The 72,089-nt window shown below is 33.4% G+C and overlaps 7 protein-coding genes and 2 long non-coding RNA genes across 9 annotated transcripts in view; 3 read left to right on the top strand and 6 right to left on the bottom strand.

Moving 5' to 3' along the window:
- Window positions 1–6,468: 6,468 nt before the first annotated feature.
- Window positions 6,469–7,162, bottom strand: LOC120578025 (uncharacterized). Its single transcript, XR_005643983.1, has 2 exons — window positions 7,020–7,162; window positions 6,469–6,922 (listed from the first exon to the last, which is right to left on the bottom strand). It is a non-coding gene; the product is annotated as an uncharacterized lncRNA (long non-coding RNA).
- Window positions 7,163–14,938: 7,776 nt separating this feature from the next.
- LOC120578024 (defensin-like protein 183) lies at window positions 14,939–15,508 on the bottom strand. Its single transcript, XM_039830104.1, has 2 exons — window positions 15,429–15,508; window positions 14,939–15,333 (listed from the first exon to the last, which is right to left on the bottom strand). The coding sequence occupies exons 1-2, from the start codon at window positions 15,475–15,477 to the stop codon at window positions 14,993–14,995; spliced, it is 390 nt and encodes a 129-aa protein (XP_039686038.1). The 5' UTR covers window positions 15,478–15,508; the 3' UTR covers window positions 14,939–14,992.
- A 6,305-nt stretch (window positions 15,509–21,813) lies between these two features.
- On the bottom strand, window positions 21,814–22,521 carry LOC120578023 (uncharacterized). Its single transcript, XR_005643982.1, has 2 exons — window positions 22,435–22,521; window positions 21,814–22,248 (listed from the first exon to the last, which is right to left on the bottom strand). It is a non-coding gene; the product is annotated as an uncharacterized lncRNA (long non-coding RNA).
- Window positions 22,522–32,828: 10,307 nt separating this feature from the next.
- LOC112419354 (uncharacterized) lies at window positions 32,829–36,023 on the top strand. The gene has a single exon (XM_024776958.1). It carries the CDS (start codon window positions 32,829–32,831, stop codon window positions 36,021–36,023), a length of 3,195 nt encoding a protein of 1,064 aa, XP_024632726.1.
- A 680-nt stretch (window positions 36,024–36,703) lies between these two features.
- LOC120578304 (uncharacterized) lies at window positions 36,704–40,556 on the top strand. The gene is made up of 10 exons (XM_039830973.1): window positions 36,704–36,982; window positions 37,066–37,275; window positions 37,356–37,604; window positions 38,470–39,057; window positions 39,138–39,349; window positions 39,431–39,595; window positions 39,685–39,792; window positions 39,876–39,945; window positions 40,069–40,164; window positions 40,265–40,556. Exons 1-10 carry the CDS (start codon window positions 36,704–36,706, stop codon window positions 40,370–40,372), a joined length of 2,085 nt encoding a protein of 694 aa, XP_039686907.1. The 3' UTR covers window positions 40,373–40,556.
- A 746-nt stretch (window positions 40,557–41,302) lies between these two features.
- On the bottom strand, window positions 41,303–41,783 carry LOC25486391 (defensin-like protein 183). The gene is made up of 2 exons (XM_013607789.1): window positions 41,735–41,783; window positions 41,303–41,643 (listed from the first exon to the last, which is right to left on the bottom strand). Exons 1-2 carry the CDS (start codon window positions 41,781–41,783, stop codon window positions 41,303–41,305), a joined length of 390 nt encoding a protein of 129 aa, XP_013463243.1.
- A 3,626-nt stretch (window positions 41,784–45,409) lies between these two features.
- LOC11439655 (defensin-like protein 183) lies at window positions 45,410–46,090 on the bottom strand. Its single transcript, XM_003594956.4, has 2 exons — window positions 45,960–46,090; window positions 45,410–45,868 (listed from the first exon to the last, which is right to left on the bottom strand). The coding sequence occupies exons 1-2, from the start codon at window positions 46,018–46,020 to the stop codon at window positions 45,537–45,539; spliced, it is 393 nt and encodes a 130-aa protein (XP_003595004.3). The 5' UTR covers window positions 46,021–46,090; the 3' UTR covers window positions 45,410–45,536.
- Window positions 46,091–67,077: 20,987 nt separating this feature from the next.
- Window positions 67,078–67,752, bottom strand: LOC112419007 (defensin-like protein 183). Its single transcript, XM_024775692.2, has 2 exons — window positions 67,679–67,752; window positions 67,078–67,588 (listed from the first exon to the last, which is right to left on the bottom strand). The coding sequence occupies exons 1-2, from the start codon at window positions 67,737–67,739 to the stop codon at window positions 67,254–67,256; spliced, it is 396 nt and encodes a 131-aa protein (XP_024631460.1). The 5' UTR covers window positions 67,740–67,752; the 3' UTR covers window positions 67,078–67,253.
- Window positions 67,753–71,404: 3,652 nt separating this feature from the next.
- LOC112419353 (protein FAR1-RELATED SEQUENCE 11-like) overlaps window positions 71,405–72,089 on the top strand; it is a 2,805-nt gene continuing 2,120 nt past the window's right edge. The window contains exons 1-2 of the mRNA XM_024776957.2: window positions 71,405–71,457; window positions 71,892–72,089. The exon at window positions 71,892–72,089 is cut by the window's right edge and continues 766 nt beyond it. Coding sequence (XP_024632725.2) covers window positions 71,405–71,457; window positions 71,892–72,089 — 251 coding nt within the window. The remainder of the gene's footprint in view (window positions 71,458–71,891) is intronic.

The raw sequence follows: 72,089 nt of genomic DNA, 5'->3' as shown, positions 1-72,089 counted from the left end.
ACTCTGCGATAATAAAGACAATTACCTGATGTGTAGCCTAGAGACTTCAAAATTGATGAAGTAACGGTATCCGCAACAGTATCCGATACGTATTTTGCACCGATACTTGTAAAATGAGTCAATCGAAAAAGTATCCGATGGTTAAATTTTAGTTTTTAAAAATTCAATTATCCGATACATTTTAGATACGCCGAAGATACGAGAGGATACAACGATGGGAAGTGATATGCGTGCGGTACATGATTTTTTAATTATTTTGTTTTCTATTTTTTTCTTTAAAAAAAAAAGAGGAAACATGATTTTTCTAATTTCTTTTTATTCTTAAAAAAATTAGAAAAATGAAGAAACCTTATAATATATATGTTTCATAAGTCCACAATTCATTTCATAACCAATTACAAGTCCATTACTAGTCATTCTAATCTCTACGTTTACTCTCATCAAGAGCTTAGTATTTTTTTTTTTTTTTGACCAAATCAAGAGCTTAGTTAATTACTCCTACAATGCCAAACCATACTCCTATCATTCAAGTCTAAGGGTACTTAGAAGGTTGATATAGACTAAATTAGATGAAGGAAATTCAAGTTTATAGGAGTTATCGGGCGAAAAAACGATTGAAAATGGGGCAAGAACGCAAGAAAACGTCTGGAAGCGAGTAAAATCGCTTTTGGCACCATTTTCGGTCCATTTTTTGCGCCAAACTCGACCCTAATCTTCAGACTAAGTTAATCCATCCAATTACACCTTAATTTCACTTTATTCTACTCAATTCTCTAACACCACAAGCTTACATGATTCAAATTATCTTAAGTTGTTTGGTAAGGTACAATTTGGGTAATTTGGAGTGAGAGAAATTCAAGTTTTTTTCAGCATAATGAAGAGAATATGGCTAAGCTGTTAGATAGAGTAAAGTTACTAACGTTTTGGTGGATGAAAGCAAAAAACCTAACTTTATTGTTGATATTAACCACCGATGGATTTACCCTTTACTATATATATGGGCAATCCATCAGGTGTTGTTTTTTTTTCATGTTTGTGTTTCTCGAGTTTTGTAATATTCGTTTGATTCTCAAGTTATTCACATGCACGTCCTCATGAGTTTAGCTCAGTTGGTATGAACAATGCATAAAATATGCAAGGTTCGGGGTTCGAATCCCCGCCACCACAAAAAAAATTATTCTCGTACACTTCTTTTTCTTGTTGTATATTAATCATAATATTGCAGAATTTCATTTGCACTAAAATGATGTGTTGAAAGGTGAATAAAATCATAAGAATACATCTGACATGGGCATACATATTATCAGGGGCGGAGCCACCCCCAGCTAGCATAGGTACTAGCATAGGTACTAGCCCAGGCTCAGGTTCTACTTTCTGTGTAACAAGCACAACCATTACTAGAACTTCTTGCTTTTCCTGCGGATTTTGCTAAGGATTTAAGTTCCCAGGTGAGATAATACCTTAGGATTTTAGGATCTGCAGGAAAGGTATATCCACAGAAAATGTGCAATTATATGCAGAAAGGAAATAACGTTTTGCGATAATTTTTTTGCCCAGGCTCTATAAAATTTCTGGCTCCGCCATTGCATATTATTTACTGTATTTTATTTCAATTAAGAACAAAATCAAGGCCGTCTATAGGTACATCTGCAATAGTCGAGACCAAAGTGTTGGATACATAACCCACCACCCGACTTAGGATATTGGCCTGTACACTTTGCATCACTAGTGCAGAGTCCCATCCCAATATCGCATAGATCAATATCATATGGTTGATGATCGTAAGTACAGGTGCATAAGTTGTAGAAGTCACAATTCGTGCCTATAAGTTTAGCACCACTTCCAACGACTTTACACACTGCTGGACAACTAAGATGTTTATCACTAAAATCAGCCACAATATATGTGCAAACACCTTCAACTTGTATTAATTGCACTGTGCTTGGACAAAGTAAAGAAAAAAAATGAAGCATAAATTACCGAGAGATTTATCATTTAAACAACCATGATGAAAATGGTGGATAGACTTATTACCTGCAAGAACTAAAGCGAATATGGTAAAGAAACCTAAAGAATTTGACATTAGGTTCGCCGTTAAGAAATGATTCTTTGCAGATTTGTTTTGGTTTGTGTGTATTTATAAGTCATTGAATTTTTAGGTTTGTTTGCTTTTTGACCAAACCAAAAACCTTTTTGTTTTGACCAAGCATAAAACTTTTTTGGTATTATTTGTAGGGAAATGCTTAAGTGCACGATAATATTTTTCGTGCCAAATGCACGACAATGCTAAACTGCTTTTCTTTTAATTTTTATGTACCTTAAAATGATTCATTTAGTATGTAAGTAATTGATTTGTTTATGAGGAATCACATTAAGGCTCATTTTTTTGCCACTTCACCAAACCACTCAAGTATGGCCTTCATGTTGTCTTATCTCTGTTTTGTCATATTAACTATAGAACTTTAGCAATCGGTGCAGGATAAGTCCCAGCACTGAATACTTGTTGTTCTTAAAATGTTATGTGAGTTGAATCTTGCCATGTGAAGTGTTATATCTGTTATTGCCCAACAAATTGCGTGTTGTTCCATCTATCGTGTGTATTCGTGTTCAAGGGTTGTCGTGCTATATAGCATGACTCTTGTTTGTATGTCGGTGGGATAAATATAAAAGAGAAATTATACATGTATAAGGTGCAAGAAAAGACTTGTGGACATCAAAGCATAAATACAAACAAGTTTTACATAACAACAGAAGTTATAAAGACGGTTAAATTCACATTCATACGTGTTAGAAAATAGTCCACCCTGCATACTATGTAATTATAAAGACAATTACTAGATTTGTAGTTCAGAGACTTCAAAATTGATGAGGTATCGGTATCCATAGTATCCAATACGTATTTTGTACTGATACTTATCCAATGAACCCTTATACGTATTGAAAAAGTATTCGATATTAAATTTTAGTTTTTAAAAATACAATTATCTGATACATTTTAGATACGCCAAAGATACACAAGGGATACAACGATAGGAAGTAATATGCGTGAGATACTTCATTTTTTAATTATTTTGTTTTCTGTTTTTTCTTTATAGAAAAAAAAAAAGAACCATAATTTTTCTAATTTCTTTTTATTCTTAAAAAAAATAAGAAAAATGAATAAACCTTATAATATATACTTAAAATATTGATGTTCTTTTTAGGATGTTCAATTTTTGGGATATATGTAAGTGACTAAGTAATATTGTTCTCTTCTTCAAATATATTTAATTGATTAATTGTCGTCTTCTTTATTATCAATATTACTTATATTTATATATTGTGCATTTAGATATTTAATTTTAATCTTTATTTCTTTATATTAAATTATCTTTGCCGTATTGTATTTAGAATTTAAAAAAAAAATCTATATCATCATATTGGTACCGTATCGTATAAAGATCTGAACTTCATAGGTTACTAACCTAAAACACGTGTTAGATGTGCTAGATATGCATGCCCGCAAAAGATACCATATCATTCTATAAGACCATTTACAATGGTTAAATAACTCAACATCCACTTTTTCTTTTCCCAACACTCCACGTCTTTTTCTCTCTCTTCCACGTAATAATTCAACACTCATTCAATTTGTACCCTCTCCATTAGTTTTTCATTCAACACTCTACCCCACAACTTTTTATTTCATATTCTTATTTAATTTTACATTTTTGGTTTTATGATTACATGAAATTACAATTATCGATTATAATTAAATTAAAATAATAAACACTTAAATTTTTTTTTTTTAGTTTTTTGTAAAAACAAAATTTATTTAAATAATATATTTTTATTTTCTTAACTTAAAATGCAATACAATAAATTAAGCACGCGACACACAAATAACTTAAAATGCAAGACAACAAACTAAGCACACAACACGATTAACTTAATTGGTAGCAAAATGGAAAATTAGAAGAATTATGGGTGTTGAAAGGATTATTATTGGGATCCAATTCACTAAAAAGAAGATTAAAACTTCAAAAGAAAAGCTAAAATTAGAAACATAATAATATTAAGATGGTGAAAAACTTCGATTTTTTTTTTCTGTGTCCAAATCAAATGAACAATTAAGATGAGATAATTGAGTTCAAATAATTAAGATGAGATAAATCCAGACGGCCAACCAGGAAGCGCCCCGTGTTATAACTTATCCAATTATCTCTTCTCTCTCTGCGTCACTGTTCTTTCCACTCTCTCCTATCGGCGCGTACGCTACACGCTATCTGTCCACCAACCAAAAGGCGCCGCGTGGCCTGCAAATCCCCCACCTTTTCAGCATTCAACACGTTGACTACTTTCATCACCTCTCTCCTCCACATCAACTTTCAATAATTTTCAACTCTACATTGCACACCAACTAAGTAAGTGTTGAATGAGCCTTTCAACACCACCATTGTATTTAGTCTAAGGAAGTATTTGTTTCCGCAATTCCAGCTTAGATTATCAAAATATGCTTACGCGTCATACTAACTAGGACATATTTAATTATTTAATTATATTTATTTGTTTTATGATTAAAATTTATATAAAAAATAAGAACAAAATCAATCACCATCTTTCTTTCTCTTTGTTTTCCATCTTCATTCAATAAATACCTAGATATTCATCTAAACCCCTTAAAAAGTAAGGAACAAAAAACTGTTAAATTTTTTTATTAGAAAAAGCATAAAAAAAAGAAATTAAAAATAAAACATATAACACCCTAAACCCTACATATAATATTTAAATATAAAATGCGACATATATCAAATACTTCAAGGTGTTACTCTTCGTTAAATCATTTCATACATAGTTCATCATGTAAATAATACGTCACAGCAGAAAATAAAATCTCAACCACATAGAGTCAAATATCATATCACAAGATACATCATCAAAATGAACACAAAGGTCCATCAACAATACGATAATAACATAAAAAACCCCAAACTATCCTAATTAGAGCACCACTAGACAAGACTCCATAAGTAAGCGGTAAAAGACGAGTAGGCTTCAAGCCATCTGCGAAAAACTCATGGAAACTATGCATCCTCAACCTGCAAGTCTACACCACAAGGGCGTAGGCGTCCAACCCGCAACACGTAGGGTGAGATATATAATCAACATAGAGAAAATGCGAACACATGTATAACTTCAGGATAAACAACAACATAATATAAACATATTCATCTTAAACCTACATTATTCACATGTATTCTCATTCAATTATTAATTGGTTATATGGAACTTCAAAACATCATCACAAGAATATAAGCAAGCATTCACATCATCGAATAATCACCAAGTTGAATACATAACATTCACACCTCATCACCATCATCAAAAGAGGAAGAGATGAGGTATGAGGACAAGAGTGAAAAGAAGGAAGAGGGGGAGAAGAATTGTCACAAGCTTAAAATTAGAAATATGAAAATAAGAAATTTATTAGAAAAGATTTGTTTTGATTTTCTCTATTTTTAATACGAGCAGTAGATCATATAGCACGACAAAGCACGACCGACATAATTCCGTGTTAAAGTTTATTTTGATCCTATAAAAATAACTTGATTTAGTAGCTCTTCATGGAAAAAAAAATCTATAGATAGTTCTATAAAATGATTATTATGTTTAAGTTATTTAACTTGTTTAAATTTTATTTTTTTTTCCTTAAAACCCTTAAATCTTTTGGATCATTTTGATAGTATAAAAAACGTCACTTACGTCATGGGATTATTTAAGTTTAACATTTTTATCGGGTTAGTCCTTTTCACTTTTTTTTTTTGTTTTAAATTGATTTTTTATGTCAGTAAAAGTGTGCACTCAGTCCTTTAAGTCATAAAATGTATACATTAATATTTTTTTGATCAAACTCAATTAAAAAGTGTTTATGAAGAAGTTTATTACTAAGTTGGTAAGTTCAAATTTATCGCTCTCAAAAGTAGAATTCATAAGTGAATTATTCAGTATTAATTTGAAAAAAGTATTGTAGATTAAATTTTTAATGTAGTTAATGAAATATTTATCTGTTAGGATTAAATCGGAAAAAATAAGAAGAAAATGTATGTAAATAATCATCTTTTGTGTCATAAACATTTTTTAAACATTTTACCTCATAGGAGCATTTTTTAACAAAGTTGGATGAAAAATGGATCAATTTATTAAAAATAAATAAAAAATTAAAGGACTTTTTTTTTTTGAGAGAGAAAAAATTAAAGGACTAGCTTATTCATTTTTACCAACATAAATGACCATTTGAAAATTGAAAAATATAAAAGGGATTACTCAAATATAAATGTTAAATTAAAGGACCTGGTGTGTATTTAGCTTATAAAAAAAACGCAAAGAAAAAATAAAAAACGAAATTGTATGTTGCGGTGCATTCGTGCTTGTTTGACGACAAACAATGTCGTGTATTTAAGCATTTCTCTTTTAAGACATAGGCTGATGTGTCTAATTGAATGGTTTTAATTGATTGATAATGTAAAATGACTTTACACCATCAAAGTATTAATACATCTGACATGGGCATACATATTATTTATTGTATTTTATTTCAATTAACAACAAACTCAATGCCTACTATAGGTACATCTGCAATAGTGGAGACCAAAGTCTCGCACACATAACCCAACACCCGAATAAGGATATTGGCCAGTACACCTTGCTTCACAACAATCATCCATACAATCCTCAGTGCAGAGTCCCATCCCAATATCGCATAGATCAAAATTATATGGTAGATGATCGTAAGTACAAGTGCATAAATTGTAGAAGTCACAATTCGTGCCTATAAGTTTAACACCTTTTCCAAAGGCTTTACACACTGCTGGACAACTAAGATGTTTATCACTACAATCAGCCACAATGTGTGTGCAAACACCTTCAACTTGTATTAATTGGACTGTGCTTGGACAAAGTAAAGAAAAAAATGAAGCATAAATTAGTGAGAGATTTATCATTTAAACAACCATGATGAAAATGGTAGATAGACTTATTACCTGCAACAACTAAAGCCAATATGGCAAAGAAACTGAAAGATTTTGACATTTGGTTCGCCGTTAAAAAATGATTCTTTGCAAGTTTATTTTGGTTTGTTACTCCAATGTTAATATGTGTATTTATAAGTCATTGAAATTAGGTTTGTTTGCTTTTTGACCAAACCAAAAACTTTTTTGTTTTGACCAAGCCTAAAACATTTTTGGTATTATTTGTATGTCGGTGGGATAAATATAAAAGGGAAATTAGATACACATAAGGTGCAAGAATAGACTTGTGGACATAATTCCTAAAAAAAAAAAAAAAAACTTGTGGACATAAAAGCATAAATACAAACAAGTCTTACATTTTTTTTTTGAAGGACAAACAAAGTCTTACATTTTTTTTTTAAGGACAAACAAAGTCTTACATAACAAGAGAACTCATCATTGATGGTTAAATCCATATTAACTAGACTTTCCACCCGTGCGGTGTAGATGTAGTAGACAAAAATAAATCTCAATGCATATCAAAGAGAATGAAATATGTGGTCCAAAATATATGCAAATGTAGGAATTCGAACCTCTAACACCACACTTATTCACCTTAAAAATATTAATTTTTATTAATCGTGTGTTACTTCATTCTTTTGTTAAAATTATATGTCAGTGTTACATTATTGGTATGTTACTTCATCTTTTTTTTTTTTTTTTGACAAAATGTTACTTCATTCTTTTGTAAAAATTATATGTTAATGTTATATTATGTACCTAAAAATAGTTTATTCTTAACATCAACATGTAAAATGTTTTATTTAAATAATTTTCCTTTTATCAAATATTTGGCCTTTACCGTAAATGATACCCTTTAACTGTTTGTTGAAATGTTTCTTCCACCTGTTTATATAGATTGCAAAATTCTGGTGCATTTTGATGTAGATATTTAACAAAGAGAGTTCAGTTCTAATTTGGATGAAAAGTGTAATATTAACAACAAAAAAAATGTTGCTATAATCTTTCAAAACCCTTTTATTCCAATAGGGCGATTTGTTTTGTTGAAAAAATAGGGCGATTTGTTTTGAAGAAATAGGGGAAATAAAGCGATGTCGATTTCCTTTGTTCATGAAAATAGGAGATTAGGTGTGAGCATTAGGGTTGTTCATGAAAATAGAAGATTAGGTGTGAGCATTAGAGTTAAAACAGTAAAATTATGCAATATAATTTAGATTAAAATTAAGACTTACATGTTAACTTTAATATATAAGAAGATACGAAGATACGCGTTAGAAAAAAGTCCACCCGTATACTTACGCAACACAAAAGACAATTACTAGATCTGTAGCCTCGAGACTTCAAATTTGATGAAGTATCGGTCGGTATTCGGTAGATAGGCATGCGTGAAAGATACTATATATTTTTACAAACGTGCATTCGTTTTTCGAATTCTAACCTAGATTATCAAAATATGTTTATGCCTCATACTACTAACTAAGACATACTATTCAATTAGTTAATTCTTTTCAATTGTTTAATGATTAAAATTTAATTAAAAATAAAAAAACTAAATCAATAATCATCTTCTTTCTTTCTCTTCTTCTTCCATCTCATTTCAATACATCGTAGACATTCATCTAAATCTCTTGAAAAGTAACAAGCATGTTAACAAATTTACTAGGTATATGGTGTTGGAAGATGTTAGTTGACAGAGAAGGGTCGTGGTATCATGTTTTAGTCGCCCGTTATGGCGAAGTAGGTGGGAGGTGGGGGGCCGGAGTGTTTCTTTGTGGTGGTGGGAGGTAGGTAGGATTCGTGATGGTGTCGGTGACATAGGTGGAGGGTGGTTCGGTGATAGTGTTAGACGGAGGGTGGGTGATGGTACTGCGACGTTGTTCTGGTCGCATAGGTGGATTGGAGGTTCTCCGCTTTGTGTGTGGTTTCCCTGCTTGTTTGACTTAACAGAGAACAAAACCATTACGGTGGCCTCTTTGTTCTCTTTGGGTACGGAGCAGGATGTGGAGGGATGGAGTTGGAGGCGTAGGCTTTGGGCGTGGGAGGAGATTTTACTAGAGGAGTGTAGGGCGTTACTATTTGATATCTCTTTGGTTCCTAATGTTTTAGATATTTGGGAGTGGCTTCCGGATACTGCAAAGGGGTACTTTGTGAGAGGTGCCTATGATTTGTTGACGATTGGGGATGATTCTCAGATAGGATTACCTTTTGAGTTGGTGTGGCATCCTCAGGTTCCTTTGAAGGTTTCTGTTTTTGCGTGGCGGCTTATTCGAGATCGATTACCAACGAAAGCTAACCTGGCGACTCATGGTGTTATTTCCGCAGATGATATCTTTTGTGTTTCTGGTTGCGGTCACGTGGAGACAGCTGATCATTTATTTTTATCTTGTACCACGGCTGCATCTTTATGGCAGCAAGTGCGTGATTAAATTGGTATTTTAGGAGTGGACCCTAATATCATTACAGATCATGTGGTGCATTTTACTTATTTGGCAGGTGTTGGTAAAGCAAAAAGATCGTTCTTGCAGCTTATTTGGCTTTTGTGTTCTTGGGTATTGTGGAGTGAACGTAACAACCATCTATTCAATAATTCTGTTAATCTAGTCCCTCAATTGTTAGATAATGTTAAATTGTTATCTTTGGGGTGGCTGAAAGTTAAAAAGGTTGTGTTTGTTTATGGTACGCAGAGTTGATGGTCAGACCATTTTGCTTGTTTGAGCTTTGGCTAACTAGTGTAACCTCTGTTTGTTGTATACTTAAACTCTTGTAACTTTTAGTGGTATCCTAGGCAGACCTTGTGCTTGGAAACTGCTGCTTGGTGTGTTATATAATTTCATTTTGATTTCTTCAAAAAAAGAAAAAACATCCAAAAAGAAAGGAAAAAATATTAAAAATAAAACCCGAAAACACAGAAAATAAAAATTCACAAATATAGAATAAAAAAAATTCATAAAAAAATAAAATCATTCCAAATCTTAGGCTTATTTGAACCAACACACTCAACCAAGCACTTGAAATCAAGTGATTAATGATCTTTATCAAGTCGCATTTTCCTTAAAATCCAAACGATTAATTCAAAAAAACAAAAACACAATCAAATCATTTATTTTTGGTCAAGACAAGTCAACACAATCAATTCTACACCCGAGCAAAAAAAACTTGCAAGTTTAGTCAACAAAATAAAGACAAAAATCTTGCAGCTTGTTTAATAACAAAATCAAGACAAAAATTCTACAATTTGTTCAACAATCAAAACAACACAACCCCCTCATAGTAACCCAAGCAATTGGAGTCAACACCGTTAATTTTTAGGAGAATGCTAACGAGTGCCCTTGGGGCATTGATTACAATATTAAAATAAGTAACTTTGAAATAAAAATCTTGTGTAAAAACTTGTATTTTCAAGATAAAGTTTTTACTAATGAATTCTGTAACCAGGGCGCAGGAGAACACGGGAGATTGGGAAAAGTAATAGCCTACACTTAATACAATTGATGGCAGTTACTCATGAGGTGGGGAGTCCAGATCAACAAGAATGAATATGAGAAGCAGGTGAAACACGTCCATAGTTCATCCTCTTTTCCCAAGTTGCGAAAATTGTTGTTCACACTTCTTAACGGCTGAAAAATACCAGTAAAAGACGTAAATGCTCCAGCGGCAGTTAACTACCGATGCAATAAATCGATGGTAGTTAGCTGTCGATGTTCCATTGGTAGTTAACCATCGATGATATGTTATTATTCATTGCAGAATTTCATTTGACATGGGCATACATATTATTTATTGTATTTTCTTTCAATTAAGAACAAACTCAAGGCCGTCTATAGGTACATCTGCAATAGTCGAGACCAAAGTGATGGATACATAACCCAACACCCGACTTTGGATATTGGCCGGTACACTTTGCATCACAACAATCACTCCTACAATCCTTAGTGCAGAGTCCCATCCCAATATCGCATAGAGCAATATCATATGGTTCATGATCGTAAGTACATGTGCATAAGTTGTAGAAGTCACAATTCGTGCCTATAAGTTTAGCACCACTTCCAACGGCTTTACACACTGCTGGACAACTAAGATTTTTAGCAGTACAATCAGCCACAATGCGTGTGCAAACACCTTCAACTTGTATTAATTGGACTGTGCTTGGACAAATTAAAGAAAAAAAATGAAGCATAAATTAGTGAGAGATTTATCATTTAAACAACCATGATGAAATTGGTGGATAGACTTATTACCTGCAACAACTAAAGCCAATATGGCAAAGAAACCGAAAGATTTTGACATTTGGTTCGCCTTTAAGAAATGATTTTTGCAAGTTTATTTTGGTTTGTTACTCCAATGTTAATATGTGTATTTATAAGTCATTGAAATTTTAGGTTTATTTGCTTTTTGAACAAATCAAAAACCTTTTTGTTTTGACCAAACATAAAACTTTTTTGGTATTATTTGTATGTGGGTGGGATAAATATAAAAGAGAAATTAGATACATATAAGGTGCAAGAATAGACTTGTGGACATAATTCATTAAAAAAAAAACTTGTGGACAAAAAGCATAAATACAAACAAGTCTTACATAACAAGAGAAGTTATCGACGGTTAAATCCATACTCATATGCGTTAGAAAAAAGTCCATCCTACATACTATGCAATAAAAAAGACAACTACTAGATCTGTAGCCTAGCCCGGAGACTTCAAATTTGATGAAGTATCGGTATTCAGTACGTGTTATATAGGCATGCGTGAAAGATACTATATCTTTCTATAAGGGTGGATTTGTTTTTCGAATTCTAACTTAGATTATCAAAATATGTTTACACCTCATACTAACTAGTGCATATTCAATTAGTTAATTCCATTCAATTGTTTTATGATTAAAATTTATTTAAAAAATTAAAAAAACTAAATCAGTCATCAACTTCTCTCTTTCTCTTCTTCTTCCATCTTCTTTCAATACATACCTAGATATTCATCTAAACCCCTTAAAAAGTAACAAGCATGATAACAAATTTTATCTAAAAAAAACATCCAAAACGAAAGGAAAAAAATAAAAATAAAAACCAGCAAAAACACAATAAAAATTCACAAATATAGAATATCAAAAACTTCATAAAAAAATAAAATCATTCCAAATCTTAGGCTTATTAGAACCAACACACTCAAGCAAGCATTTTATTTTATTTTTTTTAAATTCCAAGTGATTAATGATCTTCACCATTACATTTTCCTTAAAATCCGAAGGATAAATTCAAAAAACAAAAACACAATCAAATCATTTATTTTTGGTCAAGACAAGTCAACACAATCAAATCTACACATTTTTGGTCAAGACAAGTCAACACAATCAAATCTACACCTGAAGAAGAAAAAACTTGCACGTGGAGTCAACAAAATAAAGACAAAAATCTTGCAGCTTGTTTAATAACAAAATCAAGACAAAAATCCAGAACATTCTACAATTTGTTCAACAGTCAAAACAACCCAGCACCCTCATAGTAACCCAAGCAAGTGGAGTCAACACGATTAAATTTTAGAAGAATGCTAATGAGTGTCCTTGTAGCATTGGTTAAAGTACTAAAATAAGTAACTTTAAAACAAAAAGTTGTGTAACTATTGCTAAGACAAAAGTAAACACTTGTATTTCCAAAACAAAGTTTCTACTATTGGATTTCTTAACCATTGCCCTTAAGACACTGATTAGCAAAACCCTAATTTTTATAGTCTCACATATTCACCATTATTAGTGTAGCATTATTTATAGGATCGTGTTACATCCTCTGTCCCTTTTTATAATATCACTTAAAAAAAATGTGAATATAAAGAAAAATTGTTGAAGTAATAAATTTACAGTGTCACGCACATTTCAGAAAATTTATTACTTCAACAATTTTTTTCAAACATTGAATAATAAATTACCCTTTGTATATAAATGCAATCAATGTTACTTTTTATATGAGAAATGCTAGCAACACATATTCTAACATACACTTTTCAACGCATTCTCTTTGATCAGTTAAAATTCAAATGAAACCCACCAAATTTATATGGGACCGACAAAATTTGGTGGAACTCATGTGAATTTTAACCAATTAAAGAGAGTGTGTTGGAAAGTGTGTGTTGCTAGCATTCCTCTTTTTATATTCCAAGATAAATTGATAATGTTGATAAGCAATATATTTGGTAAAGGAATAATAAATGCATATAATAATTTATATTGAGTCTTATATTTAACGACAACCATTTTATTAAAATAGTTTTATAATTAAGGATAGAAGGAGTAGTGTTTTCTTTAAAGCAACTCATTTCCTTATTTAGGGAAGGTAGGTTGTTCAAGCCATTTTTGAGGATATGCAAAGCCTAATTTTGATCATGCAATACCGAAATTAAGAAAACACAACGATCCGACAGAAACTCTAGAAGAAATGTGTTGAAAATTCATCACACTCGAGTCCAATCAGTAACTTATAAACCAATTGATCCTTCGTAGCACAAAAGGGAGGGATTCCAGCTCAACAAGAATGAATATGAGAAGCTGGTGAAATACGTCCATAGTTCATCAAGAAGCCTCTTTATCCCAATCTTGCCAACTATCAAATTAGGTCATTGGATCATCCACCACAAGAGGAGGCAATAACTAAAATATCAAAAAAAATTAACCAATAATATAGAAAAAGTAGTGGGAGCAATTGCCCCCAATTTACTCTATGTACATTCGTCCCTGGTATGTGCCTTATAGGGGTGTATAATGGAGTTGAGGGAAAAGAGTGTCATGAAACATTGTTCTAAGAACAATATTGACATTAACCATAACTACTTTTAAAATTGTATGTATGAATAATTGTGATTTGTCGATGTTGTAATTTTATTACATTAAAAGTGTATATAAATTATATCTTTGATTTTTTTGACAAGTAATTTATATGTTTGAGTTTTTTTTTTTAAATTATACAATTCCTTTGGGTATTAATTTATTTCGATATTCTTATCTCTCTAAATAAGATAGCATTCTTATCTCTCTAAATAAGAGAGCTTACTTAAATTGAAAACTAAAGTTAAACTCACGTCTCGGCAGGGTATGAGTAACACCTTACAAACAAAACCAATATTTACTGCATCTCTACATTTTATTCTTTAAATATAAATATTGAATTTTACATCTCATTCTTTAAATATAAACATTGCATTTAAATTATTAAATACAAGTCAATACATTTAATGAAAATTTATATCATTCAACATAGGAGCTTTTAATACATTTAATAAAATTTAATGACAGCTTATACAATAAAAAATAGAAGTCAAAAATGAAAATTTGTAATATTGATTTTATCTACATTAAAATATAATGTACTTAACACTAATTGTGACATTTGCAAATAAAAAATTATCTCAAAATGAATGTCACAATTATTTAATGTAATATTGTATCATCTAATTATTTTTCTATTATTTATTATATAGTTTTAAAAACCTGATCGGTTGTCGACCAGGTCAGGTCACTGGGTCGTTGTTTGAACCGATTCTCGAAACGAATCCTCGTGGACCGGACCAACCGGTCCGGTCTTTAAAATTATGGGAGTAGGAAATGGAAGGGGAATGTGCCGCTCTTTTATCTAACATCATTTTGCAGGATGGCGTGGTAGATTATTATTGGAAGTGGCAGTTATCAGTTGACAAAGACTATATTGTTCGAGACATCTACCAGTTCTTGACGGCGACCCACCATAATCATTGTAACGACTATCAAGACATCATTTAGAATAAAACAGTTCTCTTGAAAGTTTATATTTTTGTTTGGAGACTTTTCAGGAATCGAATTACAACAAAGGATAATCCGGTAACCATATTTCATTCTTATCGTTTATTATTCATTGCAGAATTTCATTTGCAATAAAATGATGTTGAAAGGTGAATAAAATCATAAGAATACATTTGACATAGACATGCATATTGTTTATTGTATTTTGTTTCAATTAAGAACAAACTCAAGGTCGTCTATAGGTACAAGAGCAATAGTCGAGACCATAGTCTTGCACACAAAACCCAACACCTGACTTAGGATATTTGCTAGTACACCTTTTATCACAACAATCATTCCTACAATCACTAGTGCATAGTCCCATCCCAATACTGCATTGATTAACTCCAAATTGTCCTGTTACTGGATGTTCATAAGAACATGTGCATAAGTTGTAGAAGTCACAATTCGTGCTTATAGGTTTAGCACCTTTTCCAAAGTCTTGACACACCTGTGGACAATGTACCTCTTTATCAACACAATTAGCCACAACGTTTGTGCAAACACCTTCAACTTGTATTAATTGCACTGTTCTCAGACAAAGTAAAGAAAAAAATAAGCATAAATTAGTGAGAGATTTATCATTTAAACAACTTGATGAAAATGGTGGATAGACTTATTACCTGCAACAACTAAAGTCAATATGGCAAAGAAACTGAAAGATTTTGACATTTGGTTTGCCCTTAAGCAATGATTCTTTGCAAGTTTAGTTTGGTTTATTACTCCAATGTTAAATCTGTGTATTTATAATTAATTGAGATTAGGGTTTTTTGACCAAAACAAAAAATTTATTTGTTTTAATTTGACCAAACCAAAAACCTTTTTGGTAAAATTGACCAAAACAAAAACTTGTTGGTTTTAATTTGACCAAACCAAAAAAAAATTGGTTAAAATAATAATAATAATATTTATTATATGTATGTCGGTGGGATAGATTAAATTATATTTTTATGAACAAATAAAAATATAAAAGAGAAATTAGATACATTTTTTTTTTAAGGAAAACATGCTTATAGCATTTCATTTATAATAAGAGTTTCAATACAATTGGGTATATTAAAATAAACGGCGGGACTAGCTAAAGACGTGGCCTCCCTTGCAAGAGCATGAGCAACCACGTTGGCTTGTCGCCTAACAAACTCCACCCTAGAGTTAGAAAAGAAAGTAATGAACAAAGAACGACAGGAGGAAATAATGCATCCAAATTCGGACAAGTCGTTTCTAGTAGAAAGGAAGGCTTCAGCTGTCAACTTAGAGTCTGTTTCAAAATCCACATTGTCAAACTGCATATCACTCAACCATTGCAAAGCAGAGTGCAGCCCTAAAGCTTCACCCACTTCCACCGGAACAGTACAAGGGTATGTCATAGTCTTAGCCAGAACAAACGTACCTTCTGCATCGCGAACACAAATACCAATACCTTCTGCAAGAAAAGATATATTGACATAAAGCATTAGTACAAAAAGTCTTTACATAACAAGAGAAGTTATCGACCATTAAATCAATATTCATACGCGTTAGAAAAAAAGTTAACCCTGCCTACTATGCAATGATAAGACAGTTACTCGGTCTGTAGCCTAGATATTTCAAAATTGAAGAAGTAGCGGTATTTGATACGTATCTTGCACCGATACATTTGAGATGCGTCAAAGGTACACGAGTTATACGACGCTGGGAACTGATACGCATGTGATACATGAGTTTTCTAATTTTTCTTTAAAAGAAAAAGGAGGAAACATGATTTTTCTAATTTCCTTTTATTCTTTAAAAAAATAACAAAAATGGAAAAACCTTATAATATTGACTAAGTAATAATGCTCTCTGTTCGGATATATGTAATTAACTATTTGTCACTTTTTTATCATTAATATTAGGGTATGTTTTTGGTCCCTATAAATATGTCAACTTTTCGTTTTAGTCCCTCTAAAATTTTCCTTCAACTTTTAGTCCCTATAAAATTTTCAATTTTCACTTTTGGTCCCTCTTTTAAAGTAAACTCATATGTAAAATTCATATTATTTAACAAAATTTTTCAGAAAAATTCAAAATATTATAAGAATCACTCCAAAAAAAATTCAGAATTTTTTAAGAAAACATGAATTTAATATGAATTTTTATACTGTTTATGGTTAAAAATTCATATTTAATTTCTGTTTTGTTAAAAAAATCTAATTTTTTTTAGGAATTGTTTGACACATTTCTGCACAATTTCATTAAAAAATACAAAAATTAAATTAAAAATAGGGACTAAAAGTAGCGATTGAAAATTTTATAGGGACTAAAAGTTGAAGGAAAATTTTAGAGGGACTAAAACGAAAAGTTGACATATTTATAGAGACCAAAAACATATTTAAATTATAATTTTAGGGGAATATTACTTATATTTATATATTATGCAATTATATATTTAATTTTGAATTTTACTTTTTTATTAAATTATCCACACCGTATTGTATTTTAAATTTTTAAATTTTTCTAGTATCGTATTGTATCAAGATTATGGACTTCATAGGTTACTAGCCTAGGACATATGGTATGCATGCCCATGAAAGATATCATTTTTTTTTTCTTTTTCAAGTAAACCTATCCACTATAAATTCTCTTTTTAATTAAGAAGAATAAGTGGAGTCTCTATATTTTGAACCCCGACATCTACATATATTATCCAATGTCCCTACAATCAAAGCTAAATTCACTCAGACAAATATAATACATCTTTTTAAGAAAGATACCATATTTTTACAAGGGTGCATTTGTTTCCTGGATTTTAATCCCTCATTTAGCTTAGATTAGATTATAAGGTTGAGTGTCCCTGTGAGCTTAACTCAGTTGATAAGGACAATGCATAATATATGCAAGGTCTGGGGTTTGGATCCCGGACATCACCAACAAAATATTATAAGGGTGCGTATATTTTTATAAAGGTGCATTTTTTTTCCTGATTCGAATCCCTCATTTAGCTTAGATTATCAAAATATGCTTACGTGTCATGCTAACTAGGACATATTTTTAAGGGTTAATAGTATTTTACCTCTGTAATATACGTCATTTCCGGTTTTACCCCCTGTAAAAAAAATTCTGGATTTCGTCCTTCTAATTTGAAGAATTTTGGTTTTGGACATTCATGAATTTTAACTGTACAAAATCAAAGATATGGCAGGGGGTAAACCGAAATTTTCTCAAATTAACAAGGGATAAACCGAAATTTCCTCAAATTACAAGGAGATAAACCTAAATTTGCTCAAATTGTAGGGAGTGAAATTTTCCATGAAGGTCCAAAACCAAAAAATCTTCAAATTACAAGGATATAATTTAAAAAAAATTATTTTACATAGGGAAAACTGAAAATGATCTATATTACAGGAGGTCAAAACACTATTAACCCTATTTTTAATTAGTTAATTCCATTTCATTGTTTTATGATTAAAATTTATTTAAAAATAAAAAACTAAATCAATCACTGTCTTCTATTATTTCTCTTCTTCTTCCGTCTTTTTTCAATACATACATACCTAAATATTCATGAAAAGTAAGGAGCAAAATAACGTTAATAAACTTTAGAAAAAAAAACATCCGAAAATAAAAACAAAACCCGCAAAAACAGAAAACATTAGGCTTATTGGAAACAACACAATCAATTCTATTGGAAACAAAAAAAAAATATCTATAACAAAAAAATAATAATTCCAAATCATAGGCTTACTGGAAAAAAGACAATCAATTCTTAGGCTTACTAAAGATAAAATTTTAATCGTTTAAGGTTTGTGTATGATTTAAAAAAAATATTAATTAATTGTGTTGTTTTTAATGATAAAATTTATTAAAATACTCTTATTAACTGTAGTTAATGGAGTAATTAAATTTGGTGAAAGTTAATAAATAGGCTTAAATACATTTTTGGTCCCTTAAGTATCTATTTAGTATCGCTTTGGTCCCATAAGTAATAAAAGGTCCGTTTTGGTCCCTTAACTTTATTGAAAGTATCGGTTTGATCCTTTCTGTTAATTTAATTCAAAAAATGTTAAATTTTGGTCCTTTATCTTATTTAATTAGTATTAGTTTGGTCCTTTAACTTATTTAATTAGTATTAATTTGGTCCCTAAACTTAACGTTTTTTTGAATTAAATTAATAGAAATGATCAAACCGATACTTTAAATAAAGTTAAGGGACTTAAACGGACCTTTTATTACTTACGAGATCAAAGCGATACCAAATAAATATTTAAGGGACCAAAAGAGCATTTAAGAGTATAATGGTGGAAAAAATGTTAACGAGAATATATTATTTTAAGACGGATGTAAATGAAAAAAAATAAAACTTGTGGCAAGTTTAATTAACAAATAAAAAAAAATCGGAATACTTCCTATGTCTCTTAATTTAAGCACCTATTTCACTCTTAGTAAAAAAATGTTTGTAGTGCAGTTAATGTGTGTATTTTTTTGGATGAATATACCTTTTTGGAACAAACTAAAATGATATATATTACCATATGGGATAACAATCCTACTATCTAGCACAAGGTGTGCAAAGTAGAGCAGAACAAAATTCTACACAGTATCCTGAATAATTATAGAAAAAAACAGTCAACCAATGCCCAAACAGACAAGAGGTTGCTGTCACCACATATGATAACCAAAAGGAAAACATACATTTTTAGCTTTCAGCCAATGTAAAGTAGTAATTTGAACTCTTTCCAGAAGTTGCATAACATATTTAGCTTTATCAGAGAATAATCTGTGATTTCTTTCATTCCAAAGTACATAAACACTACATAACCAGACAAGCTACAAAAATGACTGACGGGGTTTAAAGCTTCCCGTGGAATAAGTGAACTGAGTAAAATGATCCAAAATATGTTGGTGTTCCACTGAATGAAAACCAATCTAAGCTTTGAAATGTTGCCAAAGCACACTGAAAATTGGACAGTGAATTAAGAGATGATATGCCGTTTCATTATTACCACATCCGAACACACACAGTTGAGCATCGACCAAGATGATACCTCTACGCACCAAATTATCCTTTGTTGGCAACATGTTGTGAAGAAGATGCCACACGTAAATTGACACCTTCAGAGGAACATTTTTATGCCAAACAGCATAAAGTAAGTAATTCATTGCGGTTATGCATCTCCTGCCTCATAAGCATTTGATACACACCACAGACTGTGTAACCATCACCCACATTAGGACGCCACTGTCATACATCTGTAACAATATCCTGCAAGGTAACAATAGAAAGCAGAGTCCTACACTCCCCCACTAAATCTTCCTCCCACGCCAACAACCGCCGAGGCCACCCCTAGGCTTCCCTTCTAGGGATGGGAATAGGCTAAGCCGAGCTAGGCTTTGCAAGGCCTAAGTCTGGCCTGTCAAACTTTTGTAAGGCCTAAGCCTGGCTTGCGGCCTATCATAGGCTTACTTTTTAAGCTTGAGGCTGACCTTATGAAAGCCTGATTATGCCTTCTAGCCTGTTTAAAAGCCTACTTCATATGAACATCTTTAAATAAGTAATGTGATTCAAGGTTAAATAGACTTGCGAGCTAATATAAACTCTCTTTCGATATTTAACATAGTTTTAGAGAACTTTAATATATATTATATCATATTTCAATTCTAATTTATAATAATACATTTAAATATGCGAAAAAAAAATAATGTAAACTAATAAGTTTAAATTATTTTAAAGGTTGACAGATTTATAATTTAATTCAAAGTAGAATATATAATATAATAGTCAATAGTATTATTCATATTTACATAAGTAGGCCGACCTAATAGGGCTAAAAGGCTTTTCTAATAGCATGTGGTCTGAACTAATTTTAAGCTAAATATGCTTCTAAAAAAGCTTAGGTCTTGCCTATTTAGGTAAAAAGTTTGGACTGCTCTGATCTGCCGTAGGCCCCTAGGCCGGCCTGGCCTATTCCATCCATATTCCCCTCCTTCCTCCCAACCTAAGGAAAACATTTCTACTTCTGTCTTATCCTTATTAACAGATAACTCAAAAAGCCTCCTAAATCTCTCCCGAAAAGGGATCGCCCCCACCCAACAATCGATACCTAAAATGTCATTTGTATATGCATGTGAAGTAAATTTTGATTTTTCATTATTCAAAACACTTAATGGTATTAATTAGTGGTTTATTTGGACAAGAAGCAATAAAAGTATTTAGTAATTTAAAAAGGGACTAATTAAGGATAAATTTTTATCAAATAAATTGCTTATATATAGAGACTGATGACGTAATCTACCATTTGTTCAACAATCCAAAAAGCTCAACGCCCTCATGGTAATCCGAGCAAGTGTAGTTAATAATTTACGTTCCTTTTCGACTGCTCAAGAGATGTGTGGGGTATGTCTCATGTGTCATACTTGTCTTGATGGAGGAAGATACCCTTGGATGTAGAATGAACCTCAAGATCGAGAAAATAATGCAGGTTGCCGAGATCTTTCATATGAAAGGAGGCTTGTAACTGTTCTTTAAGTCTCTGAATGGATATGCTAGAGAGTGAGACAGTCAGAGAAGTATGTTTGAAATCATACCTATATGATGAAAATCTATCTGGAATCACGATTATGTGTGTTGCGCGTACTAGTATTATTTATAGGATATTTTCTTTAAACCATTTCCTTTTTCCTTATTGTGTAATAATTATCGATTTTTTTTTAAGAAATTAAACTACTCAATTGAAATTGACACTAAGGTGAATCGACTCTTAGACATTGAGATTAACATATTCAAAAGTTTAAAGTTTTTTTGAAGGAAGGATCAAAAGTTTAAAGTTAATACCACCATATCAACCAAAATAATTTATTTAATACTGAATTTTATTTGGAAAGAAATGATAAATTAAAATATGAATAAAGAGTAAGAATACAGTTTCGGTAAAAATTAATATGAATACTTGTTTTTTCTTTTATTAAAGCAAAAGTTAAGTCCTTTCATTCATAACATCGAATACAAATTAGTTGATAAATAATTAAAATTTGATAACATTATTGCATTTATTTCAATTAAGAATAAACTCCAGATGCTGAAATCATACAAAATAGTTGGTACATAATTGAAAATATATGTTTATTGCATCTATTTCAATTAAGAATAAATTCAAGAGTTATAGAGACATAAACAAAAGTTTTGACCGTCGATCTTAATGCAGGCCCCACCACTACCCCGACTATTATATTTTTTCACACACTCTGCGTTGCAACAATCATCATTACAGGTACTATTGCAGAGTCCCAGCCCAATACTGCATTGTTTTGGAGTATCATTTGGTGGTGATTTGTCCAAAGTACAAGTGCATAAGTTGTAAATTGCACATGACGATCCTAAAACACGAGCATGTTTTTCATATATTCTTCTGCATGTGTATGGACAGTTTACATCAGCACAACTGCCAATAATTTTTGTGCAATTACCTTCTACCTGTATCAATTGCACTGTGTATGTTTGGACCAAAAATCAAGTAAAACCCAGTAAGAAAAAACGTTAAAATCTTGGATTCAAACTTGAACAAGGAAAAAAATTTAATATCAAAACTAATTACGATCATTTATCATTATATATATATATATATATATATATATATATGATTTAATAACCTTGACAATGGTGGAGAGGTTTACCTGCAACAACAAAAACCAAAATGGAAATGAAGCAAAAAGATTTCGAAATTGGGTACGCCATTAGATGGAGAGGTTTTAGTATTTTGGTTTGTGACCCCAATACAGAAGTTGTGTATTTATAAAGACAGTGAAATTATTGCTAAACAAGAAAACAAAAAAAAAGACCCTGTAATTACGTTACTTTTTGACCAAAAACAAAAAAAACAAAAAACTAATTAATTAGGTCATTTTTTTTTTTTTTGAGGTTTAGACTCTTTTTTATATAAGTCTTGGTCTGACCTATTTAAATTACGAGAAATGATTTTTGTACAACTATTTTGTAATAATTTTTCTTTCACACTCGCATTATGTTTTTACTTTACCTCTCTATTGTTTTGGTTTTCATGTCGATACCAACTTTTTTTTGTAAATTTATGGTTGTACCATAAATTATCATACAAATAATTATTCAAATAACACACTTATGAAAATGATGAATGCACAAATACTTGTAAAAAAAAAAAAGAATACTTAAAATTATTATTTTTTCTTTCTGTTTCACTTATAAAACTTTTCTTAATATGTTTGAAAGATCATATAGATCATTTATTATTGGACAAAGGGGTTATAATTCAGAATGATCTAATTATAAAAACAATGCGACTTAATCATAATTACTTTTAAAATGACATATGTGGATAAGTATGATTTGTTTTCCTCAACAACAACAAAAAAGCTATGATTTGTTTACAAGTAAAAACATTTATATATTGAGAATATAACAAAGTCAAACACAATTTAATTAGAAGTTAGCATTTTCAGTTAAACATAATCTTAATTTTTTGTCAAGTGGTTTAGTGGCTAGAAATTTGTCTTTTAAGATAAATAAATGGGTGTTTAAGGTTAAAACTCCGACCCATACAAATATTATGCAATGTTCATATCACCTAAACTAAGCTTAGAGAGACTTCATTACCAATTTTGACAACAGATTTCTTTCGATATTTTTTCTTTTTTACAAATAGATCTTTTACTTATAATAATTTTGTTGTTCTTTTCCTAGGTGTATTAATTTCTTTCAATTTCACTTCTCGCTCTACTCGTTCTTTTCCTAGGTCGTGAATTTAAATCCAACCCTTAGAATGAAACAGTGTTAAAATTGACAGTTTTAACTGACTCAAAAATTAATCTTTACAATTGCACTAAAATTACGCAGTTCAAACACGAAATATTTCATTCATTTTATTAAATAATTTATTCATTCTTAATTGTCATTTTTTAGTTTTTCTTACACAGATTGATAGAATCAATAATTTGTTTACTTGTCATGCATTTTTTAGTTTTTTTTTTATTATGTTTCATTTTTCTCCCATGCTCTGTGATAAACATTCCAACAGCTACTCTTGTACTCCTCCTCCGTCCCAAATTGTAAGACGTTTTGGCCATTTCACACGTATTAAGAAATGTAATTAATATTGCGTGGGGAAGAGAAATTATGGGTTGTTTTACAAAATTATCCCTAATAAATGGTATGGAAAAGATAAATGAAATAATTGAAAGAAGAGAGAGTAAATAATAGTTAAGGATATAATAGGAAAAACAACATTAATATTTCATTGGTATTGTAAAGCGACATATAATTTGGGATAAATTTTTTTTCCAAAGCGACATACAATTTGGGACGGAGGGAGTATTAAACTTTGAAAATCACAACCAAATATGAACAAAATTTTCTAGCACATGCAATAACTGCAAAGGAACGGAGAGAGAACATAATACATTTACTGAATTTTTGGTAATTTTTAGTGGAATTTAAATCAGATCCTTTCAGATATAGGGAAGATGACATAAGAGTTGAGATCCACCGCAAAAGGAGAGGAATTTGTCGTTGTGTGTTGAAGATAGTCCCCTTGCACTTTCAAGGATTTTCACTATAATCACTTTGATTACAATTTGCTCAAGTACATACCAAGAGACTTCTTAATGCTCAATCAGACAACAAAGGACTTCTATTCTCTAGGACAATACCTAAAGACTTCTTTGCTCAAGCACACAACAAGAGACTTACCTTCCTTAGCACAACTACTTAAGAATTTACCCTGTTCAATCACAACTGACTGAGAATTCATACGTGCTCAATGTTTCACCAAGAGACTTATATGTTCAACCACGCAGGAAAGAGACTTTCTAAAATATTGTCCCCAACTGCACACAAGTTAATGTGTTCTTACACTCTTTCTAACTAGTGAATGTAAACTGAACAAATGAACAGACTCACTCCTTAGGATTTCTAAGATATAAACCTGAAAATAAATTGTAACTGCTTTGCGCTATTTGATTTGACAGAGTTTTGACACAGAAAAATAGCAGAGTCTTGTTGCTTCTTCTTTAGGTCTTCATCTTCTTTTATAGACAGTGATTTGAGAGACGTTCGAGAATAGTGCCAACGAAAACATAGTCGTTGAGAAGCTTTGACCACGAACGTTGACCTTTTGCTTGATATTGACAGTTCTGTTGGAAAGTACTTTGAGTTTCCTCTGCTGAAGAAGAATTATTTGTGTCTCTTTTCATTCTTGATGTCCTTTGTCTAGTTGTATACGTAGACAGAAGGAGACAAAAGAACTGCTCTATCAGATATTATGATAGTGACAACACACAAAATAAGATAAAAGTTTACATGGATTATGAGTCCCTCAGATCCAAGTACCCAGTCAGATTCTGTGTATGATGATGTCCTTCACAAAATTTGTGGAGATCACTCCCCTGATTCTGTGAGGCATCCTTCTTCTAAGGACATTGACTTCTAGTTGACCTTCCAGTAGATCTTCTACCATAGTCTTCTAAGCTTCTGAATCTCTTTATGATTCTCTTTATATGTTCCTTCTTCATGATAAGTAGATCTGCACACTTGAACATATATTAGTATATCAATTGTTCTTCAATACCTTGTTATCATCCAAACCCAAGAGAAATTGTACGAAACATTCTTGTTCTAACATCCACCACGTTCCACTATAAGTTCTTCTACATCAGAGGGGGTGGTGTACCTACACGTGATCTGGCGCTCAAGTCAACGAGGGTTCAAGAAGAGTGAGGTAAATATATGAGGAAAGTGCGAGATACCTGACTCAATATTGTGCATTAGTATATATTTATACGGAATTATTAGTAGAGATTTTGGCTGTCAAGCCCTCACTTGTATAGGTGTCCTTAAAAGTAACTTGTAATGATATGAGACTGTTTCCAGCATTGGATTCGAAATGCATGGTCTAGATCATTGGTCCAGATTGCTATCTTGTGGTATAAAGGGTGTGTCCATGATATGGGTTTCCTCTTTATTACGTCTCAATTTAACTTGGGTCCTAACTTGGATTAGGCCTTGTCCCAGTCCGAAACAGTTACTCCCAAAGCTATAAGCTGAGGGAGCCAGATTGTAGCTTGATAGAAAGTTTCATGAGTACGACCCGTGGAAGAGGGGGACGTTTGTCAAGCTCTAAAAATTTATCTTTTCGTAGTCTGTGATTTAGGCTACCCTTTGGAGATTTTTGGCTCTATGATTTGGGTGAGTTGGGGTGTGAAAAATGGGTGCGTTGAAGGCGCAAGACTCTTCCTAAGGTATTCAAAAAACCCTCTTGCAACCTATTGGCTCACCATCAAGAAGAAAACCCTCGTATAACACCTTATTAGACCATCTAATTGAAGAAGAAAAAAACACAATTCTTATCTAGAATCCACCGCCAAGCATCCTCATCCACCCCTCCTCTAAACCCTTGAAGAGTGACAAACCACTCATTAAGTAAGTCCTCTTCCCATTTGAAAGGTAATCTCCCCTAAACAAACGACAATCCCCCCCCCCCCCCCCCCCCCCCCCCCCAACCTCTGTTAAGACCAAAAGGCTCCCCACTGGAGCCTCTTATTTAGTAGAAAGAGAGAAAATGAGAGGGAATGCCTCACAAATGGGGGGAGTTTCCAACCCATTTTTCCTTCCAAAAACTTGTAAAACGACCATTAGCATGCCTCCATTACTTCTAGGTTGGTGATGTCGGAGCATCATATGCTATTTTAGGCTATGTTTTAGTTATTTTCTTTCCATTTAATTTGCAAACAAATAAGTTATTTAGAGGAGTTTGAAGGTGAGAAAAATACAAGAAGATTATGTTGGTTTTTTCTGAAAATCTTTTAGGAGTTTAATTAAAAGAGAAAGACAGTCAGAAAGTGATCAACGTAAGATATAGAGACAACACAAACAAATTTATCATGGTTCACTCCATAATCTGATGTTAGTCCAGACCCTTTGTACTTCTAAGGGATTTTTCACTATAATCACACAAGATTACAGGTTCTACAGTACACAAGTCACATACTTCCTTTGCCTCACACAAGAGGACATATACAATAAGAGTTTACAAAAGAGTAGTAAACTAACTTTAAGCTTAAGAAACTTCTGACACTAAGAAATTTTAAGATATTATGTTTGTAAGAATTTTCAAAGTGTTTGAGCAATTTTAAATTTGATAGAGTTTTGACACTTGTAAAAGATATGTAATCTCTTAATTTCTTCAAACTGCTCAGGTACTTATATAGGACATATATGAGAGAGCCGTTGTTTGAGGATTACCAACTCATCAAAATCATCCTTGAGAAGCTTTGATTTAGATTTGAAATTTTTTCCTCAAATTGATAATGTTTTCGAATTGTTCTATGAAAGTCATTTGCTTCTTAGGGATTTAAAGAACGAAGATTAATGTTTCTTAGATTTTTTTTGAAGACAATACCAGATGTAGAAAATTCATCTCAAATATTACAGCATGAGGGGCTCTCAAATGTGCCCGTATGTGTAGGAAAAGCAACACTCCGCTTTGTCAAATGTGCCTGAAATTGGGGTATATACTAGTTCATGCATTACAAGCTATGTTTTTTTTTTAACAAGGCATTACATGCTATGTTAATATGAGTAGAGATTCTCTCTTTTTATTAAAACGGTAGCAGTAGTTGTTCTTATAGGATAACCATGTTTTGAGAACAAGGAACTTGTGTAATAAGTTTAATACATGTTACACTTACATGAAATACCTAGTCTTCCTTAACTAAATTGGGTTTCATTTATATATTGATTATTAAATGAGAGAAGAAGGATTGTGCTCCCCTGCATTTGCATAAAGAATCCAAAGTATCACTTAAATTTTCAAAACCTCTTGTTTATATTTCCGCAAATTCCTCAAGGAATAGTTCATGCATGCTTATTTATAGTACTATTAATAGTTTCACTTGATTATTATCATATATATACCTTTTGCAGAACTAAGTATTTGCAAGGAGTTTGAAAGATTGGGAAAAGATATGGTTGAAAAATGTGTTGGTCTACCTTTGGCTATCATGGTACTTCGAGGGCTTTTGGCTACAAAGGAAACACTCGGTGAGTGGGAAATAATACACAATCATATAACGTCATACAACGTCATACAGTGGCGGAGCCAGAAAAAAATGTCAGAGTGGGCCATTAAAATTAACTATTGAAAAATTGTTTAAAGTCTTGCAAATTAGACCTTTAATTGAATTATTTAAATTTTTCGGGTGGGCTACTACACCAATTTGCGGGAATTTGGATCAACCGAAACCTAAAACCGACATAAAATTGTATAAAATCTCGCAAAATAGACCTATAATTGAATTATTTAAATTTTCGGGTGGGCCACTACACCACTCTGCAGGAATTTGGATCAACCAAAACATAAAACCAACACAAAATTGCATAAAATCTCGCAAAATAGACTTATAATCGTTGATTTTTTTTATTTTTCCACGTGAGCCACATGAAGGGCTCCACCACTAACGTCATACCTAATAAGAGGAGAGGAAATTGAGAGACAATCGAGATTAACTGAGGTATATGACTTAAGTTATCACGACTTGCCTTACAAACTAAAACCGTGTTTTCTCTGTTTGAGCCAATTTCTCGAACAATTTGAGATGCCAAAAAATAAACTAATTCAGTTGTGTAATGCACTCATGTGCATTGCACCAGGCACCATGCATTCTAATATATTTCTATTCAATTCCAACATCGATAAAATCGAAAGAGCAATCTTGAAATGTATTCGTGAAGCAAGAGAAGTACAAATAGAAACAATTGTTTCACTACCTGAGTTAAGTGATTTCTCATACGACGAAGAGATGGGATACGTGGAATACATCACACATGGAGATTACGGGAGACCCGAGAACCTCGATGAAGTTGCCTAGGGGTTCCAACTGGCGAACCCCGTCTCTCTGACATCAAAACCATTGTTCTCGTCTCTATGAGGGAGAACCAATTGTCAAGTAAGGATTCAGAAGACCGTAATGCTCATATGTCACACTTCTTAGAAGTACTCGAGTATGTAGCATTATCAACCTAGCTAGAGTTTTAGAGTCCGACAAAAGTCTTGGTTTGTTTGTCTACTCTCTAAGTGGACGAGCGAATGATTGGGTCAACGAACTTCGAGGTGGCTCCATAGCTACTTGGGACCAAATGAAGAGGATGTTTCTCAGTCAATTTTCCCAACAATAAATTTCTAGTTTTCAGCAAGAAAGCAGAGAAAGTTTGTACGATGCATGGGAAAGGTACACGATGCTACTCAAACGAATCCCATTCATTTTCTGAAAATGCTTTGCATTTTACCTCTTTGTGTAGATATTCTAAGAAAATAAGGTCTTCGATGCATATATTTTTTTATTAGCTACAATTTGAGTGATTTGGCGTGAGAGCAATTAACGTTGTTATCGGCAAAAAGAATAGACTATGGCCAAAATATTTGATAGAATAAAGTTACTAACATTTTGGTGGACGAAGGCAAAAAATCCTGGCCTTATTGATATTAACCATTGGTTGGTTAACCCTTTACTAGTTTACTATATATGGGATAATCTATCAGGTGTAGCTTTTTTCGTGTTGGTCTTTCTCGAGTATTGTAATATACATTTGATTCTCAAAGTTATTCTCGTGCACTTTTTGTGCCGAGGAGAGCCTTTTGACTGATAAATATATATTGAACTTTTTTTTAAAGGGAAAAAAAAGAAGAAGAAAAATAATTTTATTAACATTATTATTCTTAGGTGATGTCTAGGGTGAACCACCAACTAAGTGCTCCACCACCATTGTGAGTATCCTTACCATCTTCAAGTAAAGTCTTATATTTGTTTTAAACAATTATCATCATCATTATTTCTTATTCATTTCAGAATTTCATTTGTAATAAAACGATGTGTTTTAAGGTGAATAAAATCGTAAGAATACATTTAACATAGGAATACATATCATTTAGGGTCATGCTAACTTATGTGCTTAGGGTATATGTTAAACATTCCATTAATGGTAAGAATTTATAAATATTAATATTTTACAATTTGAGCAATAAATTAACACAATTTTCAATATATAATTTCTAGGGTTAAATAAGTAAATAGTCCTCTTAAATATATCAACATTTGATTTTAGTCTCCCTAAAATATTCCTTAGGCTTTTTGGTCTCTCCAAAAAATTTCATCCATCAGTCTCTGCTCTCACTAGTACAAAATATACTTTATAGATTCGTGCTTAAGTCGGTTCGTTCTGCCACCCGTCTTAAGAATTGATGCGGTGGCAGTTTCGTAATTATTTTAAACTTCCTTAAGTCGGTTATAAGATTACCCGACTTACGATTGATAGAATAATGAAAAAAATTTTTTTTAATAAATTCCTTAAGTCACTAGGCTGACCAATTGACTTAAGAAGTCTTTTTCTTAAGTCGGTCGCTTCAACACCCGACCTAAGGATTTTTCTCTCTATTTCTAGGTGAATCATCAACTTTCACTATTTTTATTTATTTATTAATTAAATAAATAAACTAATTAAATTTATTAATTAAATTAATAGTTGTTTTTAATAAAGAAATTAATTAATAGTTATATGTTTGACAAAAAAATAGTTATATGACCTTTTTTCCGTAACAAAAAAAAAACAATTTTTTTTATGTCTCAACAAAAAAAAACAGACATTTTTTTCTTCAAAAGAAGTTTCTCTTGCTTCAGTCTACTTAGTACTGTGAGATTGAGATTCATCGCAGCAACAACAACACCATTGTCCTTTTCATCGCGATCGATTAACAAAAAATAAACATTTTTTTCTTAAAAAGAAGTTCGTCTCGCTTCAGTCTACTTCGTACTGTGAGGTTCATCGCAGCAACAACAGCAACATCGTCCTTTTCATCACGATCGATCATTGTTCCAGATTCACCTCAACTGTTAGGTATTTAATTTAATCCACTTGATTATTAGAATGATTCTCGTAATTATCATTGGAATTTTTCTATGATAGTAGTGGTGACAGTGATTAATTTGATTTCGTGTGATTTCCATATTGACCATTAAGTGTTTGATTATTTGTCTAACCCAAAGTTTCCTCCAATGGGTTTTGTTGTTTTGTTTGATTGATCGAGATTTGAAACCCCTTTTTTAGATTTTAAACTCTAAGTACTCACTAGTTAGTTTTAGCTTAAGTGGTGGCTTTGTTAGGGAATTGTGTTAAGCCCTGTTTGGACACAATGTTTAATTTGAAACCCCTTTTTTAGATTTTAAACTCTAAGTACTCGCTACTTAGTTTTAGCTTAAGTGGTGGCTTTGTTAGGGAATTGTGTTAAGCCCTGTTTGGATACAATGTTTAATTAAGTGCTCATAGCATTAGGGCATTTTATTCGAATTCTGCTAGTATTTGACTCCCTGCTAGTAATTGATACTAAATTAATTGACTTTCTTCAACTTAGAGACTACAATATATAAACCTCAATTGATTAGTGAAAATTTCCTTTATCTTGTTCTGTTTTGATTTAAGTCTTATGATTTGGAACTCATTTGAATAGTCATGAAAATAGTTGTGTGTATAAATTGCTAAAAAACTTTGATAATTTTGAGTTGAATGAGTGAACATATGGTAGGAAAGGTGAAAAATTCATTTATCTTGTTCTGTTTTGATTTAAGCCTTATGATTTGGAACTCATTTGAATAGTCATGAAAATAGTTGTGACTAGTATAGGACATCGTCAATATTGTTAGAAGCTAGAGACATAATGGATAAAATGGTGTTACATAAATGTATCAGAGTGTATAACATAGCTAGGAAGTGCTTGGATCCACCTTATCAATGATCTTGTGTCTGGTCTATAATCTGAAGGTTGAATGCACTTGCACAAAAATCTTAAATTATGAAACTCTAACCACCCTACATACTATTAATACCTTGATATTTATTTTTTGTCATCTTAGCTATACATAGAACTATTGTATGATACTTTTGTGCTAACAAAATTGCACAAAATCAGAGAAATTCAAAAATCATAATATGTCCAAATTACAACTAAAACTAAGGTAGGAACCAGTTTCTTTTGATATGTTCAAAAATCTAAATTGATTTACAAAGATCTAAATTGACATACACAATTCAGTGGCTGCAGCTGAAAAGAAAAAAAAAAGGATAAAACCAAAATAAGATGGTATGAGAGGTGTCCATAAAAAAAATTGAAGGTCCTTATAGTAGTAAGAATCTCTATAAACAGATTTCATTTTTCTAGTAGGGAAAGGGAACGGTAAATGTAGATATTACCCAATGTGTTTCAACTGAAATATGTTCAACATATACAAAAGAAACATAAGTAAATGTACTAGAATGAAGATTATGCCAAGTGCAACATTCTTGTGCATACTTCTTTTTTATTATTCACCATTCATCTTCATTCAAACAAGATTAATTAACCGAGTCAAATTGTTGTAATTTAAGCCTATGTAGTCAAAAAGGTATTATTTATTTATTAGAGGCTAAAGATATTATTTATTTTTAATACAAACTATAAGCAAAAATATATGTATGTGGGGCGTCATTTTCTAAAAGCAAAGGTTTTAGAAACAATGTCTTCAATTAGGCATTTAATCTTTTAGAAGAAAAACAAATATATGGACATATTGAACTTTCAATTTTCTTTCAATCATTAACAAAGTATAATTATGTGAGCTGTAAAACAAAAAATTTAATTTAATTTAACAGACTTATTAGATATAGTCATGGACTTTAAAAAGAAAACTTTAGGCATATATGAGATGTGTGAACTTATCTTCTAGAATCATTCAGTTCCTATGAGAAAGCATATGCTGAAGTTATTACTTTAGGCCTCCAAAAATATTCACTCACTTTTTTTTTGTTTTGAAGGCACGTAATTAGGACCTTTGGCACCCCATTGGCTACACATAGTCTTTCCACTAGCTTCAGTCTTTTGGACTGATAACTAGACTAATCTCTGCCTAGGTGTAAGTCACATACTAAGTGACTTACATAACGAAGGTTCACACCTTCTAAACTGACAGACTTCTACTCACTTCCTTCAAGGAGGTTTTTTCAGAAACAATATATGGATCGCAGTTGGATGAAAGCTAATCGTTTGAGTGAAAAGTATGAGAAAGGAGTGGAAGAGTTTTTACAATATTGTGAAAACCTTCCTAACAATAACGGGAAGTTCCATTGTCCTTGTGTTAAGTGTGGGAATAGACTTCCATTACTTTCAGTTGAAGAACTACGGAATCATCTAATTTGTGAGGGCGTTTGCGAAACTTATACCAATTGGATATGGCATGGTGAATCGTCAAACATCCCAGATGTCTTGGAAAGAGATGACATGGACGTTGAGATGGACAATCAGATGGAGGACATGATTTGCGATATTGGACAGGAGGATTTTCAGCGTGCACATGCACATAACAATTTACGCGCTAACAATGAATTAATATTGTACCCAGGGTGCAAGAACTTCACGCAGTTATCTGCAGTGTTGAGATTGTTCAACTTGAAGGCGAAAAATGGATGGACAGATAAAAGTTTCACTGAACTTCTTGAGCTGTTGTGCGAAATGCTCCCAAAAGGCAACACATTACCGAAATGTAACTATGATGCAAAGAAGATATTATGTCCGATGGGTATGGAGTACAAGAAAATACATGCTTGTCCTAATGACTGCATATTGTACCGAAACGAGTTTGAGGATGAGAAGCAGTGCCCTACATGTGGGCTATCACGCTACAAAGTGAAGGATGGTGATGATGATGAAAGCTTAAAGCGTCCTCCTGCAAAGGTGTTATCGTATCTTCCAATAATTCCAAGGTTCAAAAGATTATTCGCTAATGAAAATGATGCAAGGAATCTTCGATGGCATGCATGTGATAGGGAAGATGATGGAAAAATTCGTCATCCAGCTGATTCATTGCAATGGAAGAAAATTGATGAATTGTATTCGGATTTCGGTAAAGAGGCAAGAAACCTTAGGCTTGGACTTGCTACAGATGGAATGAATCCATATGGAAACTTAAGTAGTAACCATAGTTCATGGCCCGTTCTCCTAGTTATCTACAATTTATCTCCTTCGATATGCATGAAACGAAAATACATGATGTTATCTATGATGATATCGGGCCCAAAGCAGCCAGGAAATGATATAGATGTGTATCTAAGTCCCTTGATTGAAGACTTAAGAATGCTTTGGGAAGAAGGTGTTGATGTGTTTGATGGCTATTCTCGGCAGAATTTCAAGATGCGTGCAATGTTATTTTGCACTATCAATGACTTTCCTGCATATGGGAACTTGTGTGGTTATAGTGTTAAAGGACATAAAGGTTGCCCTATATGTGAAGAAGAAACATGCTTCAAACAATTAAAACATGGAAAAAAGACTGTTTATCTTGGGCATCGAAAATTTCTCAAACCTAATCACCCATATCGCAAGTTGAGAAAAGCGTTTAATGGAGAGCAAGAGTTTGAAACTGCTCCGCAAGCCCTAACTGGAGAGCAAGTTTATCAACGAGTGAAGGATATCAATGTTAAATTTGGAAAGAAAGAAAAGAAAAAAAAACAAAAAACCACTGAGAAAAAGATATGGAAGAAGAGGTCTGTGTTCTTTGATCTTCCCTACTGGAGCAGTCTAGATGTTAGACATTGTATCGATGTGATGCATGTGGAGAAAAATGTGTGCGATAGTGTAATTGGAACACTTCTCAATATTCATGGTAAAACAAAGGACAATGTGAATGCTCGTTTAGACATGGTTGAGATGGGCATACGACAAGAGTTAGCTCCGCATTCAGCAGATAATAAGAAGACATATTTGCCTCCGGCTTGTCATACGTTGTCTAAACAAGAGAAAACAAGCTTTTGTGAGTGTCTACATACATTAAAAGTTCCACGAGGTTACTCTTCAAATTTCAATAGTCTTGTCTCAATGGAAGATTTAAAATTAATTGGCACGAAGTCTCATGATTGTCACGTATTGATGCAACAACTACTACCGGTGGCTATTCGTGGCATATTGCCTAAAAAGGTCAGAGCTATCTTAACTAGGTTGTGCATATTCTTCAATGTTATATGCAGTAAAGTAATTGATCTTCGAAAATTAGAGGAGTTGGAAAATGAAGCTGCTATAATCTTATGCCATTTAGAGATGTATTTTCCTCCGTCTTTTTTTGATATCATGGTTCACTTAATTGTTCATCTAGTGAGAGAGATTAGATTATGCGGTCCTGTTTATTTGAGGTGGATGTATCCAGTTGAGCGATACATGAAGATCTTAAAAGGGTATGTGAAGAATCAACATCATCCCGAAGCATCTATTGTTGAAAGATACATCGCAGAAGAAGCTGTTGAGTTTTGTAATACTAACTATATGCCAGAAGAGGAAGCGATAGGAATTCCCAAGCCTCAATACGATGGAAGATGTGGAGGTATACAAGGTTTAAAACTTAAGAGTTTGGACTCAGTGGAAGTACTTCAAGCACATTTGTATATTTTGAATAATATTGATGAAGTTCAACCTTACATTTCTACTCACAAAAGGATTGTCAAGGAAAAAAATTCTCGAATGAATGAAAAATGGGTGTTAAAAGAGCATAACAAGACTTTCTTGAAGTGGTTTAAAGAAACTATTTCAAATGACAATACGTGTTCTGAAAATTTAAAATGTCTAGCACGAAAACCTCAGTCTGATGCCATAAGTTGGACCATCTACAACGTGAATAATTTTACATTCTATACAAGGACCAAGGATGACAAGAGTACGGTTCAAAATAGTGGGGTTATGGTTGTAGCCGAGTCTATGCACTTCTCAAGTTCAAAAGATAAAAATCCTATCATGGCATCAATACCTTACTACGGGATCATTGAAGAAATGTGGGATATTGATTTCGTTACACTTAAAGTTCCTATTTTCAAATGTAAATGGATTGACATAAACAACGGTGTCAAAATAGATGAATTTGGTTATACATTGGTGGACCTTGGTAAGATAGCTTATACGAACGAGCCTTTCATTATGGCATCTCAAGCAAAACAAGTGTTTTATGTTTCTGATCCTTCTAACAAAAAGTGGTCAGTGGTTCTCCAAGGTAAAATCAGTCACGAACCTAACAATGACAATCTGCATTCAACGCTATATACTTATGAGACTCCTTTCACACAACGACAATCTACTTCAATGGAGGAAACTTTAGTGGACGATGTGTATGCCACTCGTGATGATCATCGCGAAGGGATATGGGAAAATATTCAATCAAATCAATCTTAGTTAATAAAATGGTGACTTTTGTTTCAATTGTATCATAGAGATTCCAAACTTTGGAGTATCAGTCCATTAGAGAAGTAGTTAATAGTTTTACTTGTGAATTTGCAGTCCATTAGAGAAGTAGTTAATAGTTTTGTTTTCACATAGAAGCATATGACTGTGATTGCTGGGATATTACTTTGTAAACAAAGTGACTTCTCAAATGGTGCTTACCACAATTCATGTCATTTAAATTATGAAACTACTTGATCTTGCTTTTGCATTTTTATTTTTAATGTTTTCGCTCGTTTTATTTGCAAACTCATCTGACTTCTATATTAATAAAAAAAAAAAATATTTTTGCCCTTAACGAATGACTTCTAGTTTTATGTAGAAGTAACTTACATATGGAAAAATTTATAATTTGTTGAGATACAAATCCATATTTGAATTTTCATTCTATTATGACACTGTGTATCAAGTTTGTAGTTTGGGTTTTGCTACTGTTATGATAATGAATAGTTTGACTTCAATTTATTAGTGTCAAACCTCAGTATAATCTCATTTTTTGCCTACTGTTCTATTTTCATTTCCTTGGTGAGTTTAATATGCAGTTTTTAATTGATTCTTGGTTGTGCACTATATTAATGGTATTGAGCTTGCATTGTTACTAACTGTTGTTATGTTTCTTTTTAAACAGACATATGGGTGATCCAGCAGGTCCTTCACAAAGTGGGTCGAATACTCAATCTAATCGAAAAAGGGGAAGAGGTCGCACCCGTATGAAGAATTTGAAAATGAAAACTGCACATGGTGAGAAATTACCAATTGAATTCCAATCTAATGGATTACCTTCAGGGGAAAACGCGAAAAGGTTCAAGCTCCAGGTGGCTTCCTTTGCTCGAGAGTGTACAAGTATTCTGATAAGTGATTGGAATAGTGTTCCTGATGCCACAAAGGATGAGATTTGGAAATCAATCACAGTAATTTTTAATTGTGTTTATCAATATTGTACTTAACTTTAATTTTGTCATACACTAACTCCTATATTTGTTGCGTAATGTAGGCTAAATGGGATATGCCGAATGATAAGATTGTGAAAAAGAAAACTATATCGTACGCGGGTGAGCGATGGAAAGCATTCAAATATAGTTTAACAAGTAGGTATTTATTTGATGGTGAAAATATTGACAAGTCTCCTATGGAGACTTATGATTTTATTGATGAGGACATATGGCAGGAGTTTATTAGGACGCGAGCCGAACCTTCCTTTCTGGTTAGTTTGATTTATTATGTAGTTCTTGTATCAAGTTTCATTTTAGTATTACCTAATGAATCAATGTGTTGTTTATATAGGAGAAAAGACTGAATGCACAACAGACTCAAGCTCATAATAAATATCCTCATAGATTGTCTCAAGGGGGATATGAATTACTTGAGAAAAAGATGATGGAAGAAAAATTAAAAGAAAGACAAGAAGCAGCTGGAGACATAGAAGTTCCACCTCCATCTCCACCTCAACGTCATGAGAAGTGGAAAAGAGCCAGAATAAAACCATCAGGAGAGTATACATCAGAAGACACTCGTGTTGTTGCAGAGACAATTGTAAGTAAATGCTTAAGTTCTTTTTTCCAACTTGTAAATATATTGGATCAAAGTAATGATTTGAAGAAAAGCAAAAAGATATTTTTAAAAGCACTTAGGATCCAACAAAAATGATCTATATAAAAACAATCAATGGAAATTCTCACTGCCTTATCTTGGTAGAACATTAGAAATTTGATAGCTATAATTTTTCTTTTTATTGTTGATTGTGTTTGTGATTATGTATTGGCTATTGGTCAATTCCACGGTCCAGTTGAAACTAATGGAGGTTGTGTAGTTGTGCTCATGCTAGTTTATTAACAAGCAATTGTTTTGTCATATATTTTATTAATAGAAACTACCTATAAGATTGTGATGATAGATCAGGAAAGTAGTATTCCATTGTATTGTGATACAAAAAATGAGCAAAAAAATGTGTAATCATATATAGGGATTCTTATTTATAGACCAATATGTAATACCATATTTTAACATCGATAAAAGTGAAAGTTTATTTACTCTCTCATGTAGCTTTTAAGTTGTATTTCTTCTATGGAATGGTTGCATCATCCATCATCATTCAAATTATTAAATCATTGAATCACAAACAGAAATGCTAATTTTCCAATAATCACAGGACAAATGTTATTGCCTAGTAGAACCACGTTGATTCATGAAAGTGTGTTAAACTAGCACAAAATTCTTCATATCTACTACTATTTAATTTAACGCATTTGAGGGGACATATGGATTTGTATTTGACCATGAAACATGTGAGCTGCAATTTTCTTTTTCTAAATTGGTTATTATATATATATGCATAGTTTCATTGTCAGTCTTGTGTGTATTATAAAGAATGATAAATATGATAAATTTGATGTTGTAGGATTCTCTAGTGTCAGACGGATTTGTGCAAAATGGACGTGAGGACATCTTGGTGAAAGCCCTTGGGCAAGATGAACACCCTGGTCGTGTTCGTGCTGTTGGTCGAGGTGTGGGAATTCGAGAATACTTTGGATCAAAATCTCATTCCACCCCGTCTGTTATCAGTGGTGCCCAACTAGCAGCATTGACTAAGAAGATTACACAGGACGTGCTGCAGACTCTTCGCACTCAACCAAATCAAAATTTCCCAATTTATTCTCCTAATACCACTCAACATGTTAGCTCAAAAGACAGTTGCTCTACTGTTCCACAGACACCAGATGATGAAGAGGATATCGATATCCCAGAAGAGTGTGAATTGTATGTTGATGGAAGCAATTATGTGGTCGCACATGCTAATGTGTACAACCTAGGGCCCACTATACACAATCAGGTGCTAGCTAATGATATGGTTAGAGTGGCTGTTACTAAGGTGATAGATGCAAAAGCTCAAGTACCTGTGCCCACTGATGAGGTGACAACAATTGCTCAGGCCGTCAACACTTTCATTAAATGGCCAAAAAGACTTTTGCGAGTTATCACTAATAAGGTATTTATTATCTTTGTGTCTATCACTATTTACACTTCATACTGTTTAGACTTGTGTAATGTTTTATTATAATGGTTTAGGATGTTGATATACCTATGAAAGTTGATGTTCCACAAAAAAAGTCAGAACCTATTTGTCAAAAATTGATAGTGAAGGCAATGTACATGGAACAAGATTTGAAGTTTAAGGCTAAACATAGTGGGATTGATATTGAGCTACCAAGGGATGATATCATGGACTTGTGTTTGGGTAAAAAAGAATTACACTTGACTATTTTGCAAGTGTGGCTCACGTAAGTATATTTTGTTTGTAAATTTAATGGTCATTCAATTACTTAATTTTATTTATAATGAATTTTGTTGCACTATCTTAGGTATCTACACCGTCGTTGTGTTGAATTGGGCAAAAGTGGAATGTACGGATTTCTTGATCCGTATTACACTCTTGCTCAAAATGACCGAGTTAGTGTTCAAACCTACATTCAAAACACAATGGACCATAATAAAAAGGATTTGTACCTAGCTCCTTACTTTAACAAGTAATTTTTTCCCCTCTCTTTATATTCAATCACTTGTAATATAGAGATTTGAATTTTACAAATAATTTAATTTTTTAATGCCCTTGTAGTCGTCACTGGCAGTTGCTCATAATTAATCCTAAGAAGCGTGAGGTAACCTTTCTCTGTTCATTAGGAAAGAAGCCGTCGGATAAAAATTTACCAGTCATTGTTGATTCGTAAGTATTCAATTTATTTATTATACATGAACTGTCATATGTTTAATGATATAAGTTTAACGATTAAGTATTGATTATTGTAGAGCTTTGGAAGGTTATTATAATCTACAAGGGGTGAGAAAGCATAGTAAAGTAGTATGGTTTTATCCCACCGTAAGTTGTTTACACATGCTACTACTTCATCTATCATCTTTGTCGTGTTTCTATATTAAATAGCTTCTGTTTGTAATAATATTTACCGATTAGTCGGTCACATTTGATCATATTCAATTTCAGAGTCGAAGGCAATCAGTTTCTTACGAGAGCGGATACTTTGTCATGCTACATATGTTGAACATCATATCCAGTGGTGTTGTGGATTCATGGATGCAAGTATGTATAAGATTTTTTTAACAAATATTATAAATTAATTAATTTTATTCTTACATGCTAATATGATAAACTAATATTATGTCATCATTTATTTATTTAGATATTTGCGGATTCAACTCCCTTTCAAAAGGATGAAGTTAAAAATGTTCAAGAACGCTGTGCAAATTTGATTCTGGAACTTATCGAAGCAAATGAGGATTCATTGTAGTGCGAGATTGGTTTCTGGAGCAGGTGGGGGGAGTAAGCTTTAGTGAGACTGGTTTTCTTTTTTTAGCAATTGGGGTTTTAGCTTAGTGTTAGCCCTGTTTTGAGTTTTATATTATTTGCATTTTGGTTCTAATATGTACTTTAATCTGTCGGTGCACAGTGGCAATATTTACTTTCTAATGACATTGAAGTTCAATGGTTTATTTTAAATAGTACATGTGTATTTTGGTTATGCACTTTAATGTATCTTCCTATTACACTGCAATATAGTGCATTGGATATTCTGCATGCATGCAGTGGACAAAAAAAAAATGGAAGCCAATTCTGCATGTGTGCTATATAAAAAAAAAAAGTATTAACTTTTTAAGACGGTTAAAACTGTGCGACTTACAAAGTTAATATCTTAGGTCGGGTAAATATTAACTGACTTACACATTGAGGCCTTAAGTCGGTTGCTAAATCCGACTTCAAAAGCTGAAACTTCTTACTACGGGAGCTGTTAGGTCGAACGCATGCCCGACTTACAAAGCTTTTTTAACTGACTTAAACAAGGAGGCCTTAAGTCGGTTGCTATACCCGACTTAAAAGGAAGAAACTTCTTACTACGGGAGCTGTTAAGTCAGCCGCGCGCCCGACTTAAAAAGCCTTTTTTAACCGACTTAAAAAGGGTTTTTTGTACTAGTGTCTACATTGAGAACAAGGACTAATTTCATGGATGAAAATTTTTGGAGGACAAAAAATCTAAGAAATAGTTTAAAAGACTCAAATGTTGATATATTTAGGGAGACCATTAATTTTTTTTTTTTTTTTGAGGGGTGGAGACCATTTACTTATAAACCCTAACTTATATTTATAAAATTCTTAACATGTACTCTAAAAGTACAAGTTAGCATTTCCCTAATTATTGTATTTATTTCAATCAAGAATAAACTCAACGCCGTCTATAGGTACAAGAACAATAGTCGATACCATAGTCTTGCACACAATCCCCAACACCCGACTTAGGATATTTGATTTCACACCTTGCATAACAACAATCATTCCTACAATCATCGGTGCATAGTCCCATCCCAATTTCGCATTGATTAACTCCAAATTGTCCTGTTACTGGATGTTCGTAAGTACATGTGCATAAGTTGTAGAAGTCACAACTCCATCCTATAGGTTTAACACCTCTTCCAAAGGCTTCACATTGTGATGGACAATATACATGTTCATGAGCACAATTAGCCACAATGTTTGTGCAAACACCTTCAACCTCAATTAATTGCACTGTTCTCGGACAAAATAAAAAAAAATGAAACAGAAATTAGTTAAAGATTTATTATTTAAAAAACCATGATGACAATGGTAGACTTATTACCTGCAACAACTAAAGCTACTATGGCAAAGAAACCGAAAGATTTTGACATTTGGTTTGCTGTTAAAAAATGATCTTTGCAAGGATGTTACTCCAATGTTAAATCTGTGTATTTATAACTCATTGAAATTAGGTTTTTTTGACCAAAAGCTATTTGTTTTTTTTTACCAAACCAAAAACTTTTTTGTCTGTTGACTAAACCAATAACTGTTTTGGTAAAAAAATAATATCCATCCCAAAATATAAGTAAAATTTGGTCAACAAAAGTTAATGTATTTGGTTCAAAATTTATATTTAATACATCAATTTATGTTGACTAATTTTTGCTTACATTTTGGGACGGAGAAAGTACTCCCTCCGCTCCACATTAAATGACACGGTTGACTTTGTCATACTCGCCAATGCATATCTTTTTATCATTAATATATTTAATTATCTATTAAAAAATTATAAAAATTTAATATTTTGTAAATATTCATCGAAACAAATCCAAAAATATTTTATACGATATTATTTATCTTTGTATATTTATAAAAAAATATGATCAAAGTGTGTTAGATCAATGATACACATTTTCAAATAGGTCGTCTAATATACTAAGACGGAGAGAGTAATAGTTATTATGGGCATGTCATTCGGATAAAATTAAATATATTTTTATGAACAAAATACAGAAGAGGAATTTACATACATAAGCACTGTCGGAGCCACATATATCACTATGTGGGATTCTGCCCCCACTAAATTTTTCATAGCATCATGGATTCCTGCATATTACATTACATATTTACGTATATACACCTTCCGTCCTAAATTATAAGCAAAAAAAAAAATTAATTTTCTTTATCCAAATTATAAGTAAAAAAGACCAATTTTTATCATATTTAATGATATTGTTTCAAAAAATTATTTTTTCCAAAGGAAAATTAAATGTAAAGTGCATTGAAATTGCTCTCTCTTTAAAAATTGAATGTGCGGTGAAGTTGGTGTTGGTTATGAGTTATCCTGCCATAGGTCGCCTGTTCAAGTCATGTGATGTGAATATTTTTGGTAACCAAAAAAAAAAAATTGCTCTCTCTTTCATTTTCTCAATAACCAATAAAATTTGTTTTTACATCTTTCTATAAAACTTATTTCAAGGATAGACGAAAATGAATTGAAGAAATGTTTTTTTTTTCTTTTTTTTTCTTTGAAACTGAATGAGTTGAAGAGAGAAGTCATGTTTTTTTTTTCTTTCTTGGAAAATAGACGAAAATGGCAAAGCTATTATAAACTCACACACACAAGTGGAGTGATAGAAGTTTGGCAAGTGTACCAAATACTATCGAAGTAGTAAAAATATCGTTCCCACAAGGACTGGTTTTAATCTCAATAATTCAATTACGTACATTGTAAAATAGGATGTATAAAAGTTATTTTGTTTTGCCACTAGGAAGTTGATTGGTCTGTTTGCATAAAAGTAAAGACAAAAAATAAAGACTGGTTTTAATAACAAGAGAGAGAGAGAGGGGGGGATGAGTTTAGGTCTTTCGAATCATCGATGTTCCCCTAATTGGTATACTGCATATATTCTTATGAATGATTCTCTAGTTCCACGATAGTTAACAAAATAGCTCTAATCAATCCCTTGAGTTAGGACCCTCTTCTAGGATTACATCCCCTAATTCCTTAGGTGGTCTAATAATCTTTGAAGGTTTAAGCACGTTAACCTAATATCACTAATAATGGATTATCCATTCCTAGACTAACCATGTTTATTAGAACAATTCAATTAGGTCTAAGTCGAAAGTTAGGGTCAGTAGTCATTCGTTCTCACTAAATCATATTTATATTTGATCAGGATATAAAAAGCATTAAGAACAATTGAATTAAATAAAAACTAGATTGTCATTCACAATAAATAGAGTTTCACAGCAACATGGTTCAATTAGGGTTACAAAGAATCATCTCAGACATAACCTCTAATGGATTTAGCTACTCATAATGGTGTTTACAAATAACATAATCATTAGAGGAATCAATACATACATGAACTGGTAAAAGGATGAAGAAATCACCCTTCTAGCCGTCTTGTAGTCTCAAAATCGCACTTTGCTCTGCGCAAAGTGTATCCCTTGTCTTCATAATAAACTTTAGTTTAAATAGGCACAGAAATTCGACTAAAACCGTGACACGTTTTCACCAGAATAACAAACACATGAATTAGGCTTTCCTCAAATCGTGTCACGTTTTCGCCATCGTGACACGTTTTTCCTCAATGTCGAGAGCATGTTTTTATCTTCCAAAATCGTGTCACGTTTTTACCAAATCGTTACACGTTTTCATTATTTGTATTTTCTTTAGGTTTTTTGTTTTTCTTGCTGCATAAGTTGACTTGTGAATTCTAAAATGTGATCAAATTACAAAGAGAATTACATAATGACGAGATGTCATCATGGAGGTATTGGGGTTCGAACCCCGATCATGGCGTCCTACCTAACAATTTCGGCATTTTTTCAGTTGAGCTAGGACTTGCAGACATCATGTGTTTTATTTTCTTGCAAGTTCTGTTGTTGTGGCCATATGCAATTTTCTTTAGTGTGAGAAAAAGAAAAGAAGGGAGAATGATAAAAAAACAATCAATCAATTAAAAGACATTAATTGTTTTGTTATTTTGTGATGACAAGGGTTGCCTCTAGGGTGTGATTGGTTTGCAAAACAGTAAGTACTGGACAGAACAGTGCAAGACATATCAACACAACACAAGATAGAACAACACACGACAAATTTTTATAGCATTGAATAATTTTGTTTTATACGATTTTTGGGGGACGAAATTCCATTTTGGTATTTTAGACAACTTGTACGTGAGACAAAAAGTTGTGTTGTGGTTTGGTAAGCGACAAAAATATCAGTTTATGTCCTGTCCATTGCCTCCAGTTTATCCTGTACTTGAAACAGTTTTACAAATCAAACACTGGACAATTGGAGTTGTTATGTCATATCCTTCATTTTTTAGCAAATCAAACACACCCTATAATAGAGAATTAAATTAAAGGCTACCATATCAAATAATATAAGCCATTAATCAATATTGGAATTAAAAGGTCATGATTTGGAGTAAGTTAACACACTTGCTCTTGAAGTCAAAATGCCCCCCTCTTGTTTTATATTATAGACTTGTTTTATGTTGGGCGATTTTCCTTATTTTTCTAGTAAGTATGATGTTAAGTTCGACAATTTATTAATTACTTTGTTTTTAGTTTTTACCACAAAATTATTCAATGCCTATTCTTTTATATTTTGTTTATGATAAAAACAACATTTTTTTTAAGAATTAAGTTGTAAAAAAAAAATTAAAAAAGTTGTTTTTTCACTCTACAAAACAAAGTTTTTTGTTTGACGGACCGACCTACCAACTCATTTGTCCGCCACTAAACGGGAAAAAGAGTAATTTTAGACTCGATCACCTAATTTAACTCGACTCGTCCTGTTTTAAGCAGGCTTAGACGGAGTAGGGCTAAACAGGACAGAGCGACCTGCTTTGCATGCCATCCCTATGAATAGAATACGGAGTAGGGCTAAACAGTACTGCCCGACCCGTTTTGTCATCCCCAATATATACATAATGTATAAAGTTTGATCAACTATTTAATTTTGATATACCATAATTACAAAAAACTAATTATAACTAATTATTACAAAATATTCTATTTGGTTGGTCAACTATTCTATCAATTAATTGGTGAATAAAATCATGAAGAGAATGCATTTGAAATAGCTATGAATATCATACAAATTTATTGTATTTCCTCTAAGATCAAATTCAACGATCATAGGAACAAAGACAAAGAATCATACCAAAGGCATCGACACAATTCCCAGAACCCGTTTTACTATATCGACTAACACACCTTTTGTTGCAACATTCATCTTGACAGTCACCATTGCAAATTCCCATCCCAATAATACAATTACCAGGTGGTGTTAATCCTGGTGGTGGCTTATCAAAAGTACAAGTGCATAAGTTGTAGTATGAACATGATGATCCTAAAACAGCAACACCTTTTGCATATGATTGACAATGAGTTGCACAATCTTCTTTTGCACAACTACCAACAATTTTTGTGCATTCACCTTCTACCTGTATTAATTGCCCTGTGCTCGTACAAAATTTAAATGAATTTTTTTTAGAGATTTATCATTTAAAATTTAACAACTATGTGATAATGGTGGAGAAGACTATTACCTGCAACAACTAAAACCAAGATGGCAAAGAAACTGAAAGATGTTGACATTTGGTTCGTCATTATACAATTCAAAAATATTTTGGTTTGTTATTCCCATATTCAGTGTCTATTTATGAATTATTGAGATTAGGATAAGCATGAACAATTAAATAATCTTTTATTTAATGATTCGCAATAAATAAGGTCAAAAGAAATTCATCAAACATGGACAAATTATTATTATTATTTCAAAACAAGATAAAAAATAAAAAAATAAGAAAGCAATCAAACAAGTCAAAAGAAATTCATTTGGTCAAAAAAAAAAAAGTCAAAAGAAATTCATCAAACATGGACAAATTATTATTATTTCAAAACAAGATAAAAAAAAAAAAAAGCAATCAACCAAGTCAAAAGAAATTCATTTGGTCAAAAAAAAAGTCAAAAGAAATTCATCAAACATGGACAAATTATTATTATTTCAAAACAAGAAAAAAAAAAAAAAAGCAATCAAACAAGTCAAAAGAAATTCATCAAACATGGACAAATCATTATTATTATTTCAAAACAAGATAAAAAAAAATAAGAAAGCAAACAAACAAGTCAAAAGAAATTCTCCTTCAAAAACAAAAGTCAAAAGAAATTCATCAAACATGGACAAATTATTATATATTAGGCATAATTACACTTTTGGTCCTTACATTTTTACCAACTCACGAAATTGGTCATACCTCTTTTAAATCGAACAAAATCGTCCTTAAACTATATGTTTTTTTGCAGTTTTAGTCCTATCTCCCTATTTCCAACTCCAGAAACGCACATAAATGACAGTTTTAGTCCAACCACCTATGCTCAACCATGAAATAAACAAGGAATAAATCATGTGGGTACAAGGAATCTACTTCGTTCACCAAAAACCAAGAAAAATCCTACTATTATTAAAACATGTCTCAAAAATTAGATTAGTGTGCTGAATAAAGTAGTGTAGTGTGCTGAATATTATTTCAAAACAATATTAAAAAAAAAAAAAGCAAACAAATAAGTCAAAAGAAACTCATCAAACATGGACAAACTATTATTATTATTATTATTATTATTATTATTATTATTATTATTATCATTATTATTATTATTGTCTCTCTCCCTGCTTATCAAAAAAAATTATTATTATTATTTCAAAACAAGATAAAAAAAATAAGAAAGCAAACAAACAAGAAAATTAAGAATTGCAATTGGAACTAAGTCTAATCGGCACCCACAAAAATACCTACGATAGACGGGTAAATACCCGCATTGTAGGTATGGGTCTGGATTCGGGTAATTACCTGTAAATTTGAATGGGTATGGGCGCGGGTACGGACACTCTAGTACCTACCCCGCCGCATGCCCGAACATTCTATAGACTATATCAATAATTTTATTTAATATTAAAGTTAGTTAATTAATCTCAAGTCTTTGTTATTTATTGTAATATGCACTTGTATTTTATATTTTATATGATTTTTATTTGGCTAAATAATACCATGCGTAATATTTTATATGTTGATTTAAAATATTTCATATCATATTTTAATTATGTTGTGATATTTTTCTTATTTGCTATCTTTTTGTTGTAAAAGTGTGGGTAATGGATGTGGATATGAGCTCTTAAATACCCATGGAGACGGACACCAAACTTGTTGTTCAGAGGGTATGAGCTCGTGTATGAGGACTTTTTTTAAAATATGTGCCTGGAATGAGCACTATAATACTCTGCTCAAAGGATACCAATTGACATCCCTAAACTGTACTCCGTGCTTAAACATGACATTATCCTCAATCTTATTAGGCTATTCAACAAGTGTACAAATTCCATAAGTAATAAAATGATAAGTATATAATCTACATATGAATCGTTGTTTCTACTCATAATTAATCAATACTTAAATTAAAAGGTAAATCGGTGGGATTTCAAGAGTTGATTTACAAAAAATTAAAAGGACACTTGAATCAGAAAGATAATAGATTATTTGGATTTCCTGTATCCCTCTAAGTTCTTGTTTAATATTAATTCCTAAATAATACTAATTTGATATACATGTTCATTTTAGTTGAACACAAAAAATATACAAAAAGAAAAATTATTGACTCAAGGTCCTGTTTATCTAAAATAGAACAATCTTAATGTCTTAGGTAAAACCAGTTTCATCAAAAACCTGACTGACCATATATCTATCTATATATATCCTACCTATCTATCTGTCTATATATTTTTAAATTTTAAAGGGTTAATAGTGCTTTTCACCCCTGTAATATAGGTTATTTCCAGTTTTCGCATCTATAAAATTTTCGATTTGATTTGCATCCTTGTAAAACTTTTTTCTTCTCCCGGAAAACACCCTTCCTCCATCTAACTCATCAAATGCACATATGGGGCGGTGACTTGACTTTTTTTTTTCTTTCAATTTTTATTTATTTTTAATTGTCTACATCAGATTTTATTTTTAAAAATATTTGAAAATACATTTTCAAAAATAAAAAAATCAGAAAAATATTCAGATTTTTTTCCAAAAAATTTAAAAATCGCAAAAAAATAGTTTTTTTTCCAAATCTTAAAAAAATCAGAAAAAACGATACAATTTTTTTTTATTTTTAAATTCAAATATTATAAAAATCAGAAAATATATTTGGTTTTTTTTCGAAATTAATTTTTTTTATGGATTCTGGAGTTTAATTTTCAAAATAAAATTAAATTAGAAAAAAAAAATTCAAAATTTTTAAAAAAGTCATATTTTTTTCCCAAAAAAAACAATTTTAAAATTTTTTCTACAAAACAAAATTCTGGAAAATATTTTATTTTTAAAAATATAGATACAAATTTTTTTTTCGAAAATTTTATTCCAGATTTTTATAAAATCATTTTTGAAATTAAAATTTTAAAAAAAAATTATTTTCTAGTTTAAACTAAAAAATTGGAAAATATTTTTCGTAATAAAAAAAATTCCTGAATTTTTTTCTTTTTAATTTTTTATTTATTTCTAAATTAATATAAATGAATTTATATTATAATTTTTTTTAAAAATAGTCACAAATGCCACGTGTAGCCTTAGAAAAATAAAAATTAAAAATTAATTATACAGCCAGCACGCCACATAAGCATATATGCGCGGTCAGCATGCCACATAGTGTATCACGTCAGCAAATTTGCACAGTCATATGGGGAAGGGTGTTTTCGGGAAGAATTTTTTTTTTACAATGATGCAAATCTAACCGAAAATTTTATAGGGACGAAAATCGAAAATTGCCTATGTTACAGGGGTAAAAAATACTATTAATCCAATTTTAAACTTTGAGTTATTCTTGTGCAAGAATTATGCTGATTTAACATATCTAGAAAACTTCCAACTCCATATTCTCTATCGCATTGAAACATTGCTGCTGTCCCTCTCTTAAAACCTCTCCACCTTTCCACAATAAATTTAATAAGGTCTAAAGGGACAAATCCTAAAACAAAAACAAAAAACCGATGCATGAAATATGTCAAAGAAAACTCCAAATTCTTTTTCATGAACCTTTTTTTTTGTTATGAAAATATAATACATAGATATAGATAAAGAAGTTCACTATTTATTCCTAATTCACACCTTCTGTATGCACCTAACATTTTAATTGGAGAACCTTTTCAATTCACATATTTATTTAACCAATTGAAAATCAAATATTGTGTTCACATTTTCTCTCATCTCAATCACATGTTGTTGTGGTAACTGTTATCATGGTTTTTGGGTGCCAAGCCATTAATTGGACTTGAACCTTTCGACCGTTGATATCTCTCTTTTTTCTTGGGAAGGGTAAAAGGAGAAAAACCCTTAAAAAGTTCTAGATTCGGGGGTCGTTTTCGCTACGGGAAGGTGTTAGGCACCCGGAGCGATTATGGTATTCCATAAGAACCGCTCTCCTAAGTTGATTTCTACGCTTTATTTTTATTGTCTACTTGTAGAAAAGAAGGTGTGATTAGTGAAGAATGGGGGTGAGAAGAAGTAGAATTTGATTTTTATTTCGGCTTGGAGGGGTTAAAGTCCCTTGCCTACGTACCGTTTTACGGGATCAAAACCGATCGTAGTTCATTCTCAAAAAATAGTTTTTGTTTTTGTTGGTTGATTTTAAGTTTGAAAAGAGATTTTGAAGAATAGAGATGAGAGGCCTCAAGGGCATGAGATTTGGAAAAAAGTGAGGTGGAGTTAGCTTTTTCAAAATGAAGTCCAAGTATAGTTAAGATTTATTAGAAATTTTACTTAAGAAAATAAAAGGGAAATAAGGAGTTTTGACTCCTATTTTATTTTCAAGAAAGGTTTTCAAGTGAGGTTATTTGCATGTTTTGGAAAAAGTTGGATTTTCTCTAAGTGTTTAAACCTAAGCGTTCATCTAACCATGCAATCCTAGCCATACATCTACACATGCAATCCTAGGCATACATCTAGGGTGAGTGTGTGCGTGCCGGTGCGTCATAGTGTCCATAGTCCACATTACAAAAATTGCCTAAATACATTCTATGGCCCCTTTGCCAAGCTACATACCAATGATAACAAATTACATCACCAAATGAATTAAAATTTGCAAAAATAAATGCTAAGCTAAAGAAAGTGGAGGAGATAGTGAAATGGTGAAGTGCTATGAAGTGATCAATATGAAAGGAAATGTTAGTAGAAAATGGTAAAAAAGAAAGAATATGGCATGAAGCGATGGAAGAAAGTACGGCATAAAACGGTAAAGTGACGATGAAAATAAGCCGGAAACATGTAATGAATAATGCACATGATGCAAGAACAAAACTCAACACATCAAAACAGTGACATATGCATAGCAAACAGTAGCAAAATTCATATGGAATAGTATGCAAATCAAACATGACGAACACGAACATTATGCACATGAAGTAACAGGTAAAAATGCGAGAAAAGTGACTTAAAATAGTAAAAACCCTTGACAAAACAACACTAAAATTTTTACCAACTTTTCCAAGCAAAATACCACTGAAAATTATCAAGAAAAATAGTAAAATGACATGGTAAATTTCTTGGAATTTATTGATAAAAATTAACATGAACAAAGGGTGCAAACAGCAGGCAAGTATGGTGCAAGTAGCAAAAAAGCAAAAAAACGTAAAAGAAACTTGAGCCCAAACCAAAGCCCAAAACTACAAGGTCCAGATGCACAGGAACCACACGATTGATCCAGGATCCTGAAACCCTAGATCAAACGGCCAGGAATCAAAGGGGAATGGACCGGTTCTGGACCGGTCCGGTTCACTGGCTATAAAAGTGAAGGGGGACCGGTTTAAATCATTTCCCACTTTCCTTTCTCTCTCTAAATTCTTCTCTCTTCTCTCATCTCCCACCTCTCTCTAACCTCGCCGCCGGCGAGGATGAAGCTACGGCGGAGACCTTGAAGGTCCGCCGGAAACTTCATCTTCTCCGGCGAGTTCATGCAGTTTCCGGTGAAAAATTTCCAGAACTTAAAGATTTTTACGTCTTTTGATTCGTCCTTTAACCCTAAACACGAATCCAGCAATCATTTTCCCAAACACAGCTTGATGCGATGTAGATCTGAAAATTTCGTACGGTTTTGAAAATTGATTTTCTTTGATTTTTTGAAAGAAAAGGTTTAGATCTTCACGGATCTACATCGTTTCGTTGTTTACTGCTTCTCTGGTGCTTGTTCTTGTTTTCAAAACTTAGATCCTTACGGATCTAGGTTTCGTGCTTACGGTTACGGTTTTCTTTGAATTCTGGAAATTCTGGATCTGCTTTGCTTGCGTGATTTTTTTTACCGGTTTAAACTATGATTAACACTTCTTGAAAAGAGATTATGAGTTTTACCTAAGGTTTTGGTTGAAACCTTTAATGGAGGAAATCTTTGGAAAACTTTGATTCTGTTCTTGATGATTTTGATGATTTTGCTTGCTTTTGGACCGAAAATAAATCGGTTTACCGGTTCTGCTTCTTCATCTTCTCTGATTCTTCCTCTACTTCTCTCTCTGTGATTTCGTGTTTGAGCTTGCTTCAATACTCCTTGAATCTGCGTGAAAAATCCCTATGATCAGTGCTTGAGCTTGCTTCAATGTGAGCTCGCACTTTGAATTGTAGGAGAATTCTTCAATCCGGTGATGAAGATTCACACGAATCTCTGAGGATTGATGCGAAAATTGTTGATTCTGATGAATTTTTGAGTTTCTGGAAAACGGTTAGGGTTTTTTGTTCTTGGTGTTCTTGAGAAATTCTGAGAAATTTTCTGTTTCTGATCCAACTGAATGGAGAGAGAGAATCTGATTGTGTTTATGAGTTGGCGTGTGATTAATGGGTCTGTGTGGCACTGTACACCTTTTATAGCTTGACATGTGTGCTTCTGAACAAATGAGAAAGTGACACCTGGACCTGAAAAAAAAGAATGGCACGGCCTTGGACAAAAAATGAAATTTGGACCTTTCTGCAAAAATAAAAATTTTAAGGACTAAACTGCAATTAACCAAAAAGGACTGAAATGTAAATTGGAAAGAAAATTGGACTGGGATGCAATTTTGGACCTCTTTGGGGACCAAAATGTAAAATAAAATAAAAAAATAAAAAAAATAAAATTGGAATAAAATTGGTAACCTGACAAAACGTAAAGTGAAACTAAAATAAAATTGACAAAACGGACTAAAACGAACCAACGGCCTAAATGAGGTACTTCAAAGTAACCTCTCTATGCCAAAATTTTGTGTGAAATGACCAAAATGCCCCTAGGGCTAAAAATGACCTAAACAGATTGAAATTGACTTAACACTGACTCAGACGCAAGTTTGAAATGAATTTAACAGGGTTTACTGATGAAATGTTAAAAAACAATCTGAAAAGACTCAGAGACAGTCACAAGGATGAAAATGGGTCCCACTGCAGGAAATGACCAAAATACCCTTCTGTATGACTTTTTTGCAAATTTTGAAATAAACTGTAGAAAAAGCAATGTAATGATTCAGAGACACTTTTGAATGCCTTACAAGACAAGTAAAGACATTTTGAAAAGTTTTATGCAAGAAAAACATAGGTAAAATTGTGATTGAAAATACTGCGAGGCAGAGACAATTTGAACTGTGCAGTTGAAACTTGATAATTGACAAAGTTTGAAATGAAATTGGGCCCAGTATTTTTAGGTCCAAAAACAGGGTATAACAGCTGCCCCTATTTAAGTTTCTTTGTCTGGAGAGTCAAGAGACGGAGTCTTTGGCTTGACAGGACGAAGATACTTAAATATTAGCATTTGCACTGTGTTTGGACGTAAAAATACGCCTACCCATTTTCAAATAATATGCATGCCATGCATCATTTGGATTATGAATGCAAGACCTCATGGGGATTGGAATTAACAAAATATGTCGTATCCATTGCGGGATTGGTAGACATTGACAAAGATAGTGAATAGCAGAGTAATGGGAAACTAGAAACAAGTTGGACAGGTACAAGCTGTTCTTGGATTCAAACTAGCCACTTGACCGGGGATGAAACAAACAGACAACTGCGAGTTGTTCTTATGGATTCGAACTGGTCACTTCACAGGGGATAGAGGTTACTGGACAAACATGAGTTGTTCTTATGGATTCGAACTGGTAACTCACTTGGGGATATTGGAAAGTGCGAGTTGTTCTTATGGATTCGAACTGGTGACTCGACTGAAAACATGTAAAATTGGCAGGTACGAGTTGTTCTTATGGATTCGAACTGGTGACTCGACTGAAAGCAAGGCAAATAGACAGGTGCGAGCTTGTTCTTGGATGCGAACTGGTTACTCCACCGGACAGAAACAGATAGACAGGTACAAGCTGCTCTTGGATTGAGCTAGTCACTTGACCAAACGGAAACATATTGACAGGTACAAGCTGCTCTTGGATTGAGCTGGGCACTCGACCGATAACATAAGCAAATTGATAGGTACAAGCTGTTCTTGGACTTGAACTAGCCACTTGACCAAACAGAAACATATTCACTGGGGATTAGTTTGTTTGACAAAATATAGATTGAGATTGACTTGACGTCGATTTGATTTGAAAGGTAGAAATTGAGACTGATGTTGACATTGGAAATGCGATATGTATGGATGATATAACATTTTCATTAAATGCATGGGTACGCAATATGCATGATTATGCATGTATGAATGCTTGTAATGCATGACTGTTGGCAGTTTGTAGGCACGGCTTCACGGGGAAGACAAGACATTAGAGTATTGGGCACGTAGTGGCTCGTGCTATATTACACATTCTTGGAAATCCTCTTTGGAGATGACGTCGTTGGGAGACGTGTCGGAACCATAGCTGAGGGCAGGTAGATATGCAACTTGCTGGAGATAGAATCTTGGAAGACCTGACTGGGGAAAATGCCGTTGTGCTGGGCATTTCAGTGCTGGGTATGTTGTAGACATTGCATCTGTGGTCAATGCTTTTTGCATGTTATATTCTCAATTTCATTCATTCATTTTTTGCATCCCATTTTTGCCTGGATCGCCCTTTCGGGTTTTCGATCCACCGGGGAAATAAATTCTTTTCAATGCCCCATTTTTGCCTGAACTGCCCTTTCGGGTTTTCAATCCAGCGGGGTGCTCATTCTTGCCTAAGCCGCCCTTTCGGGTTTTCAACTTAGCGAGCCTATTCAATTTCATGCATTTTCATTCTGTTTTTTCATTCTTGCCATTGACCACAGACTATCCTGGAGGAGAACCTGCTTGTAACACATATTGAAATAGACATCAACATACCCTCACTCATGCATGTTTCATTTGAATGTACCCTGTTGCTCAGGTTTGCTTTTCAAAATAGACAAAAAGTTTTCAATTTTCAAAATGTTTGTTTCAAGCATTGTCATTATCAAAATAGAAAGAAAATATTTTTGTATATAACTTTGAAAGTAGAAGAAAATAGAGTTTTCAAACAAAAGCAAAGGCTCAAATTGATGTATAAGAGTGGTGGTCAGCCAAAGGCATGACTCCACGGATTCACAAAGCTTGGAAAATGGTAATTTTATTGGTTGGTGGTACATTGAACACAGCAATCATTACATTTCCTGGAAACTTTGAATTCGCAAGCGTAGGAGCTTTATATGAAGATAGTCATCAACGGCAGCAGATGCCCCAAGGGGGACGGTGGTTGGTCAGATATAGTTACTTGCCTTTTGTTTCAATCTCATTTTTGCATGAACCGCCCTTCCGGGTTTTCGGCTCATCGAGACGCTCATTCTTGCCTGAGTTGTGTACAATCTCAGCGAGCTTTTCATATATTTTTTTGTCCCTTATTTTTGCCTGGACCGCCCTTTCGGGTTTTCGATCCACCGGGAAGCGCATTTTTGCCTAGGCCGCCCTTTCGGGTTTTCGACCTACCACGCTGTTCTTTTCATATTTCTAGGCAAAGTATTTCTTGACTATATCGGCATTCACTGGATTTGGAAGTTCTACACCATCCATGTGTGTAAGGATTAAAGCACCACCGGAGAAGGCCTTCTTGACAACATAAGGACCTTCATAGTTAGGCGTCCACTTGCCCCTTGGGTCGGGTTGCTGGCTTATCCTCCTTTTCAATACAAGTTCCCCTACCTTGAATTCTCGAGGATGGACTTTCTTGTCAAAGGCAGTCTTCATTCTTGCTTGATATGACTGTCCACGAGCCATGGCATCCATACGTTTTTCCTCAATCAAATTCAACTGATCATACCGGCTTTGGCACCATTCAGCCTCAGATAACTTTGCTTCCATAATCACACGGAGAGATGGGATCTCCACTTCCAAAGGAAGAACTGCTTCCATACCATATACAAGAGAGAAAGGGGTTGCCCCGGTTGAACTGCGCACGGTAGTACGGTAGCCATGCAGAGCATAGGGTAACATCTCATGCCAATCCTTGTAAGTGGTTACCATCTTCTGGACAATTCTCTTGATATTCTTGTTAGCGGCCTCAACTGCACCATTCATCTGAGGTCTATAGGGAGAAGAGTTATGATGCTCAATTTTGAATTCTTCACAAAGAGCTTGCACCACATTGTTATTCAGGTTGGTACCATTGTCAGTAATAATCTTGCTGGGAACACCATATCGACAGATGATGTTATTCTTGATGAACTTAGCTACCACTTGCTTGGTCACATTGGTATAAGATGCTGCTTCAACCCACTTGGTGAAGTAGTCAATTGCCACTAAGATGAAATGATGACCATTCGAAGCCTTCGGTTCAATTCTTCCGATCATGTCGATGCCCCACATTGAGAACGGCCATGGGGATGACATAACATTGAGGGCGTGCGAAGGCACATGAATCTTATCAGCATAGATTTGACATTTGTGGCATTTTCTGGCGTATTGGTAGCAATCATGCTCCATGGCCATCCAGTAGTAACCTGCTCGTAACAACTTCCTTGACATAGTATGCCCTGTAGCGTGGGTCCCGAAGGTACCGTCATGTACATCATGCATTAACTGCTCTGCTTCGTGTTCATCAACACATCTTAACAATACCATGTCATAGTTTCTCTTGTACAGAATATCTCCATCTAACAGGAATCTACTGGCCAATCTTCTCAGGGTCTTCTTATCTTGTTTGGAAGCACTTGGCGGATACTCACAGTTCAGCAAGAACTGTTTGATGTCGTAGTACCAGGGTTTATAGTCAACCACATTTTCACCAGCCTGATCGATCACATCCCCAATAGCAAACACATGTGAAGGTCTTTCAAGGCGTTGCACTTTGATTATTGGCACATCATTCCAATGGTTTACTCGAAACATGGAGGATAGAGTAGCAAGAGCATCAGCCATTTGGTTCTCATCACGAGGAATATGGTGCAGCTCAACCTTTGTAAAATATGTCAGCAAACGTCTCGCATAATCACGATAAGGAATTAATTTAGCATGGTGGGTCTCCCATTCACCCTTTATCTGATTGATGACGAGCGCGGAATCTCCATAGATGTCGAGGTGTTTGATTCTCATGTCAATTGCTTCCTCGATCCCAAAGATACATGCTTCATACTCAGCCATATTGTTGGTACATTCGAACAAAATTCGGGCGGTAAAAGGAATGTGATGCCCCTGCGGGGATACAATGACTGCCCCAATTCCTTTACCATAAGCATTGACAGCACCATCAAAGACTAAACCCCACTTGCTATTGGGATCTGGACCTTCATCAATCAACGGTTCTTCGCAGTCTTTGGATTTCAAATACATGATCTCTTCATCGGGGAAATCAAACTCAATTGGTTGGTAATCATCAAGAGGTTGGTAAGCAAGGTGATCTGCAAGAATGCTACCTTTGATTGCCTTTTGAGTTTTGAACACAATATCATATTCAGACAAAAGCATCTGCCATCGTGCAATCTTTCCAGTAACGGCCGCTTTCTCAAAGATATACTTTATCGGATCCATTCTAGATATCAACCAAGTTGTATGATTCACCAAATAATGACGCAGGCGTTTAGCGGCCCAGGCCAAAGCACAACAAGTCTTCTCGAGCATTGTATACCGAGTTTCACAATCGGTGAACTTCTTGCTTAGATAGTAGATAGCATGTTCTTTCTTTCCAGTCTCATCTTGTTGACCAAGCACGCATCCCACAGATTCATCAAACACTGACAAATACAAAATCAAAGGCCTTCCTTCCACGGGAGGGACAAGGATAGGTGGTTCCAGCAGGTAATTCTTGATGCTATCAAAAGCTTCCTGGCATTCATCGTTCCATACAATAGGCTGATTCTTGCTCAAGCAGTCGAGTGATCTCATATGGTATATCATCATCCTCTTCATCTTCGGCTTCATACACAGGGAATTCAAAATTTGGAGGAACCGTAGGATTACTGTGTTCAACGGGTTTATTATGGTTCAAACTGCATAGAATGGTTGAATGATTTTAGAAAATGGTTTTTTTTCTTTTATGCAGTTCTTTGAAATTGATAAGAAAAATAAAGATGTTTTGGTTTTTTCTGGTATTACCATTATTTCCAAGAAAAAAAGAAAAAAAAAATCACTAAAAAATAAAAGTCGTGAAAGAAACGACGATTTTTGTTAATAACGGCGATGCCGAAACAAACACGCCCTTCCAGAAATATCACTTTCGCTTCGGGCAGAGCGAGAGGATGGTTATTTTGAAAAACAAAACACTTAAGCAACAAGACACATTATTCGGAAACATGCATGATTGAATGAATGTTGATGGCATCACAATTTCTCGCAATGCCTCCTGGTATAACAAACATAGGCCTAGGACTACATCCAGTCGCCTCTTCAGTAATTGCATTGATAAACTCAGCACTGTAGAAGATTCATGTGGCATTGTACTTGTAAGGAATAGCCTTTGTAGAAGTATAAGGTACTGGTCCGGGCAGCCTTATCACTTAGAGGCTCAACATTCTCTTTTGAAGGCACGCTCTTGACGGGCGGATCATGAAAGACTGGCACAATCACACAGACGTCGCTGACAGTCAAATGATTGTTGTTCATCAAGCTCTGGATGTCATTTTGAACAACGCAGCAACCCAAAGGATTACATAATCATTCTTGGCAATTGGCATGATCATGGTCAAACAGAGAGGAGGCTTGGCATAACTCGATGTGTAGTGGCACCAGAGGAGTTGCAACGTTACAAACGTCCGATCTGGGAGCTTCCTCATATACCTCAATCATGTTTACAGCAGCGTGATTCGGAAGAGGATTGTCGACGACATGAGGGACGTTATTCTCAAAGGTCAATTTTCCTTGGTCTATGAGTTTTTTTACAATGTACCTCAACGCGTAGCATCCTTCGCCATCATGACCCATAGCACCTTGATGGAAATCACACTTGAGGTCCGAACGGAACTTGGGAGGCGATGGATCAGGTGGAGGCTTGCCCTGTCTGGTTGTGCAGTGCCCTTTGAGAAGTAGAGTCGGGAGTAATTCAGCATATAACATTGGTATCAGAGGAAAGGTAGGTCTAGCCTGTTGCTGCTGTCGTTGTTGAGCTGGAGGCTGTTGTTGCATTCGCTGGACGACGGCATTAACGGGTACCTGAGGTTGACCCGATGGCAAAGAATACTGATGATAGAATGGTGGAAAGAAGGGATGCTGAGAGTATTGCGCATACGTGTACGACGGAGGTAGCTGAGCAGCATTGATGTCCATGACCTGGAACGTGATCAGAAAGGTTTCGGGACAGATAGTTATTGGCAGATCTATCTCCCCAAGAATGTTCTTACGGGATCCGTCGAAGGCTTTAACCAGAAAGGTGCTCATTCCCAAGGGAGTTCCCCGATAGCTCAATCGATCCAGAGTGGCCGTTGTCTGAGGCAAGGTGGTATTGACAGAGACATGGTTCTTCCCAGGAATCTGGCCATTATTGACAGTACCAGAAACGCCAGCTGCAGTACTGGGAGTGAAGAACGGTGGAAGCCCATACGGAAACCCAGCTGTCATAGCAAAGCGAGCGTCTGCAGATGTGGTTGGGAGCACGCTTGTAGTCACCGGTGCAGCTGTGGCTATAGGGATAGCCGTAGCTGATTGTTCTTGAGCGGCTAGCAGAGCAGTCATGACATCATTAGCTTTAGCCAATTCCTCCCTTAGAGTGGCTAACTCGGTACGGAGCTGAGCGTTCTCTTCTTCCATAGCCTTTTTCCTTCTTCTGTACTCTCTGGATCGATCGATTCTATCAGGTTCGTAGACCTTCTGAGCACGAGCCACTTTTCAAACTGTGGCAGAGGAACCAGGAAGTAGTGAGCAATTGGAAGCCTTTGTGACCGATGTATGATGCATATGATGCATGATATGCAGATGCAAATGCAAAAACGACTCTTTTTAATGTCATCGAAGGACTTTTTAAACAAATTCGAAACATTGTAAACACTGTTAAACAAGCAAAATAAGGTTTTACAATGGTAAACTTATGAATACAAGTTCACACCTGCGGTGTCTTACAATGTTTCGATCTGTCTAAAAAAATCTTCGATGTATGCGTAAAAAAAAACTTATGCATGAATGCATGTATGCATGGTTGTTTTGTTTAGTTACAAAGAACAAGGTGGGTTGAGATTCAAAGTAACAGGGCCACGGATGGACACGGCGTCCGGTGAACTAAGGCTTTGGATAGTAGTAACCAAGGTTCTAACACAGTTCCCAAACTGCAACCTCTCTCACATATATCATGGTAGTACAGGACGACACCCGTTCCATGATTATTTGTGAGAAGGTCTAGTTTGAGTGTAGTATCGCGTGACAACTAAAGTTTGAGACAACACTCAATTTAGCCACCGCACTACGTCCTAAAAAGGCTAGGATGGGTTTGGTAACTACGGTTCATAGCTTCGTCGAACAATTGAAAGTGAAGTGCCTAAGCATGACAACACACGCCGACAATATCACCTTCAAAATGCCTCAGCTATGTGAGATTGATCGCATAATCCAATACACGAGGCAACCCCCGGATCGAATTGTCGATTATATCTCTACCTAAACATAAGTTCACTCAGCCCGGGTATAGGACTTTTGATATTCTCACCCCACACGTCAAATGAAAATAAACAAGTATTCACATATGTAAGCAATAAAACAAAGCGTAAATATAAACTAAGGAAAACTAGGCGCGACCCGCTAAAAAGAATCCCCAGTGAAGTCGCCATTTCTGTTATCATGGTTTTTGGGTGCCAAGCCATTAATTGGACTTGAACCTTTCGACCGTTGATATCTCTCTTTTTTCTTGGGAAGGGTAAAAGGAGAAAAACCCTTAAAAAGTTCTAGATTCGGGGGTCGTTTTCGCTACGGGAAGGTGTTAGGCACCCGGAGCGATTATGGTATTCCATAAGAACCGCTCTCCTAAGTTGATTTCTACGCTTTATTTTTATTGTCTACTTGTAGAAAAGAAGGTGTGATTAGTGAAGAATGGGGGTGAGAAGAAGTAGAATTTGATTTTTATTTCGGCTTGGAGGGGTTAAAGTCCCTTGCCTACGTACCGTTTTACGGGATCAAAACCGATCGTAGTTCATTCTCAAAAAATAGTTTTTGTTTTTGTTGGTTGATTTTAAGTTTGAAAAGAGATTTTGAAGAATAGAGATGAGAGGCCTCAAGGGCATGAGATTTGGAAAAAAGTGAGGTGGAGTTAGCTTTTTCAAAATGAAGTCCAAGTATAGTTAAGATTTATTAGAAATTTTACTTAAGAAAATAAAAGGGAAATAAGGAGTTTTGACTCCTATTTTATTTTCAAGAAAGGTTTTCAAGTGAGGTTATTTGCATGTTTTGGAAAAAGTTGGATTTTCTCTAAGTGTTTAAACCTAAGCGTTCATCTAACCATGCAATCCTAGCCATACATCTACACATGCAATCCTAGGCATACATCTAGGGTGAGTGTGTGCGTGCCGGTGCGTCATAGTGTCCATAGTCCACATTACAAAAATTGCCTAAATACATTCTATGGCCCCTTTGCCAAGCTACATACCAATGATAACAAATTACATCACCAAATGAATTAAAATTTGCAAAAATAAATGCTAAGCTAAAGAAAGTGGAGGAGATAGTGAAATGGTGAAGTGCTATGAAGTGATCAATATGAAAGGAAATGTTAGTAGAAAATGGTAAAAAAGAAAGAATATGGCATGAAGCGATGGAAGAAAGTACGGCATAAAACGGTAAAGTGACGATGAAAATAAGCCGGAAACATGTAATGAATAATGCACATGATGCAAGAACAAAACTCAACACATCAAAACAGTGACATATGCATAGCAAACAGTAGCAAAATTCATATGGAATAGTATGCAAATCAAACATGACGAACACGAACATTATGCACATGAAGTAACAGGTAAAAATGCGAGAAAAGTGACTTAAAATAGTAAAAACCCTTGACAAAACAACACTAAAATTTTTACCAACTTTTCCAAGCAAAATACCACTGAAAATTATCAAGAAAAATAGTAAAATGACATGGTAAATTTCTTGGAATTTATTGATAAAAATTAACATGAACAAAGGGTGCAAACAGCAGGCAAGTATGGTGCAAGTAGCAAAAAAGCAAAAAAACGTAAAAGAAACTTGAGCCCAAACCAAAGCCCAAAACTACAAGGTCCAGATGCACAGGAACCACACGATTGATCCAGGATCCTGAAACCCTAGATCAAACGGCCAGGAATCAAAGGGGAATGGACCGGTTCTGGACCGGTCCGGTTCACTGGCTATAAAAGTGAAGGGGGACCGGTTTAAATCATTTCCCACTTTCCTTTCTCTCTCTAAATTCTTCTCTCTTCTCTCATCTCCCACCTCTCTCTAACCTCGCCGCCGGCGAGGATGAAGCTACGGCGGAGACCTTGAAGGTCCGCCGGAAACTTCATCTTCTCCGGCGAGTTCATGCAGTTTCCGGTGAAAAATTTCCAGAACTTAAAGATTTTTACGTCTTTTGATTCGTCCTTTAACCCTAAACACGAATCCAGCAATCATTTTCCCAAACACAGCTTGATGCGATGTAGATCTGAAAATTTCGTACGGTTTTGAAAATTGATTTTCTTTGATTTTTTGAAAGAAAAGGTTTAGATCTTCACGGATCTACATCGTTTCGTTGTTTACTGCTTCTCTGGTGCTTGTTCTTGTTTTCAAAACTTAGATCCTTACGGATCTAGGTTTCGTGCTTACGGTTACGGTTTTCTTTGAATTCTGGAAATTCTGGATCTGCTTTGCTTGCGTGATTTTTTTTACCGGTTTAAACTATGATTAACACTTCTTGAAAAGAGATTATGAGTTTTACCTAAGGTTTTGGTTGAAACCTTTAATGGAGGAAATCTTTGGAAAACTTTGATTCTGTTCTTGATGATTTTGATGATTTTGCTTGCTTTTGGACCGAAAATAAATCGGTTTACCGGTTCTGCTTCTTCATCTTCTCTGATTCTTCCTCTACTTCTCTCTCTGTGATTTCGTGTTTGAGCTTGCTTCAATACTCCTTGAATCTGCGTGAAAAATCCCTATGATCAGTGCTTGAGCTTGCTTCAATGTGAGCTCGCACTTTGAATTGTAGGAGAATTCTTCAATCCGGTGATGAAGATTCACACGAATCTCTGAGGATTGATGCGAAAATTGTTGATTCTGATGAATTTTTGAGTTTCTGGAAAACGGTTAGGGTTTTTTGTTCTTGGTGTTCTTGAGAAATTCTGAGAAATTTTCTGTTTCTGATCCAACTGAATGGAGAGAGAGAATCTGATTGTGTTTATGAGTTGGCGTGTGATTAATGGGTCTGTGTGGCACTGTACACCTTTTATAGCTTGACATGTGTGCTTCTGAACAAATGAGAAAGTGACACCTGGACCTGAAAAAAAAGAATGGCACGGCCTTGGACAAAAAATGAAATTTGGACCTTTCTGCAAAAATAAGAATTTTAAGGACTAAACTGCAATTAACCAAAAAGGACTGAAATGTAAATTGGAAAGAAAATTGGACTGGGATGCAATTTTGGACCTCTTTGGGGACCAAAATGTAAAATAAAATAAAAAAATAAAAAAAATAAAATTGGTAACCTGACAAAACGTAAAGTGAAACTAAAATAAAATTGACAAAACGGACTAAAACGAACCAACGGCCTAAATGAGGTACTTCAAAGTAACCTCTCTATGCCAAAATTTTGTGTGAAATGACCAAAATGCCCCTAGGGCTAAAAATGACCTAAACAGATTGAAATTGACTTAACACTGACTCAGACGCAAGTTTGAAATGAATTTAACAGGGTTTACTGATGAAATGTTAAAAAACAATCTGAAAAGACTCAGAGACAGTCACAAGGATGAAAATGGGTCCCACTGCAGGAAATGACCAAAATACCCTTCTGTATGACTTTTTTGCAAATTTTGAAATAAACTGTAGAAAAAGCAATGTAATGATTCAGAGACACTTTTGAATGCCTTACAAGACAAGTAAAGACATTTTGAAAAGTTTTATGCAAGAAAAACATAGGTAAAATTGTGATTGAAAATACTGCGAGGCAGAGACAATTTGAACTGTGCAGTTGAAACTTGATAATTGACAAAGTTTGAAATGAAATTGGGCCCAGTATTTTTAGGTCCAAAAACAGGGTATAACAGTAACACTTAGCTTTGTATCAACGAAGAACTCAACAAGCACAAAACATAAATGAAGTCATTTGTATTTCTTATTATAGCTTTATGTCCATGAGGTAAGACAACTTTCTTCAAGCACGCAACAAGCACAAAACATAAATGAAGTCATTTGTTCTATCTTTTATTATTATATTAAAAACTTTGTTGATAGTTAAATCAAGCCTAACAAGTATGAAAATTGAAAACAATGAACAACTTTGGTAATGTTTTGAACTTTAGTTATAAGATTAAATGTGGATCATATATTGTGTTGGTTTTTCGTAGATTCTTTTTCTGTGAGTCAAAGCTTGGTTAGAGGTATGTAGATTCTGACACAACATCGAAATGCAGCGGATAAAGTACAACATGCAGATAAAGAGATAAGGAAAAAGAATACAGTCACAAAGCAATTTTATACTAGTTCCTCCCACAACACATGAGTAGTCCAGCCCCCTTTCACTTTAAAGGGAATTCACAAAGCAATTTTATACTAGTTCCTCCCACAACATTGAGAGTGGTCTGAATTTGCATGCTTATATCCTTGAGCCAGTAATAAAGCAGCGAGCCTTTCATACCATTTTCTACTGGCCTGCTTTAAACCATAGAGAGATTTTACCAATTTACAAACTCGATTAGGTTTAGAAGCTTCAATTATTCGAGGTAACTGCATGTAAACATTCTCTCGCAGTTCACCATGAAGGAATGCATTGTTTACATCAAGTTGATGGATAAACCAATGGTGAATAGATGCCAAAGCAATCACCACTCTGACTGTAGTAAGTTTGACAACAGGAGAATAAGTGTCAAAGTAGTCCAAACCTTCAATTTGAGTATATCCTTTAGCAGCTAAACGTGCTTTAAATCTCTCAATGGAACCATCTGCAATATTGGCCCAATTTCCAAGTGCATGAGTGCAAATTTTGAATGCTCAGGGTGCCTGGCTCATGCCCAAGGTGCATGAGTGTGTAGAATTGCATGCTCAAGGCGCCTAGGTCATGCTCGGGGGCGCCAATATGTTTTCATGTGTATAAACGCTTGTTTCTTCGTCTTTTTGGGCGTTTGCTTCCATGAAAGATGTATTGGGACTTGGGCACAAAATTCCTCCCTTTGTAATTTCTTTCAAGACCTCATGAATATTTATTCATGTTATTCCCAACATCTTCCAAAGTTTTGCTTTTCCGGTTTGCATGATTTCTTCGTGAAGCACATCAACACACTCTAGAATTGCTATGTTTCAGGAAAAGTAGCATTATATGGCTCAAAAATAGAAAACATTATAAATGTCCCAAAATCATAAGCAATTGTTCTAATACTCCTCTAGTGTGGATGAAAAACCTACTGAAAATGACTGAAAAACATGCTAAGAATAATGTAAGATGACCTGTCATCAATGACGAACTAAACATAAAATTGGAGATCTCCATAAATCACTACGTAAAATATCAAAAGGCATCAAAGTTATAGTTTGAGAATTAGAAAATGGCAATTTATCATGTTTGCCAAGAGTCACAAATAACATAAGAATTAAAAGTTTCACAACATATGGAGAGAGATAGATAGAGAGAGAGATATGTAAGATAATTGAAATGATTGCCTTTTCTTTTTCAGGTGAATAGAATATATACATCAATGTGTAAAGTTTGATCAACTATCTAATTATGATATAGCATAATTAGAAAAGAGGAGGGATTGTACCAAAAAAAAAAAAAAAAAGGAGGGATATTTTGACTCCAAGAATAAGTTTGGTTACTTACTTCAAATCTTAGCCTTTAGTTCTATTATCAATTGATGGCTTGGATTGAATAATAATAAGTGATATAGTAGACTTTAATTTTCTTCTTTATTGGAGTTAATACTCATCACTTCAAAATGGTAATGAGTTTTTTAATTGGTTGTTTTTTTTTATTCTTCTCTCTTTGTTTTTTTTCATACACATAAGAAATTTTTTTGGTAAAGGCTTATCCACAGGTCAAGGGGTACCGTGAACAGAAAAGATAACTATTTTTTTTTATTTTTTAAACAAGGCATGGTAGAAAGCAATCATTGTAATTTTTCCATGATCAATTTAAATTAAACTTTGAAATAATTAAGTATTCAATTCTTACACATGTTTTGGTTTGAGTTTTTTTTTTATCTTCGTATTATTCCTGTGACTAAATGTTTTTTTTATTTTTATTTTTTATGTAACGATGTAAGTGAGAGTATTAGATGCACAGGTTCAAGATCTTTACAAAAAAGTTTCCCTAACGCGTATAAAAAAGCAAAGGGAGGAGAATAGAAAAAACAATCAAGTTTATCCAAAAAAAAAAAAAATCAAGTAAAAGTAATTAATTGTTTTACCATTTTGAGGGGATGAGTGTTAACTCTAATATAGAAGAAAATTAAAGTCTACCATATCACTTATTATTATTCAATCCAAGCCATCAATTGATAATAAAATCAAAGGCTAAGATTTGGAGTAAGTAACCAAACTTACTATTGGAGTCAAAATATCCCCACTCATTAGAAAAAACTTCTAATATTTGAAACGATGAATCAAGTTAAGTTTTCGACGTTAAGCAACAATTTATATTTGAAACACTTGCATTTTTCTTAACAGACCATAAAACAAAAGTACAGTAATCAACTAAAAGAAACAATGGATCAATGAATCAATTCTAGTATTTGAAACCATTAAAAGATATAACCGGCCATTTTCACATTAGAACATAAAAGAATTTGGAAGAGTATTGTACCAAAAATAAATAAATTGAAAGAGTATCACAAAATCTCAAGAGTTTGTTGGATGCGTGTATTTTAATTAAAAAGTCTCACACAATCAATTCCATAAATGAATTCATTAAAATCCATTTAATATTCAATACCAAGAAACATTTTAAAATTTCTTAGAAATCTCAATTGAATGCCAACGGATTTCGTTGCTTTGAAAAAAAGTCTTAATTGTCTTAATTGAATACCACAAAATTTATATAAATTTTATAAAAGTTTTGATTGAATACCACACGACTATCTTATCATAATAAAGTCTATTAAAATCCTTTGATATCTTCTTAATTCAATACACCCTCCTTATTATAACTAATTATTACAAAATATTCTATTCGGTTGGTCAATTATTCTATATATCAATTAATTGATGAATAAAATCACGAAGAGAATACATTTGAAATCGCTAGGAATATATCATATATGCTTATTGTATTTCCTTTAAGATCAAACTCAACGAAGATAGTTACAAATGCAAAAAAGCATATGAAAGGCATTAACACAGACCCCAGCACCTGTTTTACTATATCTACTAACACACTTTTTGTTGCAACAATCACTTAGACAGTCATCAGTGCAAATTCCCATCCCAATATCACAATGACCAGTTGGTGATGATAATGCTGGTGGTGGCTGATCATAACTACAAGTGCATAAGTTGTAGAATGAACATGAGGATCCTAAAACAGCAACACCTTTTCCATATGCTTGACAATGAGTTGCACAATCTATTTTTGCACAACTACCAACAATTATTGTGCATTCACCTTCTACCTGTATTAATTGCCCTGTGCTCGTACAAAATTTGAATGAAAAAAATTAGAGATTTATCATTTATAATTTAACAACTATGTGATAATGGTGGAGAAGACTATTACCTGCAACAACTAAAACCAAGATGGCAAAGAAATTGAAAGATGTTGACATTTGGTTCGTCATTATACAATTCAAAAATATGTTGGTTTGTTATTCATATTGAGTGTCTATTTATCAATTATTGAGATTAGGATAGGCATGAACAATTAAATAATCTTTTACTTAATGTAACCAAAAATAATCTTTTACTTAATGATTCGCAATAAATAATGTCAAAAAGAAAGTCAACAAACATGGACAAATTATTATTGATTATTTCAAAACAAGATAAAAATATATATAACAAAGCAAACAAACAAGTCAAGAGAAATACATCAAACATGGACAAATATAATTATTATTTCAAAACAAGATAAATAAAAATAAAAATAAGAAAGCAAACAAAAAAGAAAATTAAGAATGGCAATTGAAACCAAGTCTAATGGGCACCCGCAAAAATACCTACCATAGACGGGTAAATACCCGCATTGTGGGTATGGGCCTGGACTCGGATGATTACCTGCAAATTTGAATGGGTATGGGCACGGGTACGGGCACTCAAGTACCTACCCCGCCGCATGCCCGAACATTATATAGACTATATCAATAATTTTATTTGATATTAAAGTTAGTTAATTAATCACAATTCTTTGTTATTTATTGTAATATGCACTTGTATTTTATATGGTTTTTATTTGGCTAAATAATATCATGCGTACTATTTTATATGTTGATTTAAAATATTTTAGATCATATTTTAATTATGTTGTGATATTTTTTTATTTCTTATCTTTTTGTTGTAAAAGTGCGGGTAATGGACACGAGTATGAGCTCTTAAATACCTATAGGGTATGGAGACGGACACCAAACTTGTTATCCAGAGTGTATGGGCTCGTGTATGAGGATTTTTTTAAAAATATGTGAATGGGGATGAGCATTATATAGTACTCTACTCAAAGGGCGCCCATTGACATCCCTAAAATGTATCCGGTGCTTAAACATGAAATTATCTCAATCTTATTAGGCTATTCAACAAGTGTATAAATTGCATAAGTAATAAAATGATAAGTATATAATCTCTTTCTACTCATAAATTAATCAATACTTAATTAAAAAGTAAATTGGTGGGATTTCAAGAGTTGATTTACAAAAAATTAAAAGATAAGACAATATGTCAAAGAAACTACAAATTATTTTTCATGAACCTTTTTTTGTTATGAAAATATAAGACAATATATGTAGATATAGATAAAGAAGTTCACTTTTTATTCCTAATTCACACCTTTGGTTTGCACCTAACATTTTAATTGGAGCACATTTTCAATTCAAATATTTATATAACCAATTAAAAATCAAATATTGTGTTTGCATTTTATCTCATCTCAATCACATGTTGTGCTAACACTAAGCTTTGTATCAACGAAGAACTCAACAAAACATAAATGAAGTCATTTGTATTGTCCATGAGATAAGACAACTTTCTTCAAGCCCACAATAAGGTAGATTGGTTGTGAGAATATAATCTACTATCTTTTATTATTATTCAAAACTTTGTTGATAGTTAAATCAGCCTAACAAGTATGAAAATTGAAGACAATGAAGAACTTTGGTAATGTTTGTAACTTTAGTTATAAGATTAAAGGTGGATAATATATTGTGTTGGTTTTTTTGTAGATTCTTTTTCTGTGAGTCAAAGCTTGGTCATAATTTGAGGTATGTAGAATCCGACACAACATCTGAATGCAGCGGATAAAGTACAGAACACACAAATAAAGAGATAGGGAAAGAGAAAGCAGACGTAAAGCAATTTTATACTAGTTCCTTCCACAACAGAGGAGTAGTCCAATCCCCTTTCACTTCAAAGGGATTACACTATAATCACTCTGAATTACAAATTGCTCAAGGACACTTCTAATACTTCTCTTTGCTCAAGCACAACTGCAAGAGGCTTCTATGCTTAAGCACACCTGCTTAAAACTTCTGCTCTAGGACACTACCTAAAGACTTCTTTGCCAAGGAAAACTCCAAGAGACTTTCCTTTGCCTAAGCACAACTTCTTAAGACTTTCCCTTGCTCAATCACAACTGACGGAGACTTCCTAGGTGCTAAAGTTTCGACCAAGAAACTTATCTACTCAAGCACGCAGGCGATAGATTTTTCTAATATGTTTATCTTACATTGGATTTAAAAATGGTAATGTAAACTGAACAATTGAACGAACTCTTTAGGATTTCTAAGATACTCCCTCCGTCCATATATATAAGCACCCTTTGTCTCTAATAAAAGGGTGCTTATATAGAGGGACGAAGGGAGTGTGAACTTCAAAGCTAAAATCCTAAGTGTTTTGCTCAATTTAATTTGACAGAGTATTGACATAGAAAAATAGCAGAGTCTTGTTTCTTCTTCTTCATGCCTGCAACTCCTTATATAGGTACTGAAATGAGAGACGTTGGACAAGAGTGCCAGCGCAAATAAATTTGTTGAGAAGCTCCAATCAAGAATGTTGCCCCTTTTTCTGATATGGATAATTCCGTTGGAAAGTCCTTTGAATTTCCTTTGCTGAAAGAAGAATTATATGTTGCATTCTTTTTGTTCTTGAAGTCTTATGTCTGGTTTCACGCATAGATAGAAGTATACAAAAGAACTACTCTATCAGATACTATGATAGAGACAAATCAAAGAATAAGACAAAAGCATATGTGGATTATATGGGTTCCTCATATCCAAGTATGGTAGTCATCTTCTGAGTCTGATGTCCTACACAAAATATGTTGAGATCACTTTCTAGCTTCTGTGAAGCATCATTCTTCTAAGGACGTTGACTTCTGGTTGAACTTCCTTTTGATATTCTAAGCTTCTCATGTTCCTTCTGATGCTCTTCATATATGCATTCTTCATGATAGACTCATTCTTAGATTCAGCACACTTGTTAGTATTCCAATTGTTCTTCAATACTCTGTTATCATCAAAACCCTAGAGGACTTCTATAAACCATTCTTGTTCTAACACTTTTTAGATTTGGTTACATAATGTTAAAAACAAATGGTTGAATCACAAAGCGTCACAGTGGATTGAGAGTGTGTCAATATCTTAGTCATGAGATTATCGTCCATTAAACAAAATGCATTGACATACTCGACAATTCTTTCTACTGTATCTTATGAAGCAAATTGCAGAAGCTGAACTAAGTTAAAATTTTCTTCTTCATAGTTTGAATAAAAAATGGTACCCCAATCAATACATAAATTAAGAAGAAAAAAAAGATCAAAATTGCAATGTCGATTGTGATTTTATATTTGGAGACACTTCTCACTCTCTCCTATACTATCTAATTTTAAGTTAGAATTATGATTATATGGAAATCTTGTAAAAACTTTCACTCCTTTTTAATGTAATCTCTAATATCAATGTAATTAAATTTAAGTTATATAAGTCCCACCCTGTTTGTATTCTATTAATTTTTATAGGGTTTTTCTAACCTGTGCAAGATTGCACAGGATAAGGGGTATTTAATGTTCTACTTTTATAGGGTTCTCCACATCTTATTAATGACCCCACTTTCTTGAAAATTGATTTTTTTCCTTCTCTCCTCTGATATTATTTTTTACGTTTTATTCTTCTTCCTCCTCACCTTTTCAGATTTTATTCTTGTTTCTTCTCTCCACTGCCATTAAAACACACCAAAACTAAAACTTATTATGCTCTCACGTCACTTTCTTCTTCTGCTTTGAAGGACTTTATGCAAGGATATGACAAGTGAAAAAGAACAACCCATTTATACTCATATGGTTGTTGTACCTGAGTGAGTTAATTCCTTAATCATTGTTCTTGTTCTTATTCATTGTTCTTTGTTTCAATTGTTCCACTGCCACTAAAACACGTTTTTTTTTCTTCTTCATTGTTATTGTTCTTTGTTTCAATTGTTCTTCATTTATACCCATTGCTGTTTTGGTTTTGTTTATGTTGTTCCCTTTTTCTGTTTTTGTTCTTTTACCATTGTTGTAGTTTCTTTTATCTGCTTGTTCCCTTATAATATGTTGTTTCAAAAAAAGTTAATACAATTATTATGGCAAGTGAAAAAGAACCCATAGTAAATTCTTACTTGTTTTTTCATGTTATTACATTTGTTATCAGTTGTTCTTTCATATTAATACATTTGTTATTAGTTGTTCTTTCAATTGCTTTGCAACTCTACTCCACATTTTAAACCTTCCTGCTTTCAATTTATTTATGTAGGTTGAGAATCACAAATTTGGTTGATTTGAACAATCTTCCAAACAATGAACCATGTGGTAATTCAGAAAGTGGAGTAGTTGAGTTGAGTAGCAATGAACAAGAAGCAATTACTATTGAAAACGATTTTGAACCTTTTATAGGGCAGTGTTTTCTAAGTGAGGAAGAAGCTTTCAAATTTTATGAGAATTATGCCAAAAG

Source organism: Medicago truncatula, chromosome 2 (genome assembly GCF_003473485.1).
Source record: "Medicago truncatula cultivar Jemalong A17 chromosome 2, MtrunA17r5.0-ANR, whole genome shotgun sequence".
Classification (NCBI taxonomy): Eukaryota; Viridiplantae; Streptophyta; class Magnoliopsida; order Fabales; family Fabaceae; genus Medicago; species Medicago truncatula.
The sequence above is the reverse complement of the archived record's forward strand: the minus strand, read 5'-3'. Positions and strand labels throughout refer to the sequence as shown.

Bases quoted from the DNA above. Each gene is read 5' to 3' on its own strand.
- LOC120578024 (XM_039830104.1), bottom strand. From the start codon at position 15,477: ATGTCAAAATCTTTCAGTTTCTTTGCCATATTGACTTTAGTTGTTGCA. The intron at 15,334-15,428 runs GTAATAAGTCTA...GTCTGAGAACAG, and splicing joins ATTGACTTTAGTTGTTGCAG to TGCAATTAATACAAGTTGAA.
- LOC112419354 (XM_024776958.1), top strand. From the start codon at position 32,829: ATGGATCGCAGTTGGATGAAAGCTAATCGTTTGAGTGAAAAGTATGAG.
- LOC120578304 (XM_039830973.1), top strand. From the start codon at position 36,704: ATGGGTGATCCAGCAGGTCCTTCACAAAGTGGGTCGAATACTCAATCT. The intron at 36,983-37,065 runs GTAATTTTTAAT...TGCGTAATGTAG, and splicing joins AGATTTGGAAATCAATCACA to GCTAAATGGGATATGCCGAA. The intron at 39,793-39,875 runs GTAAGTATTCAA...TGATTATTGTAG, and splicing joins TTACCAGTCATTGTTGATTC to AGCTTTGGAAGGTTATTATA.
- LOC25486391 (XM_013607789.1), bottom strand. From the start codon at position 41,783: ATGTCAAAATCTTTCGGTTTCTTTGCCATAGTAGCTTTAGTTGTTGCA. The intron at 41,644-41,734 runs GTAATAAGTCTA...GTCCGAGAACAG, and splicing joins AGTAGCTTTAGTTGTTGCAG to TGCAATTAATTGAGGTTGAA.
- LOC11439655 (XM_003594956.4), bottom strand. From the start codon at position 46,020: ATGACGAACCAAATGTCAACATCTTTCAGTTTCTTTGCCATCTTGGTT. The intron at 45,869-45,959 runs GTAATAGTCTTC...GTACGAGCACAG, and splicing joins CTTGGTTTTAGTTGTTGCAG to GGCAATTAATACAGGTAGAA.
- LOC112419007 (XM_024775692.2), bottom strand. From the start codon at position 67,739: ATGACGAACCAAATGTCAACATCTTTCAATTTCTTTGCCATCTTGGTT. The intron at 67,589-67,678 runs GTAATAGTCTTC...GTACGAGCACAG, and splicing joins CTTGGTTTTAGTTGTTGCAG to GGCAATTAATACAGGTAGAA.